The sequence below is a fragment of the Bufo bufo genome, chromosome 2, assembly GCF_905171765.1.
Source record: "Bufo bufo chromosome 2, aBufBuf1.1, whole genome shotgun sequence".
NCBI classification, from domain to species: Eukaryota; Metazoa; Chordata; class Amphibia; order Anura; family Bufonidae; genus Bufo; species Bufo bufo.
Window position 1 is genome coordinate 724,668,403 of NC_053390.1, and position 72,089 is coordinate 724,740,491.

Sequence of the window (72,089 nt, forward strand, 5' to 3'; positions counted from 1 at the left end):
ATATATTTTTGACCGGTGTGTCCTCCCAGGGTGGCGCCCTTTTCCATTACTTGTTCCTGTTCACCTTGTTTTTGGCATCACATATATGTAATTTTTAATCATGCTTTGACATCATGTAATAAAATTAATTATTTTTTGGTACTTTGAGCTATATTTCTCTTGTCTTTTCGCTCTTGTACTCGGGAGCTTGTACCGAGTTATTCCCTACGGGTGTCTCTTGTGATTACACTGGGTGGGCACTGTCCTTCCCCCTTCTCTCGGACACCCGGGGTCCCCCCCCCCCCCCCCTTTTTCTTCTAAAATAAACAGTGATCCAGACTCCATATCTGCAGTACTACTCATATTACTGTAGATAATGGTCAAAAATCGGGTTGATAGATTCCCTTTAAGTATAATACTGTCATCTCATGAAATGACACAGTTATATAGTGACACAGAACATTGTGGCTTTCTTTACAGCAGTTTTAAGATTTGAACAAAAAATATATACATTACACATTTATTTGAAATCAAAACATTTCTAGACACCAGGACTTTCTGCTTTTAACCAATCGTCATGTCAAATATTGACAACTGCTATATACTGGATACTGTGCCAGCTCTCGGCACAATAGCGATGGACCGAGGCGGGGAGATAGGGGAGATCTAATGCGTACAGGGTGAACTACACCTCTGAAATATTTCAATAGTTTCTTTTAAAATTCACAGGTACCACACGATCCAAACAGCATGGTCCAAGCTAGACCTGCTCCTCCTGCCTATATGGAGGTAGACCCTAAACCCGTATCTCAAGACAAGAGAAATGAAGCTAAAATATTAAGGATAGAGTTGACCTTACATCTGTAAATGACATGAAGTTAGAATGAGTCACAATCTTCGAGACGGAGCATAAAAATAGTCACCCGCATGGAGTGATTCTGTACAGCAGATGTCTCATCTCCACCTTTATACATTATATACAGAACTACAGTACAAAATGCAGTCTCTTTCCAAGTTGTCAATTTCTGAAGAACAGAAAATAGCTAAAAACCAGAATCCGGACTTATAAATAAAGCGGAGAAAGCAAAAGCGAGGAAAACTATTCCACCAATGATGGTCACTGTAAAAGAAAAGAGAAACACAGAAGAGACGCGTTAAGAACTAATTTGATAACTTGCTTTGCAAATTTCACTTGCAGAAAACTTGAGTAAGCTTAAAGAGGATCTGTAACCACAAGATGCAATGTAATCTGCAGGCAGCAGGTTATAGAGCAGGAGGAGCTGAGCAGATTGATCTATTTTATATTTCTGGGAAAAGATTCAGTAAAACCAGCCAGTCACTGATAACATCTCCTGTACCAATAGCTCTTCACTGGAAGTGGAAAAAGCAAAGATATAAATGTATAAGAAATGTTTACAGAAGCTTTTCCTACAAAACTATATATCAATCTGCTCAGCTTCTCCTGCTCTAGAACATGAAGCTTTCAGATAGCATTTTGTGGTGACAGGACATAACTGGCTCAATGACTTTCTGACATCTAGCCAGATGCACATGTGAGAATACTACTACAGATTTCCAGGTCTCTAAGGGTCCATTCACACGTCCGTTTTTTCTTTCCTGATCTGTTCCGTTTTTTTGCTGAACAGATCTGGACCAGATCTGGACCCATTCATTTTCAATGGGTCCTGGAAAAAAACGGACAGCTCAATGTCTGATTTTTTTCAGGACCCATTGAAAATGAATGGGTCCAGATCTGGTCCAGATCTGTTCAGCAAAAAACGGAACAGATCAGGAAAGAAAAAAACGGACGTGTGAATGGACCCTAATACAAGTACTCAAACCCCTTTAATGCTGTCACTAGAAGTCTGAGATATTCTAAAGGCATCATTCACACTAGTCACAGCATACATATGATGGGTCACATATTCAATAACAAAACTCGGAGTAGTGTTAAAGGAGTTTGAGTATTCTACAGACATTTGTTTTTAGAAAGCAGTCTGACATAAGACTTTTATTGGTAACTTGTTTATACAAAAAATACATACTAAAGGGTTCATTCACACGTCCGCAAAATGGGTCCGCATCCGTTCTGCAATTTTGCGGAACGGGTGCAGACCCATTCATTTTCAATAGGGCCAGAATGTGCTGTCCGCATTTGCGCATCCGTGATTCCGTTTCCGCAAAAAAAAAAAAAAAAAAAAATAGAACATGTCCTATTCGTGTCAGCAATTGCGGACAAGATTAGGCATTTTCTATTATAGTGCCGGTGATGTGTGGTCCACAAATTGCGGAATGCACATTGCCAGTGTCCGTGTTTTGCAGATCCGCAATTTGCGGATCCGCAGAACACTTACGGACGGGTGAATAGACCCAAAATGTGTTGTAAGGGTATTTTACAAGAAATAATGGAACTGGCATTTGACTTGCTTAATTAAATACTGATTGGTATTTTCCCCTTTAATTATTAGATTACCTTTTATATTCCTTGAATGTAGTTACTTAGCTACTTGGTTTTGTCTTCCTAAGTGATTACCTCAGGGACATCCTCAGGAGGAGGGGCCAGAAGGTATAAAGTTTTGCGCATTAACAAAGAGCTTCAAGCTTCAGGAGTCATCATGTGAAGAATGATGTCTCTCACTACACCTCTCATATCACCTCGGGCATTGGTCATGTGCTGTGTGGGTAGCGTGACCGATTAGAGCTTGCTTTTTGGTTTGAACACAGGTCAGAGTGATAGTAAAAAAACTATGTATGGGAGTTGTTTATCTTTAATATCACACTTAGTAAAACATTTTTTTCACTTAGCCTGTGCAAGCCTATTTATTCTTGAATCTTTGAATGGTTTAGTGTTTTAACGTGCATTCAATTAAATATGTCATCAATATCAGATCAGTGGGGTCCAACTCATGGTACCCCTGCCAATCAGCTGTTTGAAAGGGACGCCGCACATGGGCAAAAGCTGCAGTCTCCTCACAGCATTCCAAACACAGCGCTGTACACTGGATAGTGACACTGCTTCGTATTGCAGGCCAACTGACATAAATGGCACTGAGCTGTAAAATAGGCCATGTGATCAATGGCCTAGGAAGAGGCTGCATCGCTAATCAATCCGATATTGGTGGCCTATCCTGAAGACAGGTGCTGAAAAACCTCTTCAACTGTTTGAGATAACCTGTGACATTTTATTTTGCACACAGTTTTTTATTGCATGGGCATCCAGCTAAATCATCTCTACCTACCACACATCCATGACCCTGTCCATATTTTATTAAAAGGAATGGACCAGGCAAGGGGTGTACACTTTTACTACAGGAAACAATTTTACAATCTCTTTCTGCAGAGAAGAGAGCCATTTGTATTAGATCACTATGCAGAGAGCTTGCAGTCTGGAGATTATGCCAGCAGCACTCTGATCAGTAGATGGACATGTACAGTGCTATACACATTGACCACTAGGTGGTTCTGAACTATGTAAGTGTCATAACTCTTCACTGGATCTTGTTTTAAGAGTATGTAAATGGTAAATATTCCTCATCATATAATATATATATATATAAAAATCAACTTGGTTACTTACCAGTCCTAACTGAAATCTTCTGTGCAATCATCCTTCCCCCAATAACCGCTAACCCAGTGCATAGACAATGCCCTATAGTACCACCAACAGCAACGCCAAATGGGTCCTGCAAGAAAAGAAACACTATGAAGTATGCATTTAGTAACAAGATAGAGGTTTCACAATTTTTTTTAATTAGAAATGACCACTCAAAACTGGTGGACAAGACAGTATTGTAGTGGTGGCCTGGGCAAAGAGGTGGGCTAATATACAGTTGCAAGAAAAAGTATGTGAACCCTTTTGAATGATATGGATTTCTGCACAAATTGGTCATGAAATGTTATCTGATCTTCATCTAAGTCACAACAATAGACAATCACAGTCTGCTTAAACTAATAACACACAAAGAATTAAATGTTACCATGTTTTTATTGAGCACACCATGTAAACATTCACAGTTCAGGTGGAAAAAGTATGTGAACCCCTAGACTAATGACATCTCCAAGAGCTAATTAGAGTGAGGACTACTGGGTTTGCTTTTCACAAGAAGCATTGCCTGATGTGAATGATTCCTCGCACAAAAGAGCTCTCAGAAGACCTACGATTAAGAATTGTTGACTTGCATAAAGCTGGAAAGGGTTATAAAAGTATCTCCAAAAGCCTTGCTGTTCATCAGTCCACGGTAAGACAAATTGTCTATAAATGGAGAAAGTTCAGCACTGCTGCTACTCTCCCTAGGAGTAGCCATCCTGTAGAGATGACTGCAAGAGCACAGCGCAGACTGCTCAATGAGGAGAAGAAGTATCCTAGAGTGTCAGCTAAAGACTTACAAAAGTCTCTGGCATATTCTAACATCCCTGTTAGCGAATCTACAATACATAAAACACTAAACAAGAATGGATTTCATGGGAGGATACCACAGAGGAAGCCACTGCTGTCCAAAAAAAACATTGCTGCACGTTTACAGTTTGCACAAGAGCACCTGGATGTTCCACAGCAGTACTGGCAAAATATTCTGTGGACAGATGAAACCAAAGTTGAGTTGTTTGGAAGAAACGCACAACACTATGGGCCAGATTTATCATTACTCTGACAGCTCACTCCACTTTAACATATGGCTAAAGTCAGTTTTAGCCAAGTCAGATTTATGATCGGCCCTTTAAGGCTGTAATAAATGTGGTTTGACGGTAGCAGTTTATCCGTCAGTAAGCAGCTTTACAAAAGTCGCACATCTTTACGAAAAAGTCGCACGTTTTTATGAAAAAGTCGCATGTTCTATTAAAAACTCTCATAAGATAAGCATGGTCCTCACTAGAGTGAAATTGCGACTTTTTTGCGACTTTTTAAATAGTCCCAATAGTAAATCTGTCTAGAGATTCATTTACATAAGAAAACACGCCCACTTTCAGAAAACTGGCGAGCATAGTGCAGAGCAGAAAAAAGTCGCAAATTTGTGCGCAGTTTTAGCGTTTGGGACTTTTTTTGGGACTTTTTCACTCCATTATTCTGACCTGAGCTAATGATAAATCTGGCCCTATGTGTGGAGAAAAAGAGGCACAGCACACCAACATCAAAACCTCATCCCAACTGTGAAGTATGGTGGTGGGGGCATCATGGTTTGCTGCATCAGGGCCTGGACGGATTGCTATCATCGAAGGAAAAATGAATTCCCAAGTTTATCAAGACATTTTGCAGGAGAACTTAAGGCCATCTGTCCACCAGCTGAAGCTCAGAGGATGGGTTTTGCAACAGGACAACGACCCAAAGAATAGAAGTAAACAGAATGTCTTAAACAGAAGAAAATACGCCTTCTGGAGTGGCCCAGTCAGAGTCCTGACCTCAACCCGATTGAGATGCTGTGGCATGACCTCAAGAAAGCGATTCACACCAGACATCCCAAGAATATTGCTGAACTGAAACAGTTCTGTAAAGAGGAATGGTCAAGAATTACTCCTGACCGTTGTGCACGTCTGATCTGCAACTACACGAAACGTTTGGTTGAAGTTATTGCTGCCAAAGGAGGTTCAACCAGTTATTAAATCCAAGGGTTCACATACTTTTTCCACCTGCACTGTGAATGTTTACATGGTGTGTTCAATAAAAACATGGTAACATTTAATTCTTTGTGTGGTATTAGTTTAAAAAGACTGTGATTGTCTATTGTTGTGACTTAGATGAAGATCAGATCACATTTTATGACCAATTTGTGCAGAAATCCATATCATTCCAAAGGGTTCACATACTTTTTCTTGCAACTGTACATCAAAATCAGCCACAGAAAGATCTGGGAGTGGTCTCCTTAAAGAGTTATTCTCCATACCGGACACACAAACTAAAAAGCGGGCACTCAGGAACAGTTTACACGCTGTATGCCATATACACTGAACAGCCATAACCTTACAACCACCTGCCTATTACTATGTAGAGCCCCCTTATGCCACCAAAACAGCTCTGATTTGTCAAGGCAAGGAGGACTCCACAAGACGTGTGAAGGTGTCCTGTGGTATTTGTAATTAAGACCTTTGTGGCAGATGCTTTAAGACCTCAAAACATTCCTGAACAATTTTTGCAGTGTGGCGGGGCATTATCCTGCTGAAAGACCACTGCAATAAAGGAATACCACTGCTATGAATGAGATAATATTATTCACTTCACCTGTGGGTGCATGTACTTGTAAACTAGAACAAAAAAAAACTAACTTAAAGAGCCTCTGTCATCATGATCAATCCTATTAAATCAGGCATAATGCTGGATAGGGTTGATCACGCCGAGTAAAATGATATATTCCTTTTTTACTAGTTGCCGGCTGGCTGTGGAGCAGCGGTGCCTTCACTTCCAGGTGGACTGATGTTGGCGGAGAAGCAAAACTGCTGGGAGGATGGAAAGGTGACCTGTGAAATCACGTCCATTAGCTACATGGCCTTTCTGGAGCTTCGTCCCATTCAAGTGGATGGGTCTGTGTTGCAATACTAAGCAGAGCCACTACACAATGTACAGCGCTGTGCTTGGCATGCTGTGAAGAGGACACAGCTTGTCCGCCCTCTGCAGCCTCTTCAAACAGTTCACTGGCACGAGTGCACCCAAGCTCCGCTCTTTTCTGTGGCCAGCTCCTTCCTCGCTGCTTTACCACTGCCTGGACCTGTCAATCAAAGCAGGGAGAAAGGGGCTGGCCACATAAAGAAGCGGAGATTGGTAGCAAGAAGAGCAATGGTGACACCCTCGGTGCACTAAGGGCCAGATTTGCATATAAGGAAAAAGTATGAACACTTGGGCTTTAAATCAGGTGAACCACAGTTATGTGTCTATGCAAACAGATGGATAGGTAGGTGGCTGGTGACAGATTTACTTTAAGTGTCCCCTATGAGTAATAGCAGCACAGCACAAACTACAGATATGTTTTCTATAACAGAGAGCAAGAGAGAGTGCAATTGGAGCGGTGCTTCATGTCATCATCAGAGCCTTTTCCAAATCCTTTTAGAAACACTGCATGAACATGAAGCAAAAAACAGGTGGTCCTGAGTCTGTACAAGGCTTCCAGGCCTATTACTGGCATAATCCAACGAAGGCCTGCAGGTGGCAGCACTGCACTGGAATATACAGATTTTATTTATTTATTTATTTTTATAAAAAATTACATTACTGAACAGAAATGGCAAGCTGATGATTGCATGTTGAGGTCCCCTTGGGGGCCTAAAAGTATAAAAATTCAAATCAAGCCCTTTCCCCAAAATTTTAATAAACCAAACAATAAAAAAAATTAATAGTCATTACCGGGTCCAAAAACATCTTTACTATTAAAATATCACATACTGTGAATGATCAAAAAAAAAAAAAAGGCTGATTTTCCATTTTTTGGTCTCATCACGTCCCAAAAAACGAACAAAAAAAACGAACAACAAATGATCAAAAAGTTATACATACCCCAAAATGGCATCAGTAAAAACGACATATCGTGCTGCAAAAAATGATCCCTCAAACAACTCCATAGATATAAATATAAAAAAAAAAAATTTATGGGGGACCGAATACCGTGATAAAAAGAAAAACATTTTCCACAAAGTTTTTTTTTTCAGTATTAAAACACGAAAAACCTTTTCACAACATTCTAATTTTAATTACTGAAATAAATGAACTTTTGCACGATATTCTAATTTTTCGAGTTTCACCTGTACCTGCACTGCTGGGCCTTTCACACGGCACAACACAAAGTGAAAGGTGGATGAACGATCTTCAAATACTCCTATGGAGATTGGGGGTGTATCCAATACTACCAGCAGGAGACTGGTATTTATGGAGATCCGAGATATAATATTAAAGCTGGAGTTTCATGTCTAAGCGTTAGGACACACATTTCTGACCCTACTCACGCCATTAAAACAAGTTACCAAGCATACTACAGGTATTGAAAAGAACACATTTACCTCTCTGGCTGCCAAGACAATAGTAGTTAGCTGAGAGCGATCCCCCCACTCTGCCAGGAATGTCAAAGTGAATGCTTGGACAAAAATTGGGGAGATGAACTGCATCCATCTCTTCTTGGGAATAGCTGGTCCACCTCCACTTTCCACATCATTAGGACCGTTCAGGAGCTTTGTTCTCTGAAGCTTCAGAAAAAATAGAAAAGTCAATATGAAAGAAATATGCACAGCTTAAGGGTCCATTCACACGTCCGTAGTGTATTGTGGATCCGCAATACACCCGGCCGGCACCCCCCCCATAGAACTGCCTATTCTTGTCCGCGAACAAGAATAGGACATGTTCTATTTTTTTGCGGAGCCACGCTCCGGAAGTTCGGGGTCGCGCTACGGAAATGCGGATGCGGAGAGCAAATAGTGTGCTCTCCGCATCCATTTCTGCCCCATTGAGAATGAATGGGTCCGCACCCGTTCCCGATATTGCGAAAAGGATGCGGACCCATTTGCGGACGTGTGAATGGACCTAAAGAAGCACTCTCACAAAAATGTTTATTCTCTGACCTGTTAGAAGGGTACATGATGAAAACTGTAGTGAAGGTAATTTTCTTACCAGTGACAGTATTTGTGAGTTATCCCCTTCGTTCTGATCCTCAGCTGTGTCATGCGACCAGCAATCAGACATTCCAAATAACACAGCATCTTATGTGTGGACAGGAAGTCAGTTTCTCTATGTATTCCTATGGGAGCCTCAATGTCTGTCTCATAGGAATGAATAGAGCAGTGTTTCCCAACCAGTGTGCCTCCAGCTGTTGCAAAACTACAACTCCCAGCATGCCCGGACAGCCTTTGGCTGTGCGGGCATGCTGGGAGTTGTAGTTTTGCAACAGCTGGAGGCACACTGGTTGGGAAACACTGGAATAGAGAACTGACTTCCTGTCCTGTGTCAGATGGAGATCAGAGTGTTGGTCACATGACACAACTGAGGATCAGAAGGGAGGTTATAACTCACAAATACAGTCACTGGTAAGATAACCTTCGTTACAGTTTATATCATGTACCTTACTAACAGGTCATAGAATTTTGAGGGATTGTTTCTTTAAAGGCTTTCTGTCATCAGAAAAATCGTTATGCATCTGGCTGACATTAGCGATGTGCTAATGTCAGCAGTACATAACTGTATGACTTATAACTCCCTGCCTGCCACCATTAGCGCTAAATAATGACTTTTATAATATGCTAGTGAGCCTCTAGGTGCTAGTGGGGCGTTGCTGCAGCACCTAGAGGCTCCGTCTTCTCACCCTTTGGCATGGCCATGTCCAGTAGATTGACGTCCTTGTTCTCTGTGCCCATAAAATCCTGTGCCGTCCCGCTTAGTATTCGGCGCAGGCGCAGAACTAGGACGTCAATCAACTGGACATGGACGTGCCAAAGGGTGAGAAGACGGAACCTCTAGGTGTTGCAGCAACGCCCCAGTAGCACCTAGAGGCTCACTAGCATATTATAAGTGTCTTTATTTTAAGAGAACGGCGGCAGGCAGGGAGTTATAAGTCATACAGTTATGTACTGCTGACATTAGCACATCACTAATGTCAGCCAGCTGCATAACGATTTTTCTCATGACAGAAACCCTTTAACAAGTCCTATGACTGCGTATAGCTGCCCTTCAACACATAAAAAGTATTCTAAGAATTCTAAGTGGTCTACAAGACGTGCCAGCATTAATAAGTACCTCTTCATCTTTTCTCTTGATTTCAGCTTGCACTTCTTCTAACTCCTCCTGACCTTCATCTGGACTCATCTTTAACCCTTCCCGTAACATTCGAATGCCGAATATGGCGAAAAGGGCAGTGGATACATAGTAGGTATAAACTCTGGGGATGACTGTGGTGGCATATCCAAACAACACTGGGGAAGGAAACAAGGAAATGGCATCAAGCGCGGGCAAGAACCTCCTCATTTACATCATGTGTCATGGAGAGCAATGTTTTTCCCTGGCACTTTGGTGGGTTTCATGGACCACACTCCATCTTAAAAGCAGCCTTTGGGTTTGCTCAGAATATGCATGCCCTGCAGGATAAATCATTTTTTAGATCGGCAACTGAAACTCTATTCTTCTTCAAATGCAAGAAAATAGATTAAAGAGATTTTATATATACAGTATCTAATGGAATAATGCACTCCACCATCCGAAATGATATCTCTACACTCTTTAATTAAACACTATTTTCATCCATAGGGCGGTGTGCACAAGTCACCTGATAAACAAGTCATCAGTCCTAAGGCAAGCATTGCTCCAGTGAGGACAGTCAGGCGGTTATAGCGCATTGCCATTATGGCGGCTATGAAGAAGGTCTTGTCTCCCAGCTCCGACACGATGATCACAGATATGGCTGCTACAAAGGCATGGATGAACCCCAGGTTAGAGGTGGAGCTCAAGTCTGCATTCCCAACATGTACAGCGGGGGGCTGGCTGGGGATCTTCTGTGGAAATAGAAGAAGAGCATGTAATGCAAGACAGCAGGTTGTCGTGTGAACATTTCTTAGCGTCCATCGGCACCAGCTTAATCCAGTCACCATTAAACCATATTACACACAGTCCGAAGTATCTGCCTGCTCTAGTTACCCACAAGTGCCAGCGCAGTGACCATTACAGTAAATGTGCTGAAATAACGTGACGCACACCCCTTTTATCCCGTCACTTCCAGCATCGCCCTTCGGGGATGATTCTGCTGCAGCAGGGAGGTCCCATCACTGGCCTCAGCAGGATACAGCACAAGACTGCTGAGGCCAGTGATTGGCTGCAGCTGTGACGTGGTGTGTACGGGACCTCACCACTGCACCCAGGAAAGCAAACACTGGCGGGCGAGGACAGGAGCGCAGTGCAGAAAGAGGCAAGGGAGAAAAGGGGTGCGATTTATTTTATTTTTTTATATTTACAACTTTTTAATTCAACTCTGACAAATCCTTTAAAGGGTACGTCCACACAAGGCATACGTGCTGCAGATTTTCTGACGCAGAAATCCTTGTAGAAAATCTGCAATGCTTTACATTAGCGGCAACGTGAATGCAGAGTCTACCAAATCTTCGCCAAACGTCGCCGAAAACCTCCACGCACAACTTAATGAGGGGTGGATTTTAAAATCTCAGAGTGTCCGTTCATGTTGTGGATTTCTGCCTCTTTGACAAGTGGGGGGGTCTTAGGACTGAATGAAAAACTAAGGGTACTTTCACACTAGCGTTATTCTTTTCCGGCAGAGTTCTGTCACAGGGGCTCTATACCGGAAAAGAACTGATCAGGCAAAAGATAAAACCGTAGCATGCTACGGTTTTATCTCCGGCGAAAAATACTGAAGACTTGCCTGAATGCCGGATCCGGCATTTTTCCCCATAGGAATGTATTAGTGCTGGATCCGGCATTCAAAATACCGGAATGCCGGATCCATCCTTCCGACCAGCGCATGCGCAGACCGGTAAAAATGTGAAAAAAAATACATGCATGACAAGCGGAGAGACGGATCCGTTCTTGCAATGCATTTGTGAGACACTAATGCTTTCAGTCACATCCAAATCGGCTCATACGGCGGGCAGTTCCGACGATGGAACTGCCCGCCGGATCACACTGCCGCAAGTGTGAAAGTAGCCTAAAAAAATGAGACGTGTTTTAAAGAAACCTGGCTGTGTTAACAAGGGTAAACCACTGCCAGCCCCCCAGCTGGAGACAGTCAGAAAGTAGTGTGTAGCTGAGCAGTTAGGCTACTTTCACACGCACAGCGGTTGAGGTGAGACTAAAACCGCATCTGAAAAGCGCCATGTGGTTTTGCTGCAGTTGCCACCATGCGGCGGTCGGCTGGGCGTTTCTTCACCAGTGAAGCACATTTACCTTACACGTTTCGCCAATTATAGCATCACAGCACTACAGCAAAACCGCAAGAGGGAGTTTTATCGGCAACTCATCAGCGACCCTTCACCTGGTTAAGGAAAAAGAAAGGTATCCAAATGTGTCCGGTAACATTCCCATTTGTCAGATGTCTGACAGGATATCATCGCTAGGTGTGAGAACCGCAGAACAGGAGCGGCGCAGCAGCTCAGACAAGTCACAGGACCTCTGGAAAGTTGGACGCTGGCTGGGGGCTCCAATTTTTCGTTGCGCCAGTTTTGATAAATCCCCTCTACTGGGCAATTCCTAGGACACTAGGAAGCTTTCCCTCTAATGGACTTATGTGACAGATCAGGGTCTTGGCGTTGCATTACTTCTCTAGGGAAACATCTGCGCTTTGAAACGTCCACCATAACATTGGGGTGACATGTCAGGACCAACATCCTTTCTGCCTCCACAATCCAGGGGTGAAAGAGCGGACGGTCCAAGACGTAGTGGATGAAGGAGAGACCCCCAGGGGCCATGATCTATCTCACGGGAAAAAGAGGACCATGTCCAAGCAGATCACAGCAGCTGCAGCATCTTCTTCTGCCGGAGGGGCAGGCATGTCCCTTTTCAGAAGGCCTCATGCACACGACCGGATGTATTTTGTGGTGCGCAAAAATACGGATGACATCCGTGTGCATTCTGTATTATGCGGAACGGGACAGCCGTCCCCAAATAGAACAGTACTATCCTTGTCCGTAATGTGGACAATAATAGGAGATGCTCTATTTTTTGGCGGAATGGAAAGACGGACATACGTAAACGGAATGCACACGGATTAACTTCTGTTACTCCGTGTGGAACAGACACAGAAAGAAAATACGTTTGTGTGCATGATGAGGCCTTAACCTGATTAATGAAGGAGGTAAAATAAGGTCACCTTCTAAGTGCTGAGGCCGCTATCCCGTCAAAGGGGTTATCCCACCATATATATCTCCTATATGCAGGGTATAGGATAATGTATGATTGCTGGGGGTCCCAACGTTCAGACAAGGACTGGTTCTTCCTCACAGAATGACCGTATCCCCGTAGGCACCGACTGGTGCACCAGGGGACATGAATGACCGCCCGCCCCATGCAAATTCCTTCTAATGGAGGCTTGGGACCGATTGGCGATTGTGGAGGTCCAAGCAGTGGAGCCCCTAGCAGTCACGTATCATCTATCCACAGGATAAACCTGTAGAAGATACAGACACCAAAGTAAACAGTAAAAAGGCTGTAATCCAATCTGGCACAATATCCGTGGATGACCAGGTCATTCAGTAACAGGTCATGACTAGCAAACAGCCAGACCACATAATATAAAACGTTTGTATTCATCAGTCCTTATCTGATCCACAGGCACACAGCGAGAGAGCGGACATGCTCTGGATTAACAGCGTGCGCTCCAGGCTAATCCTGAGCCCCCACTGTCATCCACCTGGTACACCAGGGATCAGCACCTCCGGCTGAAAGTACAACTCCCAGAATCCTCCTTTCACTTCCATAGAAGTTACAAGAACAGACGAATAAGTGTGCCTGCTGGGAGTGGTAGTTACACAGCAGCTGTAGTGCTGAAGGTTGCCGACCCCTGTTGTACACCCTTAGGCTACATGCACATGACTGTATATGTTTTGCAGTCCGCAAATTGCTGATCCGCAAAAAAAAAAAAAAAAAAAAAAGATGAAGTCTGTATGCCCTCCGTTTTTTTGTAACAATGCCTAAAACGGACAAGATTAGGACATTTTTTTGCGGGGCTACGGAACGGACATACTGATGCGGACAGCACACGGTGCGCTGTCCGCATTTTTTGTGGACCCATTGAAATGAATGGGTCCGCATCCTAGACGCAAAAAAAAAAAATTAAAAAAACGGAACGGACACAGAAACAAACAGCGTTGGTGTGCATGAGGCCTTATAGACAAGCAGAGTGCTCACCAAGCAGTGTGCTGGGGACTAAGGACTACAGGAAACCAACACTGCGTCTACTGGTAAACCCCCGCCAAATTCAACAAGACTGACCCGCTGTCCCAGAACTAGGGATCTAGTCTGTAAAAACAGGGAACGTATAGTCTTTATTACTGGTTCCTATAAAAGATTAGCGCTCTGAGAATTTGGAGAAGAGCACTGTTCAGCTACTGCACAGACACCTGCACAGACCAGTGTTTAAATCCCCGGTCTACAGGCAGCGGTGGGCTTCCAGTATAGAGGTGGGGTACAGAACCGCCCCATAACACTGGAATGTGATACTACATAAGAGTTTAGGACGTGTGAGGTCATTTTACTATAATGTCACCAACCCCTTTATCTTCCTTCCTGCAGCAGGGAGGGCACTGCTATAGACTGGCACTGGGGTGCCCTGATACTACACAACGTGGCAGGATACAGCTCCTATGTACTTGGCGTGTTATCAGGCTCTCAGTGCCTTCAGATGACTAAGCACTTGCCCCATGCCCTCAACCTTGCTGGTGAAGACTATTATTATTCTAGCTGGCACACAGCAGCGCATATAATGGCAGCTCAGCTCTGTGCCAGCCACAGCAGCAGCTCTTTATTAATGCCGGAGGTTTCTCAGCAACTGAAGCTGGCATTTCATGGCACACAGAGCTATGCCAGCTAATCATCAGACTAGGAGACGTCCTGCTGCTCCCCAGCTCTACAATGTACGTATTCACACACAGAAGTATATCAAAGCTTTGTATCTGTAGGGTGGGTGATAAGTGCCTGACCCAGCAGTCGGACCCCCACCAGTCTTGAGAACGGGGTCCTGTGTCCCCCTGTGGCGTTTGATCACATGATTCTGTTCCATTCAAACTTATGGAGCTGAGCAGTCCCTGAGGGTCAGAATAGGAGCAGCGCTCATGGTCGGACACCACTTCAAACGCCCTTTTCCAAACTGGTCGGGGTCCCGGCATTCAGACCCTTCTCAGTTAACCCGTAGACAGATGGTAGGAAACCCCTTTAAGGCTACCTGCTTGTAATTCCACGTGTGGCCGTATCCCGAGGGGAGCTCACACAACAAGGTACAGCACAATCTTATTGAATAATCCCCAATCACAGCGCAAAATATCCCCCGTGGCGTGGAGGCATGCGGCGGGTTGTCAAATCTACAGCATGCGCTATCTATGGCGGAAAGGCAGCGCTTTCACTGCAGATTCCATTCACTGCCATGCAATAAGCCCGTGCCAAAATCCACCAAACACTGTGGACAGAAAAATGACCGATGTGTGAACTCCTCCTAAGGCCACGTTCACACGGTCAGTATTTGATCAGTGTTTGGCATGTAAACCAAAACCAGGACAGGGACCTACAGAGAGTATAGTGGAGAAGGTGGGCGACGCTTCTGGGCTTTGAGCCCACTCCTGGCTTTGGCTTAAGGCTCATGCACACGACCGTATGTATTTTGAACAGTCCTATCCTTGTCTGGTCAATAATGGGACATGTTCTGTTTTTTTCGGTTCCGCACATGTGGACACACAGAAACGGAATGCACATGGAGTCATTTCCGTTTTTTTTTGTGGACCTGTTGAAATGAATGGTTCCGCATATGATCCGCAAAGAAAAAACGGAATGGACACGGAAAGAAAATACATTCGAGTGCATCCGTCCCCATTGACTTACACTGAGTGTCAGGACGGATCCGTTTGGCTCAGTTTCATCAGACGGACAGCAAAACGCTGCAAGCAAAGCGGAATGGAGACTGAACGGAGCCAAACTGAGGCATTCTGAGCGGATCCTTTTCCATTCTGAATGCATTAGGGCAAAACTGATCCGTTTTGGACCGCTTGTGAGAGCCCTGAACGGATCTCACAAACAGAAAGCCAAAACGCCAGTGTGAAAGTAGCCTCAGCCAGTTTTGATAATTCTCCCCTATAGTGTGGATTTAACGGCAATCTCCTGTAGTAGACAACTAGACGCAGAGGAGCCGGTGCCAAGGGCCTCCTTCCTTCAGCTGCTGCAGGAGATGACTTCACCTCCACTTACCCCAAACAGGTTTGTCTACATTACTTAATGTCAAACTGAAAGCTCCCAGAATCACACCCCCTCGTAATAACTATTCTGGAGCATCTATTCCTATGGCTCTGTGCTGTTCCTTTATTATTCCTGCTAGAAGTTATGAATGGTCGGCAGTCTGCAATGAAGATCCAGATGGGTCTTACCATTGTGGGGGGTGTCCCTGCACAGTCTGACAGTAGCCAATCAGCGCTTCTAGTGTCAGACTGCGTGACATCCATCTGGACCCTGCTAGTAATTCATCCTTAGCTTCTAGCAGGAATAATAAAGGAACGTCACAGCACGGAGTCATAAGAATGGATGCTCCAGAATTGTTATTACATGGGAATGCAAGTAGTTAGTAAAGCAGAGCAGTCAGGAGAGGGGACAGGTCCTACATCAGGGGTCAGGAGAGGGGACAGGTCCTCCATCAGGGGTCAGGAGAGCGGTCAGGAGAGGGGACAGCTCCTCCATCAGGGGTCAGGAGAGCGGTCAGGAGAGGGGACAGGTCCTCCATCAGGGGTCAGGAGAGGGGACAGGAGAGCGGTCAGGAGAGGGGACAGCTCCTCCATCAGGGGACAGGAGAGCGGTCAGGAGAGGGGACAGGTCCTCCATCAGGGGACAGGAGAGCGGTCAGGAGAGGGGACAGCTCCTCCATCAGGGGACAGGAGAGCGGTCAGGAGAGGGGACAGGTCCTCCATCAGGGGTCAGGAGAGGGGACAGGAGAGCGGTCAGGAGAGGGGACAGCTCCTCCATCAGGGGACAGGAGAGCGGTCAGGAGAGGGGACAGGTCCTCCATCAGGGGACAGGAGAGCGGTCAGGAGAGGGGACAGCTCCTCCATCAGGGGACAGGAGAGCGGTCAGGAGAGGGGACAGGTCCTCCATCAGGGGACAGGAGAGCGGTCAGGAGAGGGGACAGCTCCTCCATCAGGGGACAGGAGAGCAGTCAGCTCCTCCATCAGGGGACAGGAGAGCGGTCAGGAGAGGGGACAGGTCCTCCATCAGGGGACAGGAGAGCGGTCAGGAGAGGGGACAGCTCCTCCATCAGAGGTCAGGAGAGGGGACAGTAGAGCGGACAGGAGAGCGGTCAGGAGAGGGGACAGCTCCTCCATCAGGGGACAGGAGAGCGGTCAGCTCCTCCATCAGGGGACAGGAGAGTGGTCAGGAGAGGGGACAGCTCCTCCATCAGGGGACAGGAGAGCGGTCAGGAGAGGGGACAGGTCCTCCATCAGGGGACAGGAGAGCGGTCAGGAGAGGGGACAGCTCCTCCATCAGGGGACAGGAGAGCGGTCAGGAGAGGGGACAGGTCCTCCATCAGGGGTCAGGAGAGGGGACAGGAGAGCGGTCAGGAGAGGGGACAGGTCCTCCATCAGGGGTCAGGAGAGCGGACAGTAGAGCGGTCTGGAGAGGGGACAGCTCCTCCATCAGGAGTCCAGCACATAATCCTGCAGGGAGATGGGGATATCAGGTGTGCACAGAACACAATGGAGCCCCCACATGGGTCAGCCTTATCCTGTAATCTATAGAGGAGGGGGTGACACCGTAAGCCCCTCACCTCTGGCCGGGCCACCTCCTCGGGTCTTTGGGGCAGCGGGGGCTCCCTGTTGCGGTGTGTCCCGTCATCTTCCTGGATGGCCAAGGCCAGGCCGGGCAGCAGTGCACACAGGCCGAGGATGAGCAGAGCCGGCTTCAGGCTGCCCCGCTGCGGAGCCTCCATGGTCGGTGCGGGAGAGGAAGGAGGGAGGTCGCTAGTACAGCTGGAGCTTAGTGGACGACGTCCTCGGTCCAGCCGGTTCTCCCTGCCCCCACACCGAGCTCACACAGCCCGCCCCTTTGCCATCGTCAGCGACACAAGACCTAACCGCTGCTGCAGAGACCTCAGCCTATCCGCGGCCACAGCCAGTGACGGGCTGCAGGAAGTGTGTGCTGGCTACGACGTCAGAGATTACGCTGCGCTTATACGACGCCATTTTCTTGAAGGGATATGGAATATCTGACGTATTAAGCTGCTACAACAAAATGGCCGCGGATAGGCAGACAATAGAAGCCGAATATTTCTTCACCTAGTGTTCAGTATATCTATATAAAAAAAAAAAAAAAGCTCACGATGTATGGGAGGCGAGAAGGGTCAATAATCGTTTAAACGCTAGACTGCGTCTTTGGTCTACCTCAGAGACCAAAGTAGCGCATGTCTCCGTGATTTTTTTCACTAATGGTCAGCAAAAAAATTCCAGATATGTGAACAGACATTATTATTTATTAAAGCGCCATTCATGCCGAGATGCTGTACATCTAGGTTTTCCACTAGAGATGAGCGAATTTCATATTTTAAAATTCGTCTTCGGTTCGTGTTGTGGTATTTATTGAATTGCGCTATGGATTCCATTACCACGGACCATAACGCAATTCTATGACGGAATGCCTTTAGAGGCATTCCATTATTCATTCCGTCATAATAGAAGTCTATGTCCTGCATAACAGATCCGTCCGGTTTCCGTTATGTCGGAGTCCTCTCCTGCATATGGATCCGTTATACAGCCATAAAAACCACATGTTGTTTTTAGCGTTATTTTTATTTTTCTTGCAAAATAAACAGATTGTCCCATATTGAACATTGGGGGTCCTGTCACTAGCACTGGCTCGGCTATTTCTGTATTCCCCATAGAAGAGCGCTTCCCATTCATTTCAATGCAACTTCCGAAAATAGCCAAGCACGATAAATAGAGTACTCTGCGGGCTCTGTTCTAAGGATAGGTGCGGGTCCCAGAGGTGTTACTCTCACCTATCAGACATGGGGGCATATCCTAGCGATATGCCACCAACGCATGAGATGAGCCAGCCCATTTAAATTGTGTGTTTGCCCACTAGTGTTTTATTCATGGTGTTTTTTTTCCCTCTGTAGAGAATGTGATGTGAAAAAATGCCAAGAGTTGCAGCATGCTGCGATTTGGCAAAACATAGAAAGACAAAGAATGCCACCTAATGAACAAAAATACCAGTAGCAAAAAAAAATTCCCATGGACTCTCAGATAACATCTGGAGCTGTTTTTTTTTTCTAGAAAAATGGTAGCAAAAACCTATGTGTGAAAGCAGCCTTAGGGCTCAAGCACACGGCTGTTGCTTGGCCGTTCCGTGCATTGGGGACAGCAATTCCGCAGACTGATCCAGATCCGTCCACATCACAAAAATAGAACGCCTTCTGGATTGCAGACCCATTCAAGTGAACGCATCCGTGATTAAATTAATTCAGACCACTGATCTCACACTGCCAAAATACAAAGGTGATGCCTCTCATCAGATACCTTTGAGATCAGCCTGGCCTGAACATGGTCCATTTTTTTTCGGTGAGGAGGCACTGAGAGAAACCCCACAGAAGCACTCCGTAGAGTTTCCATGGGGTTCCGCGCCTCTATCCCGCACTGCACCTTTCGTATTGTGAACCCATTCATGTGAATGGGTCCGCATCCGTGATGCAGTGCAAAAATGGCCAGGGCCTGTATATTGCGGACCCGCTGTTTGTAGGCCGCAATATGGGCCCCACCAGCACATCTTCGTGTGTATGAGCCCTTAAAGGGATTCTGTCACCACATTTAACCCTATTAAGCTAGCTGACATTAGCGATGTGCTAATGTCAGCTATTCCTACTTTTATCTATGCCCCCGTTACGGCAGAAATCTAACTTGTATAATATGCTAATTAGCCTCTAGAAGAGGGGGGGGGGGTTGTTCCTGCTCCTAGAGGCTTTGTTCTACCACCTTTGTCGCCTCTCTCCAAGTCCTGATTGACAGGGCCAGGCAGCGCTCGTATCTGTCTGCCAGCTCTGTACTCTGGTGAAATCTCGTGCCGTTCAGTATTTGGTGCAGGCGCAGTGAGGAAGCTGGCAGCCTGCGAGCGTCTTTCCCTCACCGCGCCTGCCCCGAATGCTGAACGGCAGACAGATGCGAGCGCTGCCTGGCCTTGTCAATCAGGACTTGGAGGGAGGCGACTAAGGTGGAAGAACAGAGCCTCTAGGAGCAGGAACAACGCTCCCCCCCCCCCCCCCATCCCCGCTCCTAGAGGTTAATTAGCATATTATAAAAGTTAGATTTCTGGCGTAACATGGGGCATAGATAAAAGTAGGAATAGGCTAGTTAGGGTTAGCTGACATTAGAACATCGCTAATGTCAGCTAGCTTAATAGGGTTAAATCTGGTGACAGAAACCCTTTAAATAGCCAAACATGTCAAATAATGTCCATTTGAGCAGCCAGGATGCAGAAGCATCTACTTTATTATTCAACTGTATACAAAAAATATACTACACAACATATTCTTGGAGTATGTTCACACAGCTGTGTATGTTTCTGCCACAGTTTAGATAAATGGAGCCAAATTGTGAGAGGACGTCCTTTGCGGCTTGAAGTGGCATCTGTAAATGCAGCTCTCACCTCCTCTGATAAGCAAATCACAGATCCGCTAAACCTGTATACTGTCTGCATGCATTCCGCATTTTGCAGAACTGTAGGTCTGGCCATTAATAGACCAGTCCTACACTTCAGTTATTTCCATCAGTGATCATGAGCCAAAACCAGTAGTGAAGTCTACCCAGAGATAAGGTAAAACCACCAATAAATAAATATTAATAAATAACCATGAATTAATCAATTTAATATTATGAAGTCCACCAATAAATATCGACCAAAAGTCCACCCAGCAAAATCACCACAAAGAAAACAACACGACTAATAAAGAGAGGGATTGCGGGGCACTGGTCCTGGTCTTCTTCACACTGGGCTAATATAGCTCCAACCCCTCTTATTAAACTGTTAGGACTCCTGCTAAAAAATGGGCCATCCAGTCACAGATGAAGAAGTTTCACTCCGCTGACCACTGCACCTATTGATTGCTGACCATATAGTGACCGTTGCTGGGCAGAATACCACCTGGACCGGATACAATTGGAACAATCAACCTCAGGTAAGTCCTGTGAAGACAAAAAGGGGGGGGGGGGGGGCACACACACCACAGCAAACAACTGGTCAAAACAATAAAACCCCTAGAAACTGTGAAGTCACCATGAGTCCCCCATTCTAAACGCTCTGGTCATTCTTGTTTTCCAGGCTCCAAGGGCTGGCCCTTCACCTTGATTTTTCATGGAGGTGCAGATGTTAGGCAGGAATTTCTGTACAACAAAAACCCATATGCCTCCGGTTGTCTGCTGGTATAGTATACACTTTTATAACATCTCATTCTTAATATGGAGCTGCAGTCAGCATGGGGCAGTCACTGGATTTCTCCATCAGATGCATGTCAGCTCTGGCCCCTGGATAAGTCAAGAAACCAGAGACAGTATACGTCTGTATAAGTCTAGTCTGGTGGACTCTGCCACAACCACAGGCAGGGCTGCCAGAACCCTCTGGATAGGTTAGCTTCTGACTTCTGGCTTTGCTTCTCTTCTTCTCCACACAAGAGCCCTATTCATGTAAACTGAGACAATGCCATGCTACAGATTTTATGCCTGGGGAGAGAAGCTATGGATTGTGAAACCACGTCAGACAAGTTGATGTCATTTACCACACAGGGATAGGTCTACTAGCTTTTCTCTGCCCCTTACAACTGATCAACACAGTGAGCAACAATGGCAAAAAGTTGGCTGTGCCCTACTGTATGTCTGGGAAAACGGAGACATGTTCTCTGCCTGTGCACATTTGGTGGTACAGAGGTTTAGAAGGTTTTATCCAGTGCTGCCAGAGAATGAAAATTACTCTTACCGGTAATTGGATTTTCCCTTAGCCTCCACAACGGCACTTCCTGGAGGGTACCCGCCTCTACCGGTACAGGAAAACAACGAAGATCAACGTATAAAAGCCCCCTCCCCTTTACCTTCACCAGTTAATAACCTAGAACTCCAAAGTCGATGCTTCATTTAATAAGGTTAAGTAACATAACAATACAAATGAAAAAAAGGGTCAACTGCCGACTAATATCAAATCAAACAAGAAAATGGGTGGGAATTCCCCGTGCCGTTGTGGAGGCTAAGGGAAAATCCAATTACCGGTAAGAGTAATATTCATCTTTTCCCCACGCCTTCACAACGACACTTCCTGGAGGAATAACAAAGAAATCCTCCTGCTCAAGAGGCAGCCATAGCTCACATAGAATGGGCTTTCAGTTCAGGCAGGGGAGTCATCTCTTTCTCATTGTAACATAGAGATATACAGGACTTAATCCAACGTGTTTATGGAAGCCTTGCTAGCTGCTCTACCCCAGTTAGTGCCCAGGTACTTGACCAATAACTGATTTGTCCTTCTGAAGTCCTTTGTAATACTGAAGAACACATCTTCTCACTTCAAGGTTAGGCCTCTTTCACACTTGCGTTGTCCGGATCCGGCGTGTACTCCACTTTCCGGAATTACACGCCGGATCCGGAAAAACGCAAGTGTACTGAAAGCATTTGAAGACGGAACCGTCTTCCAAATGTGTTCAGTGTTACTATGGCACCCAGGACGCTATTAAAGTCCTGGTTGCCATAGTAGTAGTGGGGAGCGGGGGAGCGGTATACTTACAGTCCGTGCGGCTCCCGGGGCGCTCCAGAATGACGTCAGAGCGCCCCATGCGCATGGATGACGTGATCCATGTGATCACATGATCCATGAGCTTGGGGCGCCCTGACGTCACTCTGGAGCGCCCGGGGAGCCGCACGGAAGGTAAGTACACTGCTCCCCGCTCCCCGCTACACTTTACCATGGCTGCCAGGACTTTAGCGTCCTGGGAGCCATGGTAACCACTCTGAAAAAGCTAAATGTCGGATGCAGCAATGCGCCGAAACGACGTTTAGCTTAAGGCCGGATCCGGATCAATGCCTTTCAATGGGCATTAATTCCGGATCCGGCCTTGCGGCAAGTGTTCCGGATTTTTGGCCGGAGCAAAAAGCGCAGCATGCTGCGGTATTTTCTCCGGCCAAAAAACGTTCCGTTCCGGAACTGAAGACATCCTGATGCATCCTGAACGGATTTCTCTCCATTCAGAATGCATTAGGATAATCCTGATCAGGATTCTTCCGGCATAGAGCCCCGACGACGGAACTCTATGCCGGAAGACAAGAACGCAAGTGTGAAAGAGCCCTTACTGAATCTCTTTTCCCTTTCAGAGGTAGCCTGAGGACAGAATGAAGGGAGAGAAATTTCTTGACGGCAATGAAATTTAGATATCACTTTAGGAAGAAATTCAGGAGAATGTCTTAAAACAATCCTATCTTCCAGTATTGTAAGGTAGGGTGGCTGAATAGAGAAGGCCTGAATCTCCCCAACCCTTCTAGCTGTCGTAATTGCTAGTAGAAAGACTGTTTTAAAAGTCAAAAGCCTCATAGATAAATCTTGAATGGGTTCAAAGAGAGAATCCGAGAGGACAGAAAGAACTAGATTTAAATCCCATGAAGGGACGGAGGATCTGAATTTTGGGTGTAATCTACTAGCGTCCATAAAAAACCTTCTAACTAGGTCTGTTTAAGCCAGTTTCTCTCCCATAAAAGCACTTGATGCTGACACTTGTACCTTTAAGGTGCTTATTCTAAGACCTCGGTCTAGTCCTGATTGGAGAAAATCTAGAACTAGTCCCAGGTCTAGGGGCCTGAACGGGTCCCAGGAAGTCTTAGAAAAGGCCATGAAGGCTTTCCAGTACCTTAGATATATTTTTGAAGTAACTGGTTTTCTGCTGTGCATTAAAGTATCTATTACCTTTTCGGAGAGTCCCTTCTGTCTCAAGATGTTACTCTCAATCTCCAGGCAGTCAGATGGAGCTGAGGGATGCTGGGATGGGGAACCGGACCCTGGAGTAGAAGGTCCGGAAGAAGGGGAAGGATCCAATAATTCTCCCCTGCCAGAGACTTGAGTACTGGAAACCACGCCCTTCTCGGCCAGTATAGGGCTATTAGTATTATCTGGGACTTCTCTTCTATCGTTTTTGTCAGGACTTTTTGAATTAGAGAGAAGGGTGGGAAGGCATACAGGAGACCCTTCGGCCACCTGTGCGCTAAAGCATCCACTTGCAGACGTTTGTCTTTGTAAGAGAGGGAATAAAACTTGCTGACTTTCTTGTTTTTTCTTGAAGCAAGCAAGTTGATTAACGGCATCCCCCATCTTGCCGAAATCTGGTCGAATACTGTCTGGTTCAAGCTCCATTCTCCCTGTCTCAGCTTTTCTCTGCTCTGGAAGTCCGCCAGATGATTTTCTTTTCCCTTTATATGGACCGCCGTCAGAGATTTTAGATTTTCTTCAGCCCAAACAAATATGTTTTCTGCCACCGCCGAGAGGAGACGACTTCTTGTCCCCCCTGTATGTTCACGTAAGCAACCGTGGTCGAGTTCTCGGAAAGTATCTTTACATGACTGTGGACCAGGGATGGAGCGAAAAAATTTAGCTCTTGCCATACTGCCTGAAGCTCTCGCATGTTGGAAGATGGCCAAATAGGGCTTTTCTGCCATAGACCCTTACCTGTCCTGCTGTTCAGATGAGCTCCCCAGCCTTGGCTGCTTGCATCCGTCGTGACTCTAACATAAAAGAAATTGTGATTATGAGGCTCGAGGTACATTATGCGGTCAATGGATACAAATTTTACTGTAGGCCACTGGAGTACAGGCCCCAAACATTAGGCATTCACCAGACAGAAAAGAACAAGTAATTATGTGACTGGAGGTATATTAGACGGTCATTGGATATCAATTTTACTGCAGGCCAGTAGAGTACAGGCCCCAAACATTAGGTATTCACCGTACAGAAAAGATCAAGTAATAATGTGGCTGTAGGTATATTAGACGGTCAATTGATATCAATTTTACTTATTCATTCACCGTACAGACAAGAACAATTGATAATGTGTCTGGAGGTACATTAGGCGGTCACCATATAACAATTTTACTGTTGGCCAGTTAGATTACAGGCCCCAAAAATTATGCATTCACCGTACATAAAAGATCAAGTGATTAATGTGGCTTGAGGTATATTAGACGGTCAATGGATATCAATTTTACTGCAGGCCAGTGGACTACAGGCCCTAAAAATGATCCATTCACCAGACAGAAAACATCAAGTGATTATGTAGCTGGAGGTATACGGTCATTGGATATCAATTTTACTGCAGGCCAGTGGAGAACAGGCCCCAAACATTAGGCATTCACCAGACTAGGGCTGAAACGATTCATCGATTTAATCAATGTAATCGAGGCAAAAAAATCCTCGATGCAGTTTTTCTGCATCGAGGATTTGTTTAAATTACATGACCACGGAGCGTGAGTGAAATGAAGCTTCTCACTCACCGCTCCGTGGCCTCCCGTAGGCAGCGCGCTGCAGGATCTAGCATTCACACATTGTCAGCGCACTGCCTGACGCTGTGTGTGACGTCAGGTCCCCAGTGCATGCACACAATGTCGGCACACTCTGCACTGAAGGGAAGTATAAAGTTAGCAGAGGAAGCAGCGGGGGGGGGGGGGGGGGGGGTGGGTTAGGGGGAAATGGTGGCACCTGTGATTTGGCATGGGGAAATGGGGGCACCTGTGATTTGGCATGTATAACGTTATTGGCGGGGGGAGAGGGGTTAATGGGGGCACCTGTGATTTGGCCCATGGAGGGGCTGATCTGGGGGAGTGGGGGACATGGTGGATGGCATGGAGGCACTGGAGAAGGGGGATATCATGGCAATCTGGATGGAGGGGCTGATGGCAGTGCCATCATGGGGGCACTGGGGGATATGGCATGTAGGGGCTGCTATGATGGCACTAGGGGAGTGGGGGACATGGTGGATGGCATAAGAGGCACTGGGAAAGGGGGACATTTTTTTATAAAGCAATACGTTATTTTAAGAAGGTTTTTATTATTAGATTACTCGATTAATCGTAAAAAATTATCGATAGAATACTCAATTACTTAATAAATCATTTACTGCAGCCCTACAGCGGACAGAAAAGAACAAGTAATTATTAGTGATGAGCGGGAGGTGCCATATTCGATTTCGCAATATTTCGCGAATATTCGATTGAATATTCATCTTATATTAGTCAAAATTAAATATTCGTCATTATTCTATTTATCACGAATAATATGTCATTTAATTATTCGCGTATTGCGATTTTCTTTTAACTGTGTAAGGCAACTTTCCTATTGGTTGGCTATGGCTATGGCTGATATGTGTATTTTACGAATATTCGCTATATTGCTATAACTTAGTTTTTTAGAATATTCGTAATATTCTAAAAAACGAAGTTATAACAATATAGCGAATATTCGTAAAATACACATATAGACTGTAATTTAGCTAATATAGTGCTATACCGTATTTTTCGCCCTATAAGACGCACTGGCCCATAAGACGCACCTAGGTTTTTAAGGAGGAAAATAAGAAAAAAAATATTTTTAACCAAAAGGTGTGCTTTTGGTGGGTTTTGAACTAATGGTGGTCTGTGGATGACACTATTATGGGGATCTGTGGATGACGCACTGTTATGGGGGTCTGTGGATGGCACTGTTATGGGGGCATCTGGGGATGGCACTGTTATGGGGGCATCTGGGGATGGCTCTATTATGGGGGCATCTGGGGATGGCACCATTATGGGGGCATCTGGGGATGGCACCATTATGGGGGCATCTGGGGATGGCACCATTATGGGGGCATCTGGGGATGGCATGACACTGCTATGGAGGGGATATGTGACTCTGTGTGATGCCGTTCCTCCTCCCCAGCCATGGGCTGCATCTAGAAGTGATGCTGCTTTATGTTAATGTCTTATAAACACACTCATCAATTAGCCTATAAGCCCCAAGGGGTCAGTTTGCTCATCTGTATACCTAATTACATTTTTCTATGTACCAATCACTTTATTTCTAGTTTGAGGTTTCTCTGAGGTGACGCCCACCTCCCCCTTGACCTTGTTTGCATGTGACCATTTTTGTGTATATATATCCAGCATGTTTGTCCACTCCCTATGCAATATTCTTCACCTGATGAAGGGGACCCTTTGCCCGAAACGCGTTGTGTGACTGCAAATAAAAATTCTTGAAGATTTATCATCCGCCTCTGGTTGGTTCCTTGCGCCGAGGGATGCTCTTTTTCTACATGTCATTTCAATCCTCTGTGTGGGCCTAGGCACGCTTATCCGAGGACATCTACATCCGTGGCTGCATACCAACCTTCATATTGGGGATTAAAATTATCTCCTACATGTCTACAATAGCGTTGTGCCTATAATTGCGCAACCCTGCAAGGTGAGCCTTTCCAAATTGGAATTTAATCCGAATTTTCAAACGTTTTTACCCTATGGTGCGCCCTCTTTTCTGTTTATACAGTAAACAACTTGCCTCTATACGTATGGGGGGGATATGTGTCATCCACAGATCCCCCCCATATCAGTGTCCCTTTGGGTCGGCATCTTGTTTTGTAATGGCACTGATACATCACTGCCACGCAGTTCGGCCGGCGTGTGCATCAGCGGGAGGGAGGAGGGACTGGGGGCCGGCATCTTGTTTTGTAATGGAAGCGGGGCCTGGTGCAGTAACTGTATTCTTCTATACCGGGCCCTGATCACTGTAGTAATCATATAGGCAATGTTAATTCAACTCCTATCCAGGCTTTAGTACGGGACTTACTACTAACTTGCATAGCAGGCAGGAGGCCGGGCGAGTGGGCGGGAGCCGGCAGCGTAACTCACTACGTCATGCTTATATGATTACTACAGTGAGCGGGGCCCGGTGTAGTAGAATACAGTTACTGCTATGAGCTGAGCGATGCGATTGGCCTGCGCTACAGCTTGGGAGAAGGAGACGCCCAGGAGAACAAGAGCAGGCTCCTCCCAGTTGAGCCAAAAATCTGAAGATACCGGAGCCTATACCGGGAGAACGGAGCGGCGCCCAGGGATAATAGTAAGTGCAGGGAGATCCCTGGGCGCCGCTCTCCATGTCAGCATACTTAGTTTAGATTTTTTATTGTAATGAAAGGTCCTCTTTAAGTTGCTTGTGGGCCAATGACTCATTGACCCACAAAAAAGAAGCAGGGAGGAATCATGTTTTCAGATGTTAAAAATTGACGAATATTTGATATAGCGAATATATAGCACTATATTCGAAATATTTGCGAATTAGCGAAGTTGCGATATTCGCGATTGATATTCGCTATTCGAATATTCGCGCTCAACACTACACATCATCTATAAATCTTAGATACGTATACATGTATGGGAGAAATCTATATATGAATTTATCTTCTAGTCTAGCTAAATAAAGGTTGGCAAAGGTACATGCAACGGGCGTACCCATCGCAGTGCCACTGGTCCCCAAACTGAAAGGCATTATTTTTCAAGATAAAGCTCAATGCAGAAAAGAACATCGAAAGTTGATAGAGCAGATATCCAATTGGATCGTGAACGTCACAGGGACGTGCGACATGGTGGGGCAGTATGCTTGCACACGCCTACACGAACTGACTGATGGGTGTGCCCCCTGCAACTTCTGGGTCTCCAAATTGGGCACATGGCCTGAGCTTGCCCTTTACGCCTTGGAGGTGCTGGCCTGCCCTGCAGCCGGCGTATTGTCTGAACGTGTGTTTAGCACGACTGGAGGGGGTTATAACAGGTTATATTTCCCAATGCTTTGGGGTGTACCCTAATAAAAAATAAATAAAAGATTTAAACCAAAAAGCAGTGTAGGCTACCTCCTCCTCCTCCACCACATCCACCGCCTCCTCAACCTCCTACTCCATATGGACCTCGTCCTCCTAGATCAAGATTATTATTTTTTATTTTTACGTATTTTATGTTATTTAAAGTCATTTCACTATCCACATTTGTTTGCAGAGCACTTGCCATGCTCTTAACCACATTTTGATGCCATTTGCCACCCTCTAGCCCTCTCCATTACATTTTTACAGCCATTTTAGTGCTCAAAAGTTCGGGTCCCCATTGACTTCAATAGGGTTCGGGGTCAAGTTCGGGTCCCGAACTCAAACTTTTTTGTGAAGTTCGGCCGAACCGTTCGAACCCGAACATCCAGGTGTCCGCTCAACTCTAGTAGTGATAAATGAGATTCAGCTGCAACCACTACAACCAGCTGTAACTAATAGACTGTGCCTATGTAACCACCAAGACTGCCTGCACTGCAACTATTAAGCATGTGAGCCTCTCTGTGATTATAGTTTGTGTTCCTGCTGCATATTTGCTGGCTGACAATTTCTTGCTCCACAATGTGGTTTTTCTTTGTTCGATGATGGGATTATTTCTGTGATTTATGTCCATTTATTTATATATCTCAGTGCATACAGATTTTCTGAACCTTGTTACAAACTATAGTGGTTTACCCTTTTGTGGACTCCATCTCATGTTTTTGTTTTCATCTTGACTTGCTTGGCTATAAATATGATACATCCTTGTAGTATCATTGTATCTGAGGAAGGAGACAGCACACCTCCGAAGCGCATTATATGTGATTTTATATATTTTTATTGTTTTAATAATATATTTTTTACATTAGTATGCTGCGCTGGTGGAAGCCTCTTTTTTTTCTCCATGCTGTGGAACTAAATGCCCTTGGTCTCTGAAGTAATCTATCCAACCTCTTCCTTCTGCTTCTGAATGAAGGCTGTGAAAGTCTCCTGGATAGATGCTAGAGCTCCAGGCAGAGGTTGTAGCCTGCTGTAATTGGAGGAAAGCCATGGTCAGTTCCAGGTTCTCTGCTACTGGAGGCGAAAATTGAAATGGCGCCCACCTCTTCATCCAGCCCTACAGCTAAAGACATATTTAGATGGACATTACATTTTGCTATAACAAACATACAGGAGAATACAGCACCACATACCTTACATCTCTTTGACATAGATGTTCTCTCTCCTCATCTTTTCTATTCGGACCAGACTATCATGATAAATTATGTCAGCTGCATCTTGTCTCTGCAGTTTACCACACAAACATCTTACGCTCATCATTTTAACATTATCCTCCCCAGATTCTCAACACAAACTCCCCGTCCTGGTGCCACAACAATATTATCCTGCTGCTACCCCCACTACTGTGCTTCCTAAAGCTCACACTCTATTGCAAAATAATAGTGGTATATACAGTGTCCTCCCCATGGTAATAGTGCTTCCCATAGACCTATCAATAGTAATAATTATTTCTCATAGTGTCCTCCTTAGTAACAGTGCCCACAATAGCAATAATGCTCTCCAAGAGTGCCCTCATCAGTAGTGCTTTACATTCTTGAGGAGCCGGTGCAGAGGATGGGAGTGGTAGTACCTGTGTCCCTGGGGAAGGGTGAAGTGAAAAGGTGGTTTGAAGAATCAGGCCACAAGTAAACGGATGAAAGTCTCTCTTTACTTAGTGCAAAATATGAATTGTGGTACATCCAGCAGTATTAGGAACAAAGTGCAGTTTCTGGCACCAAATGAGGAGGTATGGTGGCTGGATAAGTGGCAATTCCATGAGCTGTCTTGCTGATGTCTCCCTTTTGTAATCCTGGCTAACAGCAGTATGCTATGTAACCTACAAAGACAGGTCAATAGCCCCTTCACATAAAAGACTTCAGCAATATATATAAGAAATATAAATGTTTATTAAGACAATTAGACAAATAACATATAATGTAGTTGAAACAACTAGAGCAAGATGGAACAAAACCCCCTTAATACTGCTGTAGGCAAGGAAGCACAATGAGTAGGTAATTCAGACCCCAAGTGTATAAAGTTATATATATACAGTATATATACACCAAAATTAAATATAAATATATATATATATATATATATATATATATATGTATATAAAAAGAAAAAAGAAAAAAATGGCAGCACCGTCACAAATAGAAAAATGAATAAAGGGTGCACAAGCCCAATGTGGATATAAGCCAATCCAGATGAATACAAAATATAAAAACGGGCAGCACTCCAGCGGATAAAAATGAAAATAACTTTATTTACCCATAAGGCTGATGCAACGTTTCGGCTCTACATAGGAGCCTTCCTCAAGCAGTGGCAAAGAACTTTGCCTCTCTGTTCCTGAATATCACAGACTGTGCAAAAAGCTGAGCAACTAGACTTATGTGAGCACCGCACGACGGACAAACAGAGCTATAGGAAGGATTTACCCTTCTCTGTTCTTACTAGGATCTCTTTTCCAGGATTATCTATATGAGTGTGTGTTTTAGTGTGCATTTTTACGGATTTTATTAACTTTATTAGTAATATTAAGAATATATAGCATGCGAATATTTGTTTAATTAGGTTTTATGTGTTATTATACATATGTGTTATTATACACAGTATCTGTTTGAATAAATTAAATTTTATTACACAAAATCTCCTATGTGTATTTAAGTGTAGGTGTGCCCTACTACTCTTCTATTTATATATAATATTAACACAGGTAGAAAAAATGGCACAGTAAAATACTGCACCAGAATACAAAGGGAACAGGTGAAACATATCCACCATCCCTCCCCCCCCCAAAAAAAAAAAAATAATAATATTAATATAAATGACACACCATATGGCCCTACAAATATATAAAGAACTTAAAATAAGTGCACTTTGAATCCACGTGTGTCACAACACTGCAAATATAATGAAATCCAATAAATTTTATGATCAATAAGGCAGTGTATAAAAGTCTCACAAAGTGTAGGTACAGCAGCATAGAGATGTAATACAAAACCTGGTATAATACAGGATATAAAGAGCTAGGGTCATATAGTGTACAGTGATGGCACCAAAAACACCAAACACTAATATCACTGTGGCATCCAGGGATAGCGGGGAAACACCTTCCCACATATAAATGATAATAAAACAGAAAGAAAAGTCCTTGAGCACTTTTCGCCACTGAGCTGGCTTCATCTTCATCAGGAGGCAGTATGCTGGTACTTGTGGAGATAGGTGTCCACTGCATAATACAGGCTAGGAGTTAGTCTGGCCTGGATGTTGTTTAGGGATGGGTGTCTGAACTGTAATTCCTCACCTGCAGCAGGGTCTGTAAAGCTGTGATTACTGGTCACTTTGCTGACTAACTGCTCTGTAGCTAAGATAGAAGTTATTTTCTGAATCTCTCTGAAGTGGTGGTCTCACAGAAGATCTGGAAAAGGACCCTTGGAAAAGGAGCTCAAGCATGTGTGTCCTTCCTCCAATCTGTCAGGACTAGGACTCCCCTTTCTGGCAGGAAGCAGGACCAGCCCACTCCTACCATGCTGTTGTACTTACATTAACATCACATGGCAAAACCTAACATTACATATAACAATTGCAAGTACTCCAAGGTCTGGAGTACTGCAATAGCAATACCCTCCATACTGTGCCCAATGATAATGATGCCCCCACAGAAGCTCTAGAAGTAATATTTTCACCATAGTGCTCTCTGGTATTTATAATGTCCTTCCCCCCTGCAGTTTCTAATCACCCCACAGTTATAACCCCCTGTAGTGCCCCCAGTATTATAATCACCCCTGTAATGCCCCCTGTGATATAATGGTCCTGTGGTGCCAGTACGTATAATGGCCCCTTTAGTTCCCTCTGTATGTATAATGCTGCACCGTCGTCCCCATACTGCCAGTATATAATGCTTCCCCTGTAGAGCCAGAATATAATTATCCTTTCCCTTGTCATGCCGGTATATAATGCTTCCAGCCTATGAACCCAGTATATAAAGCTCCCCTTCCCTGCAGTGCCAGTATGTAATCATCCCCCACCCAGTGTTGCCAGGACATAAAGCTCCCCAACCCCTATAGTGCCAGTATATAATGTTCAAACACACCTCAAAAATGAATATATAAACCACACCAGACCCCTGAAACAACACATAAAGGCAAGAAATGGCCCTGGACATTTACCAAATTAACTGCCTCCTCAGAACAAACCCTAGAAACCTCCTAGGAAGAAGTGGCCCTGGACAACTGCAAAATTGAAAATTACATATCAGCCTCCCCCCTCCCCCCAAACAGACTGAAAACCAATAATACAAGGGGGGGAAACATGTTTATTGGAAGATAATCTTTTTTTTAACCAGTTTTTTTTTTTTTTTCCATTTTTGGCTGTGATCTGTGGATGTTCAGCTGTGCACTTCTGTGTAGATATTTGTCTGTAAGATGTTTTTCTTCCCATGAATCATCCCTGGTGAAGTTTGGTATCTCCAAGGAAGGACTCCCATGTTCTTTGTAGCCAGATTTTATAGAAGAAATACAAAAAAGTAAGTACAAGCATTCCAGGATATAACAATATTAAGAAACACAATGAGAAATCCCTGCACCTTATTTTGGGGTTGACTGTTTGGGGGCGCTAACATCTTTCATAATACAGTCCCCGTCCCTGTCAAAGTCGTATTTTTCTTCCAGATCCATCATCTCTACATCGTCGGGGTACTGCCGTTCCCTGACCTCCATATCCTCAACCTCATCCCTTTCCACTCGTCGTCTCTTGTGTGGGACGACTTCCTCCGCTTTCCATCGCTTGCGAAAAATCTCCTCCACCTGACCGAGCTCCAATCTGCGTCGCTTTCGTGAGCACATCGTGAGCCAGACGAAGACTGACACAGGTGCCACGGAGTGAGCCGGTATTACCCACATTCTACATTATGACATCACAAGAGATTGACCTCATCCAGATTCTACCCATTATGACATCACAATAAGTGTGAGCAGACTTGGCATTAATTATGACATCATAAAGAGTATGGAAGCTTCCACCAGACCTGGAGCTTCTACAACGCTGGTCTATAATTGATTCCCCTAGAGTCCATATAATAATAAAATACATATTATAATATGCAGAGTCCACATAATAATACACAGAGTCAATACTATAAGACACCGAGGGGTTCATTTATGAACTGATATACATCACGTTTGTGGCGTATATCAGTCACATACCATATCTGCGAATTTTCCCCTGTCACGCCACTTTTCCAACAGATCAAAAATGGGGCATATCACGGGAGGGGGAGAAGGTGGGCTGAGATCAGTTTCTACTTCAATTTCTGGCGCAGACAATGACTTAAGTCCCATCTCATTCATCTTTTTTATGCCAGTTTTTGGAGTGTAAAATGGTCTTAAACTTCACCAGCCATAAAGCTAACATAGTTTAAAGAATGTTGCATGACCGGCTGCACCAAGCACCAAAGTCATGTAGAGGTCTTATGTATGTAGTGTCCCACTAGGTAAAGGTGGGCGCTACACAAGGGTTAACATGTCTTTTGCATTAATGTGATGTTTAATATGCATTTCCCTGTGTTAGCTGGGTGTCAGGCCTGTTAGGGTGTAGTTTAGCCTCCTAGACGTTAGAGGGAGCTAGAGAGCCCTAAGTATATATATATATACAGTATATATATATATATATATATATATATATATATATATGTAGGCCCAGACAGGGGAGAGTAGTTCATTCCAGGTAGATGGCTAGAAGTGTATCCTAGTCAGCCTGAAGCTCCTGAGGCTAAGTTAGCTCAGTAGAGTCACCCCAGAAGAAGAATCTACCTCCTGGGAGAAACCTGCAGCTTCCCTACCAAGCAAGGACAATACAACAAGTTCAGATAAGTAACCTGATGAGCAGGAGTGCTATAAGTTACAGTCAAGAGCCAATACTGGAGGAAGGATTCATTTACCAAGGATTAAAGCCAGCATTTAGGCATCCGGGCCTTGGGATCCAGCCAGCTAGAATAGCTGAAGGGGATAGTGCAGCATAGTTCTGCTAAAGCATTAACTGTTTACCCTCCAAGTATCTTGCCAGTATATACCTGCATACTAAGAAGTAAGCCTGCTTGTGGAATATTGCTGTAAGGGACTGCATCATTATCAACTGTAAACTGTCTGTACAAAGTTGGACTGTTTTCCAAAGTAAAGCAACGTTTGGTTCACTATACCACCTGTGTACCTCAATTACTGCTACTAGAAAACCGGTGTGCCACCGATACAGGCACTGGCGTCACGATCCTTAAAGGGACCTTGCCTCAGGCACTCAAAACACCTGCAACATCCAGGGCACCTCACCCAACATCAGGCCAGGTCTCTCCATACAGAGTGTGCCCCAGAGGAACTTGTGTCTACCTCTCCTTCACTGCCGCATGCCTGCCCAGGGTCCTCCAAAAAGTGAGTAACCCTCAATTGCCCATAACCGTGACCTCACTATCGCAATACCCTGCAGGTCTGGCGTGCTGCATGTAGAGGTGCACAATGGGCATTAATATGAAAGGGGCACAATGGCATTATTACTATGAAGGGGTGCAAGGAGGGCATAACTACTGTGAAGGGGGCACAATGAAGGGATAAGGGTTTTAAGGGGGGCACAATGTGGGCATAACTACCATGAGGGGGCACAATATGGGTATAACTACCGTGAGGGGGCACAATGTGGATATTATTAGGGGGCACATGTCTAAAGATAACTACTGTGAAGGTAGTACAATGAAGGCAATGCTACTGTGAGGTGGCACAATTTTTGAAAGTATTGAAGGGGGGGGGGGGGGGGGGTTGTGCCAGAGAAAGGGCCCACCCCGGATGCCAAACTCCTTAGGCACGCCACTGCCTATAGTGGGCATTGGACTCACTGTATGTAGAGCCCATGCTCCTCTCTGCTGACGTCATCACTGCACAAGATTTGAAGTACAGATATAGTAGAGTTAACACTCAAACTCTTAACTCAAGTTTCTTAACTCATCGTGATATCCTATAACAAAAGCCAACTGAAGGTGTCAGCTTAACACTAATAGTTTAGTTAATGCATCTAGTTAAGCATGTGTGTTAACTCTACTACATCTGTACAAATAAGCTGATGTAGTGGAGGGGAGTGGATGTCATGACGTTGCAGTAGAGGGGGTAGAGTTGTCATCACAAGGGGAGGTACTGGCGAAAAAGTGAGGAGGCGTTCTGGGGCTCTTGTGAGGGACAGACCACCAGACCACTGGCATAAATACATTGATAAATCTGCTTCCCATGTACTACAAAGTTGGCCACCACCATTAGGGGGAGCTCAATGCATAGGAATTTATACAATTTACAGGGATGCTATAATAATCTCTTTGCATTGAGCTCCCCCTAGTGGTGGGGAATGAAAATTCAGTATTTTTAGGCTAGGTATAGAAGAAGCAGTTCAGCTCCGGGTCCCACCTCCCCCTGAGCCCTTGTAGCAGTTGCCTGGTCTGCCACCATTAAAGGTTCGTCACTAGCAGCAGGTGGTCTATACTTATAAGTCAAAATATTGGCTATAAAAAAGGCAATCTATTTGCCTGACAAGGATTGTGTCTCTGGGCAGATTGGATAGATAAGGTTCTTATGGTCGGTATAAATGACATCGGGGTGATTGGTACCCTCTAACATTTGACACCACTCCTCCAAGACCAGTTTGATAGCTAATAATGCAATGTCTCTGATATACTTATCTGTAGAAAAGGCTTTGGAGAAGAAGTTGCAAGCGACCATCTTGTCAGTGGTGATTTTATGTGTTAGTACTGCCCCTGCTTGTATGGAAAAAATATCTGCAGCGAGCCCCCCTGAAGGCAGTGTAGAGCATGGGAGTGATATTTTCCGTAATTGTAGTGTCACGGTGTCCTACCTCAGGCCATCGTTTCCTGGGGTCCATTGCAGTGAAAGTGGTAGCACTGAAGAATGAGGCCAGAGTTAAACATAACAAAGTCCTTTTTACTAAGTGCAATGTAGAACTTGAAATTGATACAGTAGCAGGCTTTACTGCAATTCTTCTCTGGTACCAGCAAGGATATTAAAGGGCTTCTGTCACCCCACTAAAGTCATTTTTTTTTTTGGGCTAGTTAAATTACTTATATTGCGATATATGAAAATATAATGGTCTTACTTACTTTGATTCAGCAGTTTCTTCTAAAAACGAAGTTTTATAATATGTAAATTAGGTCTCTACCAGCAAGTAGGGCGGCTACTTGCTGGTAGCAGCTGCAGAAAACCGCCCCCTCGTCGTGTTGATTGACAGGGCCAGCCGGGATCTCCTCCTCCGGCCAGCCCTGTCGGCATTTCAAAAATCGCGCGCCTGTGTTCATTTGGCGCAGGCGCTCTGAGATGAGGAGGCTCGCCTCCTCAGAACTCCCTCAGTGCGCCTGCGCCGATGACATCACCGAAATAGAAGACGCCGCTAGCATGTCCGCAATATACCGGTCATATAGGGCTGTGTCCTTTTATTTTGTTTAAAAAATGATTTTGGAGATATGTAAATGAGCCTTGTAGGTGCCCAAGGGGCTGTACGAACCTTCCTGGTGCCCAGCCACGCCCCCCTGTGAAGGAGCCCAGCACCGCCTGCGTCCTCCGAATCTCCTCCTTTCGTCACAGTTAGATTCCCGTAATCTTGCGATGCGCGAGCTCGCGCAAGCGCAGTGCTGGTATAGTGTTCCTTCCCTGTGCTGGTATCAGCCTGAGGGAAGGAACTGCGCATGCGCGAGCCTGCGCATCGCGAGATTACGGCAATCTAACTGTGACGAAAGGAGGAGATTCGGAGGACGCAGGCGGTGCTGGGCTCCTTTACAGGGGGGCGTGGCTGGGCACCAGGAAGGTTCGTACAGCCCCTTGGGCACCTTACAAGGCTCATTTACATATCTCTAAAATCATTTTTTAAACAAAATAAAAGGACACAGCCCTATAGGACAGGTATATTGCGGACATGCTAGCGGCGATCTAGCCGTGCATGTCCGCAGCTCTATAACCGAAAACGAGATGACAGAATCCCTTTAAGGCAGGTTGGTTGGTGGCGATTCAGCACTTGATGATGATGATGATGATGATGATGATGATGATGATGATACTGGCCTAGTGGTTGTTTGGTGAAGGGTGACTTAGCTACATTCCCTCACATCACAGCAAAAGCTGAATTTAACAGTTCACTCTGTTTTCGTTATCTTTTCAAGGCTTTAGTTAATAGAAAAACTACAGTCTGTGCCAACTCCACTCTGTTTCAAGACAGGAACTCCCCCCACTCCAACAAAGAGGTGAGGAAAAGTGGTTAACGCTGTTTCGGCAAACCTTTGCTATACCTTCCTTCCTGGTAATAAAAGCCAGGAAGCAAACAGTGAAATACAATGCACAATAAACAACTTGTAGTAACCCCAGATATGGGGTACTTCACACCCCCATGGTGAAAGACAAGCCATCTGCGGGTGGTGCTTCTGGTGTAATCCTGGTAGTCCTGCATCAGATACTCAAGGGCACAGTTCTCGCTGACCATCTTCCTCCCATTGTTGACAAGGGACCAAGTTAAGTTTATAAGTGCTTGTGTTAGGTGCTTACGGTAGTACAGAGAAGAGCCCTGGAAAGCAGGGAAAGAAATGCAGTCGGTTGTGGTGTGCCGAAACCGAGGACGAGGTAGGCCTAAGAAAGAAGAGGGCCCACCCAAGGAAAAGACATAAAAGAAATGAGTTGTAAATGAGTGGAGTGGTGGGAGGGACAAAGCTCAGACCTCAGACGGTGCAGGAGCCAGGTAAGGGGGGTGCCCTAAATAGGCTGGAGGCGGACCTCAGCCCCTCCCACAAATCCAGGCAAATGCCTTAATACTTGTGTTAGGTGCTTACGGTAGTACAGAGAAGAGCCCTGGAAAGCAGGGAAAGAAATGCAGTCGGTTGTGGTGTGCCGAAACGGAGGACGAGGTAGGCCTAAGAAAGAAGAGGGAAAAAATGGAAATAAACCAGTTTATTTGTAACCAATAAAACATGTAAACAGCTCAACCCGACATGCTTTGGAAAGCCACCCTTAAAGGGACTCTGTCACCACTTTCTAACCCCCCCTTTTAAAAGTATTGTTATCTCCATGGCGCCCCTGTGATTACAAAGGTGTTGTTAGAAGATAAATTCGCCGTCTCCTTTTGATAAAAAGAGCTTTTATCTAACCTGTCAATCTTCTTGATAAGGTGCCCAGGGCGTTTCTGTTGGTCTCAAGCTGCCGCCCGCCGCCGCCGCTGTTGGTGCCCAGCTCCTCCCCTGATGCTTTCAGCGCCGCCTGAATGTAATGAAATACGCCTCCGGCTCTCGCTCAGTGCCCCCTCCTCCTTTTCAAAGATCCCGCGCGTGCGCACAGGCCTGTGCCTGATGCGCCCGTGCGGACATTTACAATCAGCCTCATTGAGCGAAGTGCGCATGCGGCCGGCTGCAGTGCTCGTCTGATGAGGAGGCGCTCAATGAGGCTGATTGTAAATGTCCGCACGGGCGCATCAGGCACAGGCCTGTGCGCACGCGCGGGATCTTTGAAAAGGAGGAGGGGGCACTGAGCGAGAGCCGGAGGCGTATTTCATTACATTCAGGCGGCGCTGAAAGCATCAGGGGAGGAGCTGGGCACCAACAGCGGCGGCGGCGGGCGGCAGCTTGAGACCAACAGAAACGCCCTGGGCACCTTATCAAGAAGATTGACAGGTTAGATAAAAGCTCTTTTTATCAAAAGGAGACGGCGAATTTATCTTCTAACAACCCCTTTGTAATCACAGGGGCGCCATGGAGATAACAATACTTTTAAAAGGGGGGGTTAGAAAGTGGTGACAGAGTCCCTTTAACTCTTGCGCTGGATTGGGAATGTATCGTGCGTAAGCGGACGACTTCCAGCGTCCCAATTTCTTGATAACATGGGCAGGGATGTTGGCACTGGAGGCCGTGGATGCAGCTCCGATGCGAAAGGAGTGCCCCGAGTAGTTGGCCGCGTTAAGGCCCAGTTGGGTGAGAAATGATCTGACATGGATCATGAAGGTGGTCGTGGTGAGCACCGATCCATGAAGTTGAAGTAGCGGTTGAGAGGGTAGGAACCTGTGAAGCTGACTGTATGTGTCCAGCACCCTCACCGGACACCATTTGTTGTGCGTGGGGTAATATGAGATGTTGACAGGTGAACGCTGACTACTCTTGGAGTGAGGTAAGGTCAGGACGTAGTGATCCAGGTGTTTAGATAAGTGGGAGACAAGGAGACAAGATGAGGTTTGGGATGTGGAGGTGGTAGTGAATTCCCCGGGCCTCAGGAACCCGTAGAAGGCTAAGTAAATAGCAGTTTTGATGACCGCGTTGGTATTTGTATCAAAAGGCGTGGCGTCCAGCAGGTCGGATAATGCCTTGAAAACATGACTGTTGATGGGCAGCCTTTGGGCTGGACGTGCGGGTTCCGTCTTCTGAATGCCTCTGAGTATTGTTTTGATTTGGTGGGAGGCCATGAAGCTGGTGTAGTTAGGGTGCAAGATTAGCATATGATGTTGAATGCCAGTAAGATACAGTTTGATGGTGTTGTATGACATTTTTAGTTTGAGGTGGCAAAAAGAAGCAAATCCCAAAACAGACGTCATGATGAAAGGGTGCGTGATGTTGTGTTCTACCAGGAATCTGTTGAATAGCGTGAATGCTCTGTTGTATGCTCTATGTGTATTGACTGATAGTGAAAAGTGGGACAAAGACTGGCTATGCCGCATGATGGCCTCTAGTCCAGAATGAGTTGCTGAAATGACGGGGTGCTGGAGGCAGTGGGTGATGCTGATGGGAGATCCTGATGAAAAGCCTGAAATTTGAAGCGAGATAAATTGTCAGCAGCCGAATTGCACACCCCCGGGACATGGAAACAATGCAGGAAAAAATTGTTGCAGGCGGCCAGCCAAGTAAGTCTTCGCATGAACCTCATGATTGTGAGGGATTTAGAACGACCTTTGTTTATAATCTGGCAGGTTGCTTGGTTGTCCGAGTAGCAGCGGACCGCCAGATTTGCCCATAAATGACCCCACGCCACGGCAGCCGCTACGATGGGATAGATCTCAAAAAGCGCTGAGGTAGTGGAGAATCCTTCCAGACCCTGGACCTCAGGAGGCCAGCTGCCCCACAGCCAATCGTCCCCAAATATGGCCGCAAAGCCTGTGGTAGATGCCGCATCTGACCAGATAGAGGGGGAAGAGTCCGACAGCTGAGGGAGAAACAAGCTCCTACCATTCCAGGTGGACAGAAATCTCCTCCACATTCCCAGATCCGCCGCAGCGTGGGCATCCAGGGACAATCTGTGCGAGTCGTGTAGGAACAAGGGGAAGAGGTGCAGAAGCCGTGAAATAAACGAGCGACCCTGGGGTATGATGCGCATGGTAAAGTTCAGGGAGCCCAGCAGGGACTGTAGTTCTCTGCGGTTGCAGGTGCCGAGTTGAAGATAGCCGTCTATGTGGGTGAGGATGTCCTGGATCTTCCCGGACGGCAAACTGGCTTGCATTGAAGCTGAATCCAACTGGATACCCAGGAAGGTGATGATCGTGTCCGGCCCCTCTGTCTTCTTGGTGGAGAGGGGGACCCCCAGTTCCTTGAACAGCTTGATGGTGGCTCTGAGGCTGGAAGGAGGGGAAGTGTTTTCTTCCACCAATAGGAAGTCATCAAGGTAATGTAAAACCAGCGGGCACCTTGCTATATTCAATAGCAACCAGCATAATGCTTCCGCAAACACGTCGAAGATGGCCGGGCTGCTTTTGGACCCGAAGGTCAATCGGGAGAAAAAATAATAATCCCCAGACCACTTGATGCCATGCAGGTGCCACAGTGTAGGGTGAATCGGAAGTAATTTGAAGGCGTTGGCGATGTCGGTTTTGCTGAGCCATGCCCCCACCCCTGCTTGACTGATGGCCGTGATGGCGTGATCTATGGTGGTATACTGCAGAGAGAATTCCTCCGAGGGAATGAGGGAGTTGAGACTGGGGTTGCCCGTCCCGTGAGGTGCCGATAGGTCGATGATGAGCCTCTGTTTCTGGGAAGATTTCCCAGTGACAACGCCAATGGGGTTGGTGCGCCATGTGGCGAATGGGGGAGTCTTGAAAGGACCTAGCACAAAACCCTCTGTTACCTCTTGGGCTATGAGGGCGTCAATGGCGGTGGGGTTGTGTAGAGCGGATAAAAGATTGGGACATTCCAGGGTGCCTGTTGGCATATACAGGATGCCCGTGTGAAATCCTTCTGTCAATCCTGAAACGAGGAAATCTGATAGATGCCTGGAGGGGTGTTGCGACATGAGCGCGGTAAAAACTGGCATGTTGATGGCTGTTAGATACGGTTTTGTAAACATTTTATTTGGACACATGGACTTGGCATGTGCCCGGAAACATTTGGTGCATATATGTAACAATTTACATCCGTTATAATTACAGGACCCCTCATTGAAATTATTGCAAATCATGGATTTGCCTAGAAATTTGATCGGCCGACCCAGCTTGTCCCGGGCCAGTCTTTCCGGGACCCCGGAGGGACCAGCTGCCTGGGAGAGGCCCTGTCTGACCGACGTGTTCGGGCAGAAATTGGTGGTGTGGGCCGTGGAGGAGCAGTGCGCACAGGCTGGGGTCCTGAGGCCTGCGAAGTGGCGACAGAATATGACCGTGTCGATCCTCGCCCAGTTGGAGCGGACTCCGTACTGGGAGAAGGCCCCCGCCACCTTCGCCGAAAAAGACCTGTGATAGTCATAAAACGCTGACCCTCCGTATTTGTTGCCCAAGTCCACCAGTTTGTGTAAGTAGAGGTCGAATTCCTCCCTCCTGTTGGGGTAGACCGCACAGATGACCTCTCTATAGATTCCGAAGGCCAACACGAATTCGGGAATGGTCAATTTCCTATTGAGCCGGGCATCCCTGGACTTGACCACAACTGATACCTCGTCGTAGGCATAAGTCGTGTTTTCGACCACGTCCTGGGAGGCAATCAGAAGGGAGGCCAGGTTTACATCCTTACCTTCCAGGATATCCCGCTTCAAGTGCTCAGGAATCATATGCGCCGGGTTGACTTCCTGGTCCTCCACGCTAGTGGACGGCGTGATCACCGGTAAACCGGCCGGTGCCGGTGATGCCGCCGGTGGCGGACCTGCCAAGGAGAGGGTCGTGGTGACCGATTCTAGCCTCTCCAACCTGGCGTTGACCGTTGACATAGACGTCATCAGAGAGGCCAGCATGGCATGGATGTCCCCGGTGCCGGACTGGCTGGGTCCTTCCCCCGCATCCCTATTATTGCCCGATGCGCGCAGCAGCCGGAACAGTTCAGCTTTCCTTGCCGTGGCGGGGAAGGGAACATGCCGTTTCCTCAACTCCGCCGTGATGCGTGGAATTGTCCAGGACCGGATGGACGCTGGACTGGCTAGATCGTCTCCCGGGGCGGCAGTGACCGATCTGGCAGGGGTGCCAGGTAGGGAGAAGTTGTCTAACCCATCCAGTGACATACTAAAAATAAAAAGTGGATTAGTATGAGGACACGCGGGATCGTGCTGGCTAGCTAGGCCGAACGGCGAAAAAATTATACTTGCATGGTGACAGATGAGGCCCTGCTAATTGCCAAGCGGCTTGAGAGGCTCTACCTATGATTTGGCGCGAGGGGATAATGAGGCCACTCGTGGTAGTGGCAGGAGCGTTGGCCTCTCGGTGACTGTAAGACAGGACTAGGGGAAGGGAGTGACAGGTGAGGCCCTCTCTATGCAACACGCGAGGCGGCTTACTAACGAGGTGGCGCGTTGGGCAGGTGCCTCTGTACGTTTGAGGCGGGGTGTCGGCCTCGCGGGACCACTAACTGCCGGCGAAGCCAAGAAGGGGGAGTACCTAGTGGGGTGATAGAGCCCCTAAAGCGAGCACGCTGACCCTAACCGGACCATCCGAAATGTAAGGAAGATTTTTGGTAAATGAGCAGGCGACCGTACCTGGCAGCAAGAAAAATTCTCCGGATACACGGTAGTGTAAAACAGTATAGGTTGACCGCCTAAAACAAAAAGGGGGGGGTAGACATAACATAGTGTGATGAAAATGCGCAAATGTATATGGTACATATATATGACCCGGAGGATCATGATGGTCGTTTATGAAATGACAGCTTGCGCCTGGTGTGACAAAACCCCGCGCCGCGTGGCCATGCCCAGGTGGAATATGCGTGCTTGCAATTTAATAGAACGTTTTTTTTTGTTTTTTTTTGGTCTGTGTCCCTGCACTCCCCTCCTACTTATATATTATGATGCAACTTTATAATGTATATATTTTATATTCTTCCCGCCGATAACTCCCCCCTGTGCTTGACAATTATTACTATCTTTGTGGGGGCTGCCGGGGTGATATTTAACTTTGAGGGGCGTGCCCTCCGCATCAGATGCGGCGCGCACGGCCGCCGGGACACTGCGCATGCGCCGACGATTCGCCGCGCATGCGCAGAACCCCGGCCGCGCATGCGCAGACCAGGCACCGAGACGCGGCCGGGCGCCATCGGCCGCGCGGCAGGAGGAGCGGTGACAGGCAGGAGGCGGCGGGGAGGGTATGTCTGTGTCGCCGCAAGCCCCCATGGAGTCTGAAATGACTAGGGGGTGTGTCGGCTGCACCGCCGCTGGCCCTTATGCTGTGCACGTGAATGCACGGGGGGGGGGAGCATGAACGTTAGTTGGCGAAGTTTGAGTAATTGTGTGATCATGTTTGGAAGTTTTTTATTGTTTGTGATAAGTGTTTGTGAATGAAACCATTTATTCTGATCCCATCCGACCGGAGTACTCCCCCCCCCCCCCCACGCCGCCGGGACACCGCGCATGCGCCGACAGAAACGCCGCGCATGCGCAGAACCCCGGCCGCGCATGCGCAGACCAGGCACCAAGACGCAGCCAGGCGCCATCGGCCGCGCGGTAGGAGGAGCGGAAAACAGGCAGGAGGCGACGGGGAGGGGATGACCATGCGGCGGTAAGCCCTAGTGGAGTTTGAAAAGAATGGGGGGTGCCGGGTGTGCCGTAGCTGGCCCCTGCGCTGAGTACATGAATACGAGGAGAAGAGGGGAGGGCATGAATGATGGATGTGAGGGGTGAAAAGAACCAACCAGAAATGGGGAATGGGGTTGGAACCATCAGGGAGCTGACCGGAGTGACGGTCCTGTGGGGAGAAAACCAGGATAGGCATGAGCAATGAGCTGCTGGCGATTGCTGTGAGAAGCCGTGACATGGGTGCAGCGTATGTGAAAAGAACAACAGAAATAAAAGGGGGATTTAATCCAGGAACCATTGGCCGCATGCTGCCAGAGCTAGTGACCGGAATGGTGGTGGTTTATGAACCAATACGTATGACAGGTGTGACAGAAATGAATGCTGGTGACTTGTATGAAAAACCGTGACATGGTGCGCATTGATGAAATGAATGAACGAACCGTAACAGGGGCAACCGTGAGGCCCTGCTGACCCGTATGAAATAACTCACAGTTTGACGGGCAAACGCGACCCACAGTGAACCGAGTGAAGCTGGGAAAAGAACAGCAATGCTCCAAAACCAGAACCAGACGGCGACGAAAAAAGCTCTCAGAAAATCAGCGGCTCGCAGGTAAATTCCTCAGAACTCCAACAAGCGACTTCCTCTCACAAAGCTCAGACCTCAGACGGTGCAGGAGCCAGGTAAGGGGGGTGCCCTAAATAGGCTGGAGGCGGACCTCAGCCCCTCCCACAAATCCAGGCAAATGCCTTAATACATAACAAAACATTACCTAGGCTAGCAATTCTAATTACCAGGGGGACATAAAAGGCTAGAGTTCCACGGAGCAGTCCATGATAGTGTTAAGGAGGTGTGCTAGGTAGTCTGCACTAATAAAACAGGCTCACTAATAATACAGGGCTCTGATGTGTCAGAGTCCTTGATAATCCACAGTGTGGCAATAGAGTTTCTTGAGTCTGCGGCTCTACTCCAGAGTCACAGAAATACAGAACCCAAGCACACCTCCTGCCAGGTGTATTTGAGTCCTGGATGTGGGCCATGATCTTAAAAATTCATCAGCCTCACTTGCGGCTCTATAGCAAAAAGTCCCACAAGCGTAGATGAGGGTTGCAAAGAGCTCAGATACATTTGTGTCTATTCCTTGGCTTTTTTTCTTAAAATATTGCACTCCTTTGGCAAGATGACTCCACAAGCTTGAGGACTTATCTAAGGGCACAGGAGAGTGACAAAATCTAGGGCCCTTTTACACCAATGAACAGGGGCCTGTCCCAGGTATCTCACCCTCCTGAAGCTCGGTGGGCTCCAGCTTTACTGAAGAATTTCAGGCCTGGTCAATTTTCCTGGCCGCTAGTTTGTCACCCTCTGAAACCTGGATGGTAGGACTGTAGGCTAGGGTATCCTGGATGGCTGTATCTCCTGCAAGAGCATCTTGGATTGTCCTTTGGTGAATTCCTGTGATGGGAACTGGAACTGCATGGTTGGTATCTGTGAAAAGCAAAACAGGATCCAGGACTTTACCCTCACAATGATGGGGAAGCAGCAGGTCAAGCCCACTCGGTATCTGCTTAGGGTCCTCCAGTCTTTATCAAGGCAGAGCATGGGAATGCCCCAACCCAGTGTAAATGGAGATGATTTGACCCACAATTATAGTGTGCGCTGCCCATAGGTGTACACTGGAGGCAGCAGCAGGTTGGAGGAAGACACGCCTCTCATTCCAAGCCCCGGCGGCATGGTGTACTCCACTTGTATCCCGATCGGAGATATTATTGAATCTAGGATGTTTATGCCCACCCAGAAGGTTCCGCAGTGTTCCACACAATTAGGCCATCAATAGCAAGGCACAGAAGCACAATCCTGTTCATGAAGCCAAATTAATGCTGCAAGCCTGAAGAAAATGGTGGCTCTGGCACCAGCAAGGATACTGAGACAGATTGGATGGTGGCGATTTAGCACATGATACTATGATGTCTCTATACAATGTTATGAGACTTTCCTTTTTTGTTATGTCATGACAGCAGGAGGCAAAACTGGGAAGGGTGGGAAAATACCTGGAGAATAGTCAGGTAAGTTCCTCATCCTGGATAGGTACGTTTTTCATCTAGGAGATGGAAGACTTTCATGCAAAATAGGCAAGTCCTTCATCTTGGCAAGTTAACTCTTTTATTTAGTATTTGCAAGCCCATCAACCAGGATAGGTAAAAACATCACCTAGGATAGGTACAGTCCTTCAGCCAGGACTGACAAGTCATTCAAAAACTGGTAGATACTTCAGCCAGGATATGTAGGTCCTTCATGCAGGGCAAGTATAGTAAGTCCCCTGTCCAAGATACTGTAGGTAAATCCTTAATTTAGAATAGGTGTCGTTCATCTAAGGAAGTTACGTTTTTCATCCAGGATAGGTAAATCCTCCATCCACGATAGGCAAGTCCTTTATCCAAGGTAAGTCCTTCAGCCTGAATACATATAGTAAATCCTTCATCCAAAAGACATAAATCCTTCCTGCAGGACAGCTATGTCTTTCATCTAGGATAGGCAATTCTTTTTCCAGGATAGATAAGTACTTCATCCAAGAGAGAAAAGTCCTTTATCTAGGACAGACAAGTTCTTCTTCCAGGATAGATACTATAACTCAGTCAAGATAGGTAAGTGCTTTACCTAGGATAAGTAAATCTTTAATCTATCATAGGGAAGACCTTCATCCAAAACTGGTAAATAGTGTTCAACGAATCGAAGTCCATGGTCCACGTGATATTTTGTGCTAGATCTTCAATCAAGATGGCAACTGGCTCTTTGCGATCAAATGTATGATTTAATTTTTTTCTTTTTTCTTTTACACTGTGTTATTTCTGTCAGATGTTGCGATCAGCCATAAACTCGGCATCTTAGGGGTAGAATGACATTCCACTACTTACAAAGAAAAGAGCTTTGTGACCAAGAAATTCCTCACAAAGCAAATTTTTCTGTAAAGTTCGGCGAAGCAGCCAAATCTAATTTTCAAATATTTCACTCATCACTACTGGTAAATCATTTATTCTGAATAGACAAGGTCTTTATCCAGGATAGGCAAATACTTTAAAAAAAAATAAGTACGCCCTACATCCTGAATAGGTAAACCATCCATGCAGAATAGGCAAGTCCTACATCCAGATAGGTAAGTCCTTTATCCAAGATAAATAAGTCCCTCATGCAGAATAAGCATGTATTCCATCTAAGAAAAGCAGTTTCTCCATCTAAGTAAATTAAATCCTTTATCCATGATAGGCAGGTTAATAATCTAGAATATGTAAATTCTTCATCTAGGATAGGTGAGTCCTTCAAACAGGATAGGCAAGAACTTTATTCAAAGTAGGTAAGTCCTTCATCCATGACAATTAAGTCCTTCAGTCAAGGTATAGTAGAAAAGTTCTACATTTAGGATAGATGACTCCTTCATGCAAGGAGGTGACTCCTTTATCCAATGTAGGTGAGTCCTATTTCTCAGAATAAATCCTTTATCTACTCCAAGACAGTTAAGTCCTTTATGTTGGACAAATAAGTTCCATATCAAGGATAGATACATCCTTCATAAAGGATGAGCAAGTATTTCTGCAAAGAAAACTAAGTCCTCTGTCTAAGATAGCGAAGTTTAACTTCCAGGTGGAAAATTGTTAAGCCACAGTAGTTATGATAAGCAGGATTATGTAGGAGAGTGGAAAAGAGATATAAGAGACTGCTGTGACCATGGCTGCAGAATGTACTGTGAGAAGATCTAGAGATTCAGTAGGGTGAAGGAAGCTCCCCGTGATCTATTTTAATTCAAAAACAGTGTGGATACTTTCAAAGGTAGTGACCAATGAGATGCAGCCGTAACCACCACAACCAGCTGTAACTAATAGACTGTGCCTATGTAACCACAAGTCTGCCTGTACTGCAACCATTAAGCATCTGAGCCTCTCTGTGATTATAGTTTGTGTTCCTGCATGTATGCTGGCTGACATTTTCTTGCTCCACAACAAGCTGGTTTTTCTTTGTTCGATGCTAGAATTTGTTCTGTGATTTATATAGTGTTTTTTGTCCATTTATTTGTATATCTCAGTGCATCCAGATGTTCTGAACCTTGTTACAAACTACAATGGTTTAGGTTACCTTTTTGTGGATTCCATTTCATGTTTTTTTTTTCATCTTGACTTGCTTGGCTATAAATATGATACATGTCAGTGGTATTATTGTATCTAAGTAAGGAGGCAGCATGCCTCAAAAACACATTATATGTAATTTTATATATTTTATTGTTTTAATAAGGCATGTTCCACATCAGTATACCGCATTGGCGGAAGCCTCTTTTTTTCTGTTTATACTGTGGAACTAAATGCCCTGAAGTAAACTATCCAACCTCTTCCTTCTTCTCCTGAATAATGGCTATGAAAGGCTCCTAGATAGATGCTAGAGCAGCAGGAAGAGGTTGTAGCCTGCTGTCATTGGAGGCAGGCCATGGCCAGTAGATATGACCTTGCGGTTCGCCCGGCGGTCGTTTCACGGCGAACTTTGCTAGTTCGCGATTCGCCGTACATGCGAACATATGGCTATATTCGCACGCGCCATTTTTTTTTGCATAGCGCCGAACTTTGACCCATGACTAGAGTTGAGCGAACACCTGGATGTTTGGGTTCGAGAAGTTCGGCCGAACTTCCCGGAAATGTTCGGGTTCGGGATCCGAACCCGACCCGAACTTCGTCCCGAACCCGAACCCCATTGAAGTCAATGGGGACCTGAACTTTTCGGTACTAAAAAGGCTGTAAAACAGCCCAGGAAAGGGCTAGAGGGCTGCAAAAATCAGCAAAATGTAGTTAAATCCCCTGCAAACAAATGTGGATAGGGAAATGAATTAAAATAAAAATAAAATAAATAAAAATTAACCAATATCAATTGGAGAGAGGTCCCATAGCAGAGAATCAGGCTTCATGTCAGCAGAGAATCAGTCTTCATGTCATAGCAGAGAATCAGGCTTCACGTCAGCCAAAACTGGAACAGTCCATTGTCATATATTTAGGCCCCGGCACCCAGACAGAGGAGAGAGGTCCCATAACAGAGAATCAGGCTTCATGTCAGCAGAAAATCAGTCTTCATGTCATAGCAGAGAATCAGGCTGTCATGACCGCTACCCCAGCAGCAGTCGTGTCGCACCAGACGGAGGGGAAGGGGGACCCTTATCTACGGATGGGAATAGTATGGCCACCCCTGACTAACCCTAAGCTGGCACCTGTCTGCCCTGATACCCTAGATGGGGTGTGAACCCGTGCGGCGAGCAGGATGCCTAAACCCTCAGTCACCCTAAAAAGCCTAGAGTGGGGAAAGGCCGATGGGAGCACTAGTCACCATCACTCATGTCTAGGAGAACAGCAGGGGAAGACAGCAACAAACAAACTATATCAGAGATAGACTTATCCAGTCACGAGCAGAGAAGGCGATCCCAATCACGACAGTCCACGCCGGACAAGAGCTCCACAGCAACACCATCAAACGATCTCCTTCAAAGGTCGGAATAGAACTGGAAGTAAGGACTATATCTGGCAATGACTGCAAGTGAAAGTGAAACTAATATAGTAGCTGGGAGTGGCAGACAGGACTCACCTGAGAAGGATGCCTACAAACTCCCAGTCAGGACAAAAAGGTTCACAAGGCAAAACCCAGATGACATACCCTGAACCACGGAGCAAACTCACAAGCTATCGCGAGTAGCAAGTCGCTGCGACCTTCTCCTCCCAGACCTGTCTGGATCAGTCACAGTCGTGACAGTACCCCCCTTTCTACGAGGGGCCCCTGGACCCTCAAGACCAGGCCTCTCTGGATGGGAGCTATGAAAAGCCCGAATGAGTCTGTCCGCTTTTATCTCTGATGCTGGAACCCACATTCTCTCTTCGGAACCATAACCTTTCCAGTGCACCAGGTACTGAAGAGAGCGGCGAACATATCGTGAATCAACAATCTTTTCTACCTGAAACTCAAGACTGCCATCAACAACCACCGGTGGAGGCGGTAGTGGCAATGGTTCAGGAGGTTCTACATATCTCTTAAGCAGAGATCTGTGGAAGACATTATGGATCCTTAGAGTCTGAGGTAGATCCAGACGAAAAGCCACCGGGTTAATGATCTTAATTACCCTATAAGGACCAATAAATCTCGGACCTAATTTCCACGAGAGAACCTTCAACTTGATATTTCTGGTAGACAACCACACCAAGTCATTCACCCCAAGGTCCGGACCTTCAGAGCGCTTCCTATCAGCCGCACGTTTGTATCTACCACCAATTCTCTTCAAACTTTCTTGCACACTCTGCCACACTGAAGAAAGTGAAGACGCAAATCGTTCCTCCTCGGGAATCCCAGACGGCCCCCCCTCACTAAACGTACAAAACTGAGGATGGAAACCATACGCACCAAAAAATGGTGACTTATCGGTGGATTCTTGACGACGATTATTAATGGCAAACTCGGCTAACGGTAAATAAGATGACCATTCCTCCTGATTTTTGGAAACAAAGCATCTCAAATATGTCTCTAGGTTTTGATTGGTACGTTCAGTCTGACCGTTGGACTGTGGATGGAAAGATGAAGAAAACGACAGATGAACCCCTAAACGAGAACAAAAAGCTTTCCAAAATTTAGAAACAAATTGGGTACCACAATCCGAAACAATATCGGAAGGGACCCCGTGAAGCTTCACGATGTGGTCAATAAAAACCTGAGCCAGTGTGTTAGCATTAGGCAATGCGGCAAGAGCAATAAAGTGCACCATTTTACTGAATCTGTCAACAACTACAAGAATAACAGTCTTCCCCGCTGATACTGGTAGATCCGTAATGAAATCCATTGACAGGTGCGTCCAAGGCCTGTTGGGGATGGCCAGAGGTAAAAGACGCCCTGCCGGACGAGTATGATCTACCTTAGAACGAGAACAGGTAGCACATGCAGACACAAAATTCAACACCTCCTGGCGCCATTTAGGCCACCAGAACCGACGAGACACTAACTCAGAGGTTGCCCTACTACCTGGGTGTCCTGCCAGTGTGGAGTTATGGTGTTCTTTTAGTATCTCCAGTCGTAAATTTTCTGGCACAAACAGTTTACCCGAGGGGCAGGAGGCCGGGGCGTCCCCCTGAGCTTCCAACACCCTCCCCTCTAAACCTGAGTGTAATGCAGAGACCACCACCCCCTTTTGCAAAATGGGCTCTGGTACCTCAACATCACCCCCTCCAGGAAAACTTCGAGACAATGCATCCGCCTTAGTATTTTTTGCCCCCGGGCGATAGGTTATTACTAGAGTTGAGCGAACACCTGGATGTTCGGGTTCGAGAAGTTCGGCCGAACTTCCCGGAAATGTTCGGGTTCGGGATCTGAACCCGAACCGAACTTCGTCCCGAACCCGAACCCCATTGAAGTCAATGGGGACCCGAACTTTTGGGCACTAAAAAGGCTGTAAAACAGCCCAGGAAAGAGCTAGAGGGCTGCAAAAGGCAGCAACATGTAGGTAAATCCCCTGCAAACAAATGTGGATAGGGAAATGAATTAAAATAAAAATAAAAAATATAAAAATGACCCAATATCAATTGGACAGAGGTCCCATAGCAGAGAATCTGGCTTCATGTCAGCAGAGAATCAGTCTCTTCATGCCATAGCAAAGAATCTGGCTTCATGTCAGCAGAGAATCAGTCTCTAAATGCCATAGCAGAGAATCTGGCTTCATGTCACCCACCACTGGAACAGGCCACTGTCACATATTTAGGCCCCGGCACCCAGACAGAGGAGAGAGGTCCCGTAACAGAGAATCTGGCCTTATGTCAGCACAGAATCTGTCTTCATGTCATAGCAGAGAATCAGGCTTCACGTCACCCACCACTGGAACAGGCCACTGTCACACATTTAGGCCCAGGCACCCAGGCAGAGGAGAGAGGTCCCGTAACAGAGAATCTGGCCTTATGTCAGCACAGAATCTGTCTTCATGTCATAGCAGAGAATCAGGCTTCACGTCACCCACCACTGGAACAGGCCACTGTCACACATTTAGGCCCAGGCACCCAGGCAGAGGAGAGAGGTCCCGTAACAGAGAATCTGGCCTTATGTCAGCGCAGAATCAGTCTTCATGTCATAGCAGAGAATCAGGCTTCACGTCACCCACCACTGGAACAGGCCACTGTCACACATTTAGGCCCAGGCACCCAGGCAGAGGAGAGAGGTCCCGTAACAGAGAATCTGGCCTTATGTCAGCGCAGAATCTGTCTTCATGTCATAGCAGAGAATCAGGCTTCACGTCACCCACCACTGGAACAGGCCACTGTCACATATTTAGGCCCCGGCACCCAGGCAGAGGAGAGAGGTCCCGTAACAGAGAATCTGGCCTTATGTCAGCACAGAATCTGTCTTCATGTCATAGCAGAGAATCAGGCTTCACGTTACCCACCACTGGAACAGGCCACTGTCACACATTTAGGCCCAGGCACCCAGGCAGAGGAGAGAGGTCCCGTAACAGAGAATCTGGCCTTATGTCAGCGCAGAATCAGTCTTCATGTCATAGCAGAGAATCAGGCTTCACGTCACCCACCACTGGAACAGGCCACTGTCACACATTTAGGCCCAGGCACCCAGACAGAGGAGAGAGGTCCCGTAACAGAGAATCTGGCCTTATGTCAGCGCAGAATCAGTCTTCATGTCATAGCAGAGAATCAGGCTTCACGTCACCCACCACTGGAACAGGCCACTGTCACATATTTAGGCCCCGGCACCCAGGCAGAGGAGAGAGGTCCCGTAACAGAGAATCTGGCCTTATGTCAGCACAGAATCTGTCTTCATGTCATAGCAGAGAATCAGGCTTCACGTCACCCACCACTGGAACAGGCCACTGTCACACATTTAGGCCCAGGCACCCAGGCAGAGGAGAGAGGTCCCGTAACAGAGAATCTGGCCTTATGTCAGCACAGAATCTGTCTTCATGTCATAGCAGAGAATCAGGCTTCACGTCACCCACCACTGGAACAGGCCACTGTCACACATTTAGGCCCCGGCACCCAGACAGAGGAGAGAGGTCCCGTAACAGAGAATCTGGCCTTATGTCAGCGCAGAATCAGTCTTCATGTCATAGCAGAGAATCAGGCTTCACGTCACCCACCACTGGAACAGGCCACTGTCACACATTTAGGCCCAGGCACCCAGGCAGAGGAGAGAGGTCCCGTAACAGAGAATCTGGCCTTATGTCAGCACAGAATCTGTCTTCATGTCATAGCAGAGAATCAGGCTTCACGTCACCCACCACTGGAACAGGCCACTGTCACACATTTAGGCCCAGGCACCCAGGCAGAGGAGAGAGGTCCCGTAACAGAGAATCTGGCCTTATGTCAGCGCAGAATCAGTCTTCATGTCATAGCAGAGAATCAGGCTTCACGTCACCCACCACTGGAACAGGCCACTGTCACACATTTAGGCCCAGGCACCCAGGCAGAGGAGAGAGGTCCCGTAACAGAGAATCTGGCCTTATGTCAGTGCAGAATCTGTCTTCATGTCATAGCAGAGAATCAGGCTTCACGTCACCCACCACTGGAACAGGCCACTGTCACATATTTAGGCCCCGGCACCCAGGCAGAGGAGAGAGGTCCCGTAACAGAGAATCTGGCCTTATGTCAGCACAGAATCTGTCTTCATGTCATAGCAGAGAATCAGGCTTCACGTTACCCACCACTGGAACAGGCCACTGTCACACATTTAGGCCCAGGCACCCAGGCAGAGGAGAGAGGTCCCGTAACAGAGAATCTGGCCTTATGTCAGCGCAGAATCAGTCTTCATGTCATAGCAGAGAATCAGGCTTCACGTCACCCACCACTGGAACAGGCCACTGTCACACATTTAGGCCCAGGCACCCAGGCAGAGGAGAGAGGTCCCGTAACAGAGAATCTGGCCTTATGTCAGCGCAGAATCAGTCTTCATGTCATAGCAGAGAATCAGGCTTCACGTCACCCACCACTGGAACAGGCCACTGTCACATATTTAGGCCCCGGCACCCAGGCAGAGGAGAGAGGTCCCGTAACAGAGAATCTGGCCTTATGTCAGCACAGAATCTGTCTTCATGTCATAGCAGAGAATCAGGCTTCACGTCACCCACCACTGGAACAGGCCACTGTCACACATTTAGGCCCAGGCACCCAGGCAGAGGAGAGAGGTCCCGTAACAGAGAATCTGGCCTTATGTCAGCACAGAATCTGTCTTCATGTCATAGCAGAGAATCAGGCTTCACGTCACCCACCACTGGAACAGGCCACTGTCACACATTTAGGCCCCGGCACCCAGACAGAGGAGAGAGGTCCCGTAACAGAGAATCTGGCCTTATGTCAGCGCAGAATCAGTCTTCATGTCATAGCAGAGAATCAGGCTTCACGTCACCCACCACTGGAACAGGCCACTGTCACACATTTAGGCCCAGGCACCCAGGCAGAGGAGAGAGGTCCCGTAACAGAGAATCTGGCCTTATGTCAGCACAGAATCTGTCTTCATGTCATAGCAGAGAATCAGGCTTCACGTCACCCACCACTGGAACAGGCCACTGTCACACATTTAGGCCCAGGCACCCAGGCAGAGGAGAGAGGTCCCGTAACAGAGAATCTGGCCCTATGTCAGCACAGAATCTGTCTTCATGTCATAGCAGAGAATCAGGCTTCACGTCACCCACCACTGGAACAGGCCACTGTCACACATTTAGGCCCAGGCACCCAGGCAGAGGAGAGAGGTCCCGTAACAGAGAATCTGGCCTTATGTCAGCACAGAATCTGTCTTCATGTCATAGCAGAGAATCAGGCTTCACGTCACCCACCACTGGAACAGGCCACTGTCACACATTTAGGCCCCGGCACCCAGGCAGAGGAGAGAGGTCCCGTAACAGAGAATCTGGCCTTATGTCAGCACAGAATCTGTCTTCATGTCATAGCAGAGAATCAGGCTTCACGTTACCCACCACTGGAACAGGCCACTGTCACACATTTAGGCCCAGGCACCCAGGCAGAGGAGAGAGGTCCCGTAACAGAGAATCTGGCCTTATGTCAGCGCAGAATCAGTCTTCATGTCATAGCAGAGAATCAGGCTTCACGTCACCCACCACTGGAACAGGCCACTGTCACACATTTAGGCCCAGGCACCCAGGCAGAGGAGAGAGGTCCCGTAACAGAGAATCTGGCCTTATGTCAGCGCAGAATCAGTCTTCATGTCATAGCAGAGAATCAGGCTTCACGTCACCCACCACTGGAACAGGCCACTGTCACATATTTAGGCCCCGGCACCCAGGCAGAGGAGAGAGGTCCCGTAACAGAGAATCTGGCCTTATGTCAGCACAGAATCTGTCTTCATGTCATAGCAGAGAATCAGGCTTCACGTCACCCACCACTGGAACAGGCCACTGTCACACATTTAGGCCCAGGCACCCAGGCAGAGGAGAGAGGTCCCGTAACAGAGAATCTGGCCTTATGTCAGCACAGAATCTGTCTTCATGTCATAGCAGAGAATCAGGCTTCACGTCACCCACCACTGGAACAGGCCACTGTCACACATTTAGGCCCAGGCACCCAGGCAGAGGAGAGAGGTCCCGTAACAGAGAATCTGGCCTTATGTCAGCACAGAATCTGTCTTCATGTCATAGCAGAGAATCAGGCTTCACGTCACCCACCACTGGAACAGGCCACTGTCACACATTTAGGCCCAGGCACCCAGGCAGAGGAGAGAGGTCCCGTAACAGAGAATCTGGCCTTATGTCAGCACAGAATCTGTCTTTATGTCATAGCAGAGAATCAGGCTTCACGTCACCCACCACTGGAACAGGCCACTGTCACACATTTAGGCCCAGGCACCCAGGCAGAGGAGAGAGGTCCCGTAACAGAGAATCTGGCCTTATGTCAGCACAGAATCTGTCTTCATGTCATAGCAGAGAATCAGGCTTCACGTCACCCACCACTGGAACAGGCCACTGTCACACATTTAGGCCCCGGCACCCAGGCAGAGGAGAGAGGTCCCGTAACAGAGAATCTGGCCTTTTGTCAGCACAGAATCTGTCTTCATGTCATAGCAGAGAATCAGGCTTCACGTTACCCACCACTGGAACAGGCCACTGTCACACATTTAGGCCCAGGCACCCAGGCAGAGGAGAGAGGTCCCGTAACAGAGAATCTGGCCTTATGTCAGCGCAGAATCAGTCTTCATGTCATAGCAGAGAATCAGGCTTCACGTCACCCACCACTGGAACAGGCCACTGTCACACATTTAGGCCCAGGCACCCAGGCAGAGGAGAGAGGTCCCGTAACAGAGAATCTGGCCTTATGTCAGCGCAGAATCAGTCTTCATGTCATAGCAGAGAATCAGGCTTCGCGTCACCCACCACTGGAACAGGCCACTGTCACATATTTAGGCCCCGGCACCCAGGCAGAGGAGAGAGGTCCCGTAACAGAGAATCTGGCCTTATGTCAGCACAGAATCTGTCTTCATGTCATAGCAGAGAATCAGGCTTCACGTCACCCACCACTGGAACAGGCCACTGTCACACATTTAGGCCCAGGCACCCAGGCAGAGGAGAGAGGTCCCGTAACAGAGAATCTGGCCTTATGTCAGCACAGAATCTGTCTTCATGTCATAGCAGAGAATCAGGCTTCACGTCACCCACCACTGGAACAGGCCACTGTCACACATTTAGGCCCCGGCACCCAGACAGAGGAGAGAGGTCCCGTAACAGAGAATCTGGCCTTATGTCAGCGCAGAATCAGTCTTCATGTCATAGCAGAGAATCAGGCTTCACGTCACCCACCACTGGAACAGGCCACTGTCACACATTTAGGCCCAGGCACCCAGGCAGAGGAGAGAGGTCCCGTAACAGAGAATCTGGCCTTATGTCAGCACAGAATCTGTCTTCATGTCATAGCAGAGAATCAGGCTTCACGTCACCCACCACTGGAACAGGCCACTGTCACACATTTAGGCCCAGGCACCCAGGCAGAGGAGAGAGGTCCCGTAACAGAGAATCTGGCCTTATGTCAGCACAGAATCTGTCTTCATGTCATAGCAGAGAATCAGGCTTCACGTCACCCACCACTGGAACAGGCCACTGTCACACATTTAGGCCCAGGCACCCAGGCAGAGGAGAGAGGTCCCGTAACAGAGAATCTGGCCTTATGTCAGCGCAGAATCAGTCTTCATGTCATAGCAGAGAATCAGGCTTCACGTCACCCACCACTGGAACAGGCCACTGTCACACATTTAGGCCCAGGCCCCCAGGCAGAGGAGAGAGGTCCCGTAACAGAGAATCTGGCCTTATGTCAGCACAGAATCTGTCTTCATGTCATAGCAGAGAATCAGGCTTCACGTCACCCACCACTGGAACAGGCCACTGTCACATATTTAGGCCCAGGCACCCAGGCAGAGGAGAGAGGTCCCGTAACAGAGAATCTGGCCTTATGTCAGCACAGAATCTGTCTTCATGTCATAGCAGAGAATCAGGCTTCACGTCACCCACCACTGGAACAGGCCACTGTCACACATTTAGGCCCAGGCACCCAGGCAGAGGAGAGAGGTCCCGTAACAGAGAATCTGGCCTTATGTCAGCGCAGAATCAGTCTTCATGTCATAGCAGAGAATCAGGCTTCACGTCACCCACCACTGGAACAGGCCACTGTCACACATTTAGGCCCAGGCACCCAGGCAGAGGAGAGAGGTCCCGTAACAGAGAATATGGCCTTATGTCAGCGCAGAATCAGTCTTCATGTCATAGCAGAGAATCAGGCTTCACGTCACCCACCACTGGAACAGGCCACTGTCACATATTTAGGCCCCGGCACCCAGGCAGAGGAGAGAGGTCCCGTAACAGAGAATCTGGCCTTATGTCAGCACAGAATCTGTCTTCATGTCATAGCAGAGAATCAGGCTTCACGTCACCCACCACTGGAACAGGCCACTGTCACACATTTAGGCCCAGGCACCCAGGCAGAGGAGAGAGGTCCCGTAACAGAGAATGTGGCCTTATGTCAGCACAGAATCTGTCTTCATGTCATAGCAGAGAATCAGGCTTCACGTCACCCACCACTGGAACAGGCCACTGTCACACATTTAGGCCCAGGCACCCAGGCAGAGGAGAGAGGTCCCGTAACAGAGAATCTGGCCTTATGTCAGCGCAGAATCAGTCTTCATGTCATAGCAGAGAATCAGGCTTCACGTCACCCACCACTGGAACAGGCCACTGTCACACATTTAGGCCCAGGCACCCAGGCAGAGGAGAGAGGTCCCGTAACAGAGAATCTGGCCTTATGTCAGCACAGAATCTGTCTTCATGTCATAGCAGAGAATCAGGCTTCACGTCACCCACCACTGGAACAGGCCACTGTCACACATTTAGGCCCAGGCACCCAGGCAGAGGAGAGAGGTCCCGTAACAGAGAATCTGGCCTTATGTCAGCGCAGAATCAGTCTTCATGTCATAGCAGAGAATCAGGCTTCACGTCACCCACCACTGGAACAGGCCACTGTCACACATTTAGGCCCCGGCACCCAGACAGAGGAGAGGTTCATTCAACTTTGGGTTGCCCCGCAATATAATGGTAAAATTAAATTAAAAATAGTATTGAATGAGGAATTGCCCTGGAGTAGAATAATATATTGTTAAGGGGAGGTAGTTAATATCTAATCTGCACAAGGGATAGACAGGTCCTGTGGGATCCATGCCTGGTTCATTTTTATGAACGTCAGCTTGTCCACATTGGCTGTAGACAGGCGGCTGCGTTTGTCTGTAATGACGCCCCCTGCCGTGCTGAATACACGTTCAGACAAAACGCTGGCCGCCGGGCAGGCCAGCACCTCCCAGGCATAAAAGGCTAGCTCTGGCGACGTGGACAATATGGAGACCCAGAAGTTGAATGGGGCCGAACCATCAGTCAGTACATGGAGGGGTGTGCACAGGTACTGTTCCACCATGTTAGTGAAATGTTGCCTCCTGCTAACACGTTCCGTATCAGGTGGTGGTGCAGTTAGCTGTGGCGTGGTGACAAAACTTTTCCACATCTCTGCCATGCTAACCCTGCCCTCAGAGGAGATGGCCGTGACACAGCTGCGTTGGCGACCTCTTGCTCCTCCTCTGCCTTCGCCTTGGGCTTCCACTGGTTCCCCTGTGACATTTGGGAATGCTCTCAGTAGCGCGTCTACCAACGTGCGCTTGTACTCGCGCATCTTCCTATCACGCTCCAGTGTAGGAAGTAAGGTGGGCACATTGTCTTTGTACCGGGGATCCAGCAGGGTGGCATCCCAGTAGTCCTCACACATTAAAATGTGGGCAACTCTGCTGTCGTTGCGCAGGCACTGCAGCATGTAGTCGCTCATGTGTGCCAGGCTGCCCAGAGGTAAGGACAAGCTGTCCTCTGTGGGAGGCGTATCGTCATCGTCCTGTGTTTCCCCCCAGCCACGCACCAGTGATGGGCCCGAGCTGCTTTGGGTGCCACCCCGCTGTGAACATGCTTCATCCTCATCCTCCTCCACCTCCTCCTCATCCTCGTCCTCCTCGTCCTCCAGTAGTGGGCCCTGTCTGGCCACATTTGTACCTGGCCTCTGGTGTTGCAAAAAACCTCCCTCTGACTCACTTCGAAGAGACTGGCCTGAAAGTGCTAAAAATGACCCCTCTTCCTCCTGGGCCACCTCCTCTTCCATCATCGCCCTAAGTGTTTTCTCAAGGAGACATAGAAGTGGTATTGTAACGCTGATAACGGCGTCATCGCCACTGGCCATGTTGGTGGAGTACTCGAAACAACGCAACAGGGCACACAGGTCTCGCATGGAGGCCCAGTCATTGGTGGTGAAGTGTGTCTGATCCGCAGTGCGACTGACCCGTGCGTGCTGCAGCTGAAACTTCACTATGGCCTGCTGCTGCTCGCACAGTCTGTCCAGCATATGCAAGGTGGAGTTCCACCTGGTGGGTACGTCGCATATGAGGCGGTGAGCGGGAAGGCCGAAGTTACGCTGTAGCGCAGACAGGCGAGCTGCGGCAGGGTGTGAACGCCGGAAGCGCGAACAGACGGCCCGCACTTTATGCAGCAGCTCTGACATGTCGGGGTAGTTGCGAATGAACTTCTGCACCACCAAATTCAGCACATGCGCCAGGCAAGGGATGTGCGTCAAACCGGCTAGTCCCAGAGCTGCAACGAGATTTCGCCCATTATCGCACACCACCATGCCGGGCTTGAGGCTCACCGGCAGCAACCACTCGTTGGTCTGTTGTTCTATACCCCGCCACAACTCCTGTGCGGTGTGGGGCCTGTCCCCCAAACATATGAGTTTCAGAATGGCCTGCTGACGTTTACCCCGGGCTGTGCTGAAGTTGGTGGTGAAGGTGTGTGGCTGACTGGATGAGCAGGTGGAAGAAGAGGAGGAGGAAGCTGAGTAGGAGGAGGAGGAGACAGGAGGCAAAGAATGTTGCCCTGCGATCCTTGGCGGCGGAAGGACGTGCGCCAAACAGCTCTCCGCCTGGGGCCCAGCCGCCACTACATTTACCCAGTGTGCAGTTAGGGAGATATAGCGTCCCTGGCCGTGCTTACTGGTCCACGTATCTGTGGTTAGGTGGACCTTGCCACAGATGGCGTTGCGCAGTGCACACTTGATTTTATCGAACACTTGTTTGTGCAGGGAAGGCACGGCTCTCTTGGAGAAGTAGTGGCGGCTGGGAACAACATACTGTGGGACAGCAAGTGACATGAGCTGTTTGAAGCTGTGTGTGTCCACCAGCCTAAATGAAAGCATTTCATAGGCCAGTAGTTTAGAAATGCTGGCATTCAGGGCCAGGGATCGAGGGTGGCTAGGTGGGAATTTACGTTTTCTCTCAAATGTTTGTGAGATGGAGAGCTGAACGCTGCCGTGTGACATGGTTGAGATGCTTGGTGACGCAGGTGGTGGTGTTGGTGGTACATCCCATGTTTGCTGGGCGGCAGGTGCCAACGTTCCTCCAGAGGCAGAGGCCGAGGCGGCGGCGGCAGCAGCAGCAGAAGAGGCCGAGGCGGCGGCAGCAGCAGAAGAGGCCGAGGCGGCAGCAGCAGAAGAGGTAGCAGGGGGAGCCTGAGTGACTTCCTTGTTTTTAAGGTGTTTACTCCACTGCAGTTCATGCTTTGCATGCAGGGGCCTGGTCATGCAGGTTGTGCTAAGGTTCAGAACGTTAATGCCTCGCTTCAGGCTCTGATGGCACAGCGTGCAAACCACTCGGGTCTTGTCGTCAGCACATTGTTTGAAGAAGTGCCATGCCAGGGAACTCCTTGAAGCTGCCTTTGGGGTGCTTGGTCCCAGATGGCGGCGGTCAGTAGCAGGCGGAGTCTCTTGGCGGCGGGTGACCTGATTTTGCCCACTGCTCCCTCTTTTGCTACGCTGTTGGCTCGGTCTCACCACTGCCTCTTCCTCCAAACTCTGAAAGTCAGTGGCACGACCTTCATTCCATGTGGGGTCTAGGACCTCATCGTCCCCTGCATCGTCTTCCACCCAGTCTTGATCCCTGACCTCCTGTTCAGTCTGCACACTGCAGAAAGACGCAGCAGTTGGCACCTGTGTTTCGTCATCATCAGAGACGTGCTGAGGTGGTATTCCCATGTCCTCATCATCAGGAAACATAAGTGGTTGTGCGTTAGTGCATTCTATCTTTTCCACCCCTGGGGAAGGGGTAGGTGGATGCCCTTGGGAAACCCTGGCAGCAGAGTCTTCAAACAGCATAAGAGACTGCTGCATAACTTGAGGCTCAGACAGTTTCCCTGATATGCATGGGGGTGATGTGACAGACTGATGGGCTTGGTTTTCATGCGCCATCTGTGCGCTTTCTGCAGAAGACTGGGTGGGAGATAATGTGAACGTGCTGGATCCACTGTCGGCCACCCAATTGACTAATGCCTGTACCTGCTTAGGCCTTACCATCCTTAGAACGGCATTGGGCCCCACAAAATATCGCTGTAAATTCTGCTGGCTACTGAGACCTGAGGTAGTTGGTTCACTAGGACGTGTGGCTGTGGCAGAACGGCAACGTCCTCTCCCAGCACCAGAGGTTCCACTAACACCACCACGACCATGTCCACGTCCGCGTCCGCATCCCTTATTAGATGTTTTCCTCATTGTTCCCGTTCACCACAATTTTGAGAATGGCAAATTTGGAATAGTTTTTCAACCCAGAACAAAAAGTGTGCTTTTACGGTCACTACAAATAACTTGACCAGCTAAAACAGTACAGATTTGGTTGAATAGAAATGTGAGGCCTGTTTTTTTTTGCGCTGTGTGACAGGTATAGGTTTAATCACAGAATCAGACTTCTATCTGCACGGTAGCGTGTGTCTTAGGTTTTTCTGAATGACACTATCAGCACCTTCAATGTAAGATATCCTTTTTGGGATAGATTTTAAGTAGGCCTCATATAGCAGAAACTAGTTATTTTGAGAATGGCAAATTTGGGAATAGTTTTTCAACCCAGAACAAAAAATGTGCTTTTACGGTCACTACAAATAACTTGACCAGCTAAAACAGTACAGATTTGGTTGAATAGAAATGTGAGGCCTTTTTTTTTTTTGCGCTGTGTGACAGGTATAGGTTTAATCACAGAATCAGACTTCTATCTGCACGGTAGCGTGTGTCTTAGGTTTTTCTGAATGACACTATCAGCACCATCAATGTAAGATATCCTTTTTGGGATAGATTTTAAGTAGGCCTCATATAGCAGAAACTAGTTATTTTGAGAATGGCAAATTTGGGAATAGTTTTTCAACCCAGAACAAAAAGTGTGCTTTTACGGTCACTACAAATAACTTGACCAGCTAAAACAGTACAGATTTGGTTGAATAGAAATGTGAGGCCTGTTTTTTTTTGCGCTGTGTGACAGGTATAGGTTTAATCACAGAATCAGACTTCTATCTGCACGGTAGCGTGTGTCTTAGGTTTTTCTGAATGACACTATCAGCACCTTCAATGTAAGATATCCTTTTTGGGATAGATTTTAAGTAGGCCTCATATAGCAGAAACTAGTTATTTTGAGAATGGCAAATTTGGGAATAGTTTTTCAACCCAGAACAAAAAATGTGCTTTTACGGTCACTACAAATAACTTGACCAGCTAAAACAGTACAGATTTGGTTGAATAGAAATGTGAGGCCTTTTTTTTTTTTTGCGCTGTGTGACAGGTATAGGTTTAATCACAGAATCAGACTTCTATCTGCACGGTAGCGTGTGTCTTAGGTTTTTCTGAATGACACTATCAGCACCTTCAATGTAAGATATCCTTTTTGGGATAGATTTCAAGTAGGCCTCATATAGCAGAAACTAGTTATTTTGAGAATGGCAAATTTGGGAATAGTTTTTCAACCCAGAACAAAAAGTGGCCTTTTACGGTCACTACAAATAACTTGACCAGCTAAAACAGTACAGATTTGGTTGAATAGAAATGTGAGGCCTGTTTTTTTTTGCGCTGTGTGACAGGCATAGGTTTAATCACAGAATCAGACTTCTATCTGCACGGTAGCGTGTGTCTTAGGTTTTTCTGAATGACACTATCAGCACCTTCAATGTAAGATATCCTTTTTGGGATAGATTTTAAGTAGGCCTCATATAACAGAAACTAGTTATTTTGAGAATGGCAAATTTGGGAATAGTTTTTCAACCCAGAACAAAAAATGTGCTTTTACGGTCACTACAAATAACTTGACCAGCTAAAACAGTACAGATTTGGTTGAATAGAAATGTGAGGCCTTTTTTTTTTTTTGCGCTGTGTGACAGGTATAGGTTTAATCACAGAATCAGACTTCTATCTGCACGGTAGCGTGTGTCTTAGGTTTTTCTGAATGACACTATCAGCACCTTCAATGTAAGATATCCTTTTTGGGATAGATTTCAAGTAGGCCTCATATAGCAGAAACTAGTTATTTTGAGAATGGCAAATTTGGGAATAGTTTTTCAACCCAGAACAAAAAGTGGCCTTTTACGGTCACTACAAATAACTTGACCAGCTAAAACAGTACAGATTTGGTTGAATAGAAATGTGAGGCCTGTTTTTTTTTGCGCTGTGTGACAGGCATAGGTTTAATCACAGAATCAGACTTCTATCTGCACGGTAGCGTGTGTCTTAGGTTTTTCTGAATGACACTATCAGCACCTTCAATGTAAGATATCCTTTTTGGGATAGATTTTAAGTAGGCCTCATATAGCAGAAACTAGTTATTTTGAGAATGGCACATTTGGGAATAGTTTTTCAACCCAGAACAAAAAGTGTGCTTTTACGGTCACTACAAATAACTTGACCAGCTAAAACAGTACCGATTTGGTTGAATAGAAATGTGAGGCCTGTTTTTTTTTGCGCTGTGTGACAGGTATAGGTTTAATCACAGAATCAGACTTCTATCTGCACGGTAGTGTGTGTCTTAGGTTTTTCTGAATGACACTATCAGCACCTTCAATGTAAGATATCCTTTTTGGGATAGATTTTAAGTAGGTCTCATATAGCAGAAACTAGTTATTTTGAGAATGGCAAATTTGGGAATAGTTTTTCAACCCAGAACAAAAAGTGTGCTTTTACGGTCACTACAAATAACTTGACCAGCTAAAACAGTACAGATTCGGTTGAATAGAAATGTGAGGCCTGTTTTTTTTTGCGCTGTGTGACAGGCATAGGTTTAATCACAGAATCAGACTTCTATCTGCACGGTAGCGTGTGTCTTAGGTTTTTCTGAATGACACTATCAGCACCTTCAATGTAAGATATCCTTTTTGGGATAGATTTTAAGTAGGCCTCATATAGCAGAAACTAGTTATTTTGAGAATGGCACATTTGGGAATAGTTTTTCAACCCAGAACAAAAAGTGTGCTTTTACGGTCACTACAAATAACTTGACCAGCTAAAACAGTACCGATTTGGTTGAATAGAAATGTGAGGCCTGTTTTTTTTTTGCGCTGTGTGACAGGTATAGGTTTAATCACAGAATCAGACTTCTATCTGCACGGTAGCGTGTGTCTTAGGTTTTTCTGAATGACACTATCAGCACCTTCAATGTAAGATATCCTTTTTGGGATAGATTTCAAGTAGGCCTCATATAGCAGAAACTAGTTATTTTGAGAATGGCAAATTTGGGAATAGTTTTTCAACCCAGAACAAAAAGTGTGCTTTTACGGTCACTACAAATAACTTGACCAGCTAAAATAGTACAGATTTGGTTGAATAGAAATGTGAGGCCTGTTTTTTTTTGCGCTGTGTGACAGGTATAGGTTTAATCACAGAATCAGACTTCTATCTGCACGGTAGCGTGTGTCTTAGGTTTTTCTGAATGACACTATCAGCACCTTCAATGTAAGATATCCTTTTTGGCTAAGATTTCAAGTTGGCCTCATATAGCAGAAACTAGTTATTTTGAGAATGGCAAATTTGGGAATAGTTTTTCAACCCAGAACAAAAAATGTGCTTTTACGGTCACTACAAATAACTTGACCAGCTAAAACAGTACAGATTTGGTTGAATAGAAATGTCAGGTCTATTTTTTAGGCGCTGGGTGACAGGCTCAACTTGCCCCTGATGTAGTATATGGCCAAAAAATAACCACACTATTGATGGTTAAATGCACTTGGGTGACACAGGCTCAGCCTGCACCTGATGTAGTATATGGCCAAAAAATAACCAGACTGTTGATGGTTAAATGCACTTCGGTGACACAGGCTCAGCCTGCAGCTGATGTAGTATATGGCCAAAAAATAACCAGACTGTTGATGGTTAAATGCACTTCGGTGACACAGGCTCAGCCTGCAGCTGATGTAGGATATAGCAAAAAATAACCACACTATTGATGGTTAAATACACTTGGTGATAGCTTGTGCTGGCGCACCACAAGTCACAAAATGGCCGCCGATCACCCCAGAAAAAAGGGATCTAAAAATGCTCTGGGCAGCCTCAAAAAAGTGAGCAAGTCGATATTAGCACTTCAATGATCCACAGCTGCAGATCGATCACAGAATGAAGTCTTTTGGAGGAGTTAATCTGCCTAATCTCGCCCTAACGTCGCAGCTGCAACCTCTCCCTATGCTTGAATCAGCAGAGTGACGTGCAGTGCTACGTGACCCAAGCTTATATAGAGGCTGGGTCACATGCTGCACTGGCCTCTTGGGGCAAGTAGTATGACGCTTGTTGATTGGCTGCTTTGCAGCCTTTCAAAAAGCGCCAAGAAAGCGCCGAACACCGAACCCGAACCCGGACTTTTACGAAAATGTTCGGGTCCGTGTCACGGACACCCCAAAATTCGGTACGAACCCGAACTATACAGTTCGGGTTCGCTCATCCCTAGTTATTACAAAATTAAACCTAGTAAAAAATAACGACCACCGAGCCTGTCTAGGGGTGAGACGTTTAGCAGACTCCAGATATAATAAGTTTTTGTGATCAGTAATCACCGTGACGGGATGAACCGCCCCCTCCAAAAAATGACGCCACTCCTCAAAAGCCAACTTAATAGCCAAAAGTTCCCTGTTGCCAATATCATAGTTCCTTTCTGCAGTAGCTAATTTCTTTGAAAAGAAAGCACACGGACGCCATTCACCAGGGGACGGGCCCTGAGATAGTACCGCTCCCACCCCCACCTCTGATGCGTCAACCTCTACAATAAAAGAAAGCGAGACATCTGGCTGTACGAGAATAGGGGCCGAGGTGAATCTCTCCTTCAGAGATGCAAAGGCAGTTTTGGCTGCATGTGACCATTTGGAAAAATCGGATCCCTTTCGGGTCATGTCCGTCAGTGGTTTGACCACCAAGGAATAGTTTTTTATAAACTTTCTATAAAAATTGGCAAACCCCAGGAAGCGTTGCAATGCCTTCAGGTTCTCAGGCAGATCCCAGTCTATAATCGCCCGGACTTTCTCTGGATCCATGCGGAAACCTGAATCTGACAACACATACCCCAGAAATGGCAGTTCTTTTACGGCGAACACACATTTTTCTAACTTAGCAAACAATTTGTTGGCCCTTAATATCTGCAACACTTGTCTCACATGGATCTTATGTGTATCCAGATCCGGGAAATAGACCAGGATGTCATCAAGATATATCACAACAAATCTCCCGATAAGGTGACTAAAAATATCGTTGACAAAATGTTGGAATACCGCAGGCGCATTAGTAAGACCAAATGGCATGACCAGATTTTCATAATGCCCTTCCGGAGTATTAAAAGCCGTCTTCCACTCATCCCCCTCTTTGATGCGAACCAGGTTATAGGCTCCTCTGAGATCCATTTTGGAGAACCATTTAGCACCAGCAACCTGATTAAAGAGGTCGGGAATGAGAGGAAGAGGATAGGGATCTCGGATAGTTATCCGGTTTAATTCCCGGAAATCCAGGCAAGCACGTAGGCCCCCATCTTTCTTTTTAACGAAAAAGAACCCTGCAGCCACAGGTGAAGAAGAGGGTCTGATGTGTCCCTTAGCCAAACTCTCCGAAATATAATCTTTCATAGCCTTCCTCTCCGGGCCGGAAAGATTGTATAACCGGGTTTTAGGTAGTTTGGCCCCAGGTAGTAGATTAATCGGGCAGTCAGATGGACGATGAGGTGGTAACCCCTGACAACCCTTCTCAGAGAACACATCCATAAAATCTGACAGAAAGGCAGGTAAAGACGTTACAGAGAGTGTAGAGCACCTACTACTCAAGCAGTTGTCCTTACAATGTTCACTCCACTCCACAATCTCCCCGGCCTGCCAATCCACCACTGGATTGTGAGTCACCAGCCAGGGAAGCCCCAATACCATAGGAGCCGGAAGACCGTCCAGGACATAACACGAGATATGCTCTTTATGGAGGTCCCCTACCTGCAGATGGATATTATGAATGATCTGAGTTAACTCTTTCTGAGTAAGAGGGGAGGAGTCGATGGCAAAAACAGGAATAGTTCTGCGTATCGGTTCTGGAGTAAAACCCAGAGCCTGAGCAAACCGTGAATCCACCAAGTTGACCCCCGCCCCACTGTCCAAAAAGACGGAACAGATCTCAGTCTTATTGCCCGCCTCAACGGTAGCGGAAAACAAAAACTGAGACATGCGTATGGAGGAAACGAATACGCCCAGACTGTTATCCTCCGCACAATCTGGGGACTCTAGTTTTCCGGCGGCTCCTTTGTTTGTGGTCTCTTGGGTTCTGAGGGACAAACCTTTACAAAATGACCCCTCCCCCCACAACGAAAACAAACCTCTGACCTACAGCGGAACTTAGGAGGATTCACCCGTCTAGTGGCGCCCCCTATTTGCATTGGTTCGACTGGATCATAACAAACCGATCCCTGCCCTATAGAGGCCTCCGTAAAATGTAATAGTCTCTCCCTGAGTCGTCTGTCGATTCTTATGGACAGAGACATAGCAGCCTCCAGAGACCCAGGGACCTCGTATACCGCCAGCGCGTCTTTTAATTTTTCAGACAACCCCTGGCAGAACTGACTCCTAAGGGCCGAGTCGTTCCATAACGTATCAGTAGCCCACCTACGGAATTCGGAACAATATAGTTCAGCAGACCGGTTCTCTTGCCGAAGTCTACGTAGCTTAGACTCAGCCAGTGAGACCCTGTCCGGGTCATCATATACGAGACCCAGGGCTTCAAAAAACTCCTCCACTGATCGTAAGGCCAGAGAGTCTGATGGTAGGGAGAAAGCCCAAGCCTGCGGATCTCCTTGCAGGAGAGAAATTACAATACCCACACGTTGTTCCTCACCGCCGGAGGATCTAGGGCGTAACCTGAAGAACAATTTGCAAGCTTCTCTGAAGGTTACAAATTGGTCTCTCCCTTCTGAGAACCTATCAGGTAAAGCCACTTTTGGCTCAGGAGTACCTTGGTTTCCCGTAGCAACGGTGGAACCCAAGGATGGCTGCTGCTGCTGCAGCACTGTTGCTTTTAATCCTGCCACTTCAAGGGATAATCCCTGTAATTGTTTCGCCAAAACCGTAACCGGATCCATAGTGGAACAGAAAAATACAAAGCAAAACAGCAAGCAAAAAAAATAAAATAAATAAAACATAAATGTCACTTTTTTTTAAATTTTTTTTTAAAAAGCCAGATATACTGTCACGACCGCTACCCCAGCAGCAGTCGTGTCACACCAGACGGAGGGGAAGGGGGACCCTTATCTACGGATGGGAATAGTATGGCCACCCCTGACTAACCCTAAGCTGGCACCTGTCTGCCCTGATACCCTAGACGGGGTGTGAACCGGTGCGGCGAGCAGGATGCCTAAACCCTCAGTCACCCTAAAAAGCCTAGAGTGGGGAAAGGCCGATGGGAGCACTAGTCACCATCACTCATGTCTAGGAGAACAGCAGGGGAAGACAGCAACAAACAAACTATATCAGAGATAGACTTATCCAGTCACGAGCAGAGAAGGCGATCCCAATCACGACAGTCCACGCAGGACAAGAGCTCCACAGCAACACCATCAAACGATCTCCTTCAAAGGTCAGAATAGAACTGGAAGTAAGGACTATATCTGGCAATGACTGCAAGTGAAAGTGAAACTAATATAGTAGCTGGGAGTGGCAGACAGGACTCACCTGAGAAGGATGCCTACAAACTCCCAGTCAGGACAAAAAGGTTCACAAGGCAAAACCCAGATGACATACCCTGAACCACGGAGCAAACTCACAAGCTATCGCGAGTAGCAAGTCGCTGCGACCTTCTCCTCCCAGACCTGTCTGGATCAGTCACAGTCGTGACACAGGCTTCACGTCAGCCAAAACTGGAACAGTCCATTGTCATATATTTAGGCCCAGGCACCCAGACAGAGGACAGAGGTCCCATAACAGAGATTCAGGCTTCATGTCAGCAGAGAATCAGTCTTCATGTCATAGCAGAGAATCAGGCTTCACGTCAGCCAAAACTGGAACAGTCCATTGTCATATATTTAGGCCCCGGCACCCAGACAGAGGAGAGAGGTCCCATAGCAGAGAATCAGTCTTCATGTCATAGCAGAGAATCAGGCTTCACGTCACCCAACACTGGAACAGGCCACTGTCAGATATTATTAGGCCCCGGCACCCAGACAGAGGAGAGGTTTATTCAACTTTGGGTTGCCCCGCAATATAATGGTAAAATTAAAATAAAAATAGGATTGAATGAGGAAGTGCCCTGGAGTACAATAATATATGGTTAAGGGGAGGTAGTTAATGTCTAATCTGGACAGGTCCTGTGGGATCCATGCCTGGTTCATTTTTATGAACGTCAGCTTGTCCACATTGGCTGTAGACAGGCGGCTGCGTTTGTCTGTAATGACGCCCCCTGCCGTGCTGAATACACGTTCAGACAAAACGCTGGCCGCCAGGCAGGCCAGCACCTCCAAGGCATAAAAGGCGCGCATCTTCCTATCACGCTCCAGTGCAGGAAGTAAGGTAGGCACATTGTCTTTGTACCGGGGATCCAGCAGGGTGGCAACCCAGTAGTCCACACACGTTAAAATGTGGGCAACTCTGCTGTCGTTGCGCAGGCACTGCAGCATGTAGTCGCTCATGTGTGCCAGGCTGCCCAGAGGTAAGGACAAGCTGTCCTCTGTGGGAGGCGTATCGTCATCGTCCTGCGTTTCCCCCCAGCCACGCACCAGTGATGGGCCCGAGCTGCGTTGGGTGCCACCCCGCTGTGAACATGCTTCATTCTCATCCTCCTCCACCTCATCCTCGTCCTCCTCGTCGTGGTGGGCCCTGTCTGGCCACATTTGTACCTGGCCTCTGCTGTTGCAAAAAACCTCCCTCTGAGTCACTTCGAAGAGACTGGCCTGAAAGCGCTAAAAATGACCCCTCTTCCTCTTCCTCCTCCTCCTCCTCCTGGGCCACCTCCTCTTCCATCATCGCCCTAAGTGTTTTCTCAAGGAGACATAGAAGTGGTATTGTAATGCTGATAACGGCGTCATCGCCACTGGCCATGTTGGTGGAGTACTCGAAACAGCGCAACAGGGCACACAGGTCTCGCATGGAGGCCCAGTCATTGGTGGTGAAGTGGTGCTGTTCCGCAGTGCGACTGACCCGTGCGTGCTGCAGCTGAAACTCCACTATGGCCTGCTGCTGCTCGCACAGTCTGTCCAGCATGTGCAAGGTGGAGTTCCACCTGGTGGGCACGTCGCATATGAGGCGGTGAGCGGGAAGGCCGAAGTTACGCTGTAGCGCAGACAGGCGAGCAGCGGCAGGATGAGAACGCCGGAAGCGCGCACAGACGGCCCGCACTTTATGCAGCAGCTCTGACATGTTGGGGTAGTTGTGAATGAACTTCTGCACCACCAAATTCAGCACATGCGCCAGGCAAGGGATGTGCGTCAAACCGGCTAGTCCCAGAGTTGCAACGAGATTTCGCCCATTATCGCACACCACCAGCCCGGGCTTGAGGCTCACCGGAGTTTCAGAATGGCCTGCTGACGTTTACCCCGGGCTGTGCTGAAGTTGGTGGTGAAGGTGTGTGGCTGAATGGATGAGCAGGTGGGAGAAGAGGAGGAGGAAGCCGAGTAGGAGGAGGAGGCAACAGGAGGCAAAGAATGTTGCCCTGTGATCCTTGGCGGCGGAAGGAGGTGCGCCAAACAGCTCTTCGCCTGGGGCCCAGCCGCCACTACATTTAC

At 47.1% G+C, this 72,089-nt stretch overlaps 1 protein-coding gene across 1 annotated transcript; it reads right to left on the reverse strand.

The window, feature by feature from the left end:
* Positions 1-485: 485 nt before the first annotated feature.
* Positions 486-17,755, reverse strand: TMEM165 (transmembrane protein 165). The gene is made up of 6 exons (XM_040418851.1): positions 17,400-17,755; positions 10,206-10,431; positions 9,680-9,855; positions 7,957-8,139; positions 3,557-3,662; positions 486-1,099 (listed from the first exon to the last, which is right to left on the reverse strand). Exons 1-6 carry the CDS (start codon positions 17,559-17,561, stop codon positions 1,023-1,025), a joined length of 930 nt encoding a protein of 309 aa, XP_040274785.1. The 5' UTR covers positions 17,562-17,755; the 3' UTR covers positions 486-1,022.
* Positions 17,756-72,089: the final 54,334 nt, after the last annotated feature.

Coding starts and splice junctions, on each gene's coding strand:
- TMEM165 (XM_040418851.1), bottom strand. CDS start 17,561: ATGGAGGCTCCGCAGCGGGGCAGCCTGAAGCCGGCTCTGCTCATCCTC. Junction 10,432..17,399: donor AGGAGGTGGCCCGGCCAGAG/GTGAGGGGCTTA, acceptor CTATTTCCACAG/AAGATCCCCAGCCAGCCCCC. Junction 3,663..7,956: donor TTGTCTTGGCAGCCAGAGAG/GTAAATGTGTTC, acceptor CTTTTCTTGCAG/GACCCATTTGGCGTTGCTGT.